Source organism: Phyllostomus hastatus, unplaced genomic scaffold (assembly GCF_019186645.2).
Source record: "Phyllostomus hastatus isolate PE091 unplaced genomic scaffold, TTU_PhHast_1.1 phas_contig_196, whole genome shotgun sequence".
Lineage (NCBI taxonomy): Eukaryota > Metazoa > Chordata > Mammalia > Chiroptera > Phyllostomidae > Phyllostomus > Phyllostomus hastatus.
Window position 1 is genome coordinate 28,086,724 of NW_025333709.1, and position 72,089 is coordinate 28,158,812.

At 33.5% G+C, this 72,089-nt stretch overlaps 1 protein-coding gene across 2 annotated transcripts; it reads right to left on the bottom strand.

Annotated features, from left to right (window-relative positions):
* Positions 1-607: 607 nt before the first annotated feature.
* Positions 608-58,479, bottom strand: GABRG1 (gamma-aminobutyric acid type A receptor subunit gamma1). 2 transcript variants are annotated; one of them, XM_045834702.1, is made up of 9 exons: positions 58,278-58,479; positions 45,821-45,969; positions 32,890-32,957; positions 27,918-28,138; positions 27,157-27,239; positions 18,862-18,999; positions 18,587-18,739; positions 15,827-16,038; positions 608-6,025 (listed from the first exon to the last, which is right to left on the bottom strand). In XM_045834702.1, exons 1-9 carry the CDS (start codon positions 58,379-58,381, stop codon positions 5,756-5,758), a joined length of 1,398 nt encoding a protein of 465 aa, XP_045690658.1. In that variant the 5' UTR covers positions 58,382-58,479; the 3' UTR covers positions 608-5,755. The 2 variants fall into 2 exon arrangements, with proteins under 2 accessions (XP_045690658.1, XP_045690659.1); XM_045834703.1 differs by lacking the exon at positions 608-6,025 and adding an exon at positions 14,629-14,699.
* Positions 58,480-72,089: the final 13,610 nt, after the last annotated feature.

The window sequence follows — 72,089 nt, forward strand, 5'->3', positions numbered from 1 at the left end:
GAACTAAAAGGGTGAGGCAGAAGATTACTTCTTTTCTGACTTTTTTGGATTTTAATTTATTTTCAGTAACTGTTCAAATGAAATAAGATGTTTTTATAATCCAGGGTATTTTGGAATTACCTGAGTGTCCATAGTAGCTAATAATTTTCCCTTTGTCAGCTCACCTGGGGGAGAGTAGCTGGCAGTCCAGTTTAGGATAAAATCATAGTTTGTTAGAATAATCTATGAATGCATAGTGTTTGCAGTGAAAATCATATGTAAGCATTAACTATCATTACCTAATCTTACAGAATTCAACTTATGTTTCAGAACTCTCTAATAAACTGCAAATTTATTTTCATATTTAAGAATGTGAAATAACATTGATCAAAATGTAATGCTAAGGTTATGATTACACACTCAAAGAATAAAGGAACATATCTGTATGAAACGATTAAAAAAACATTTTAAGAGAATATAACCCTTTATTTCATAACAAGTTACTGAGTTTATTTTGCATTTAGAATCATGAAAGTACAGAATACTTTCAAAATTTGAGCAACTCACAAAGTTCTCCCAAATTGACAAGGCAGAAGCAAACCACAGAAGCCATTATAATCACAAGGCATTAAACTTTATTGTATGGACCAACTACATACACTTAATAGATGCAAACAACTGATTACAGTGATTTATGAAGACCCAACCTATTTCCATTTAGGTGAACCATGTCATAAAAGTGTGTTGATTAGCCATTTCTGCTTAGCTGCACTGCAGTTAACACAGGCTCTTCTCACTTATTTACAGACACTAAGGTTCAAGGTACATTTCACTGTCCAATAATAAAAAAATAACATATTTATTTTGCAACAAATATTGTAGAAATTGTTTGAGAATCAGAAATCAACTTCCAGAATTTGTCTGGTTCTGTAGCCTCCTATTTCTATTCACAGTTCCCTTCCTTTCCTCTCTTTGTCCAAGTACATCCCCCCTCAGTTAGAAAGAATAAAAAGTTAGTTATTTGATAAGAAAGCCCTCTTTAGTAAGTAACATATTCATTCAAAAATAATAACCTGGACAGAACTACCTTATTATTTGTACTTTGGGATGTTATTCGTTTTCTTCACTTCTAATGTGGGGAAGGCAAAGATGCATAGAAAAAAATAAGCATTTGTTTGAAAATGTTCAAAGTAATAGCAGAAAAGTTTGTAATACACTCAGAATTTCTTCGTCATGTTCTAGTATCTGTGTATACATAAATATCTACTATCGATACAGGACCGTGTCCCCTGTCACACACTCCATGTCACTCAGTAAATGTTTTCTCTTCATCACAGTTTCATGTATGTCACCTGTACTTTCTTGTTCAGGGGCTCTCTCTTCTTCTTCTCTGTTGACCTTCTATCACCAGAGTACTGACCTTCATCTTCTCTCACCTCCTATATCATAATAGCTTCTTAACTGGCTTTTCTTACTCCAAACATCACACACTAAGAAGATGAAACTTCTGTAGCCTTAAAAATGGCTCTATTGTACTTAAGCATCTTCATGAACTCTTCAAAGTTATAGCCTTACCCAGCCTCCTGAAGTTCATATTCTTGCCTCTGTACCATAAGACTCAAACTATCTTTTTAGTATCATATTGGATCATCTCTATATGAATCTCAAACTTCAATTAAAATGAAATTTATAATTGAGCCCATGTTTCTGCTTCTTTATTCAAGGTTTTCACTTCACAGCAGAGTGCGATATCTGTTAGGCTCACCTGTTGACATGTGGAATCTCAGGCTCCCATCTCTGAACACATACCTTCCAAGAGACTTTCCCAGTGTTACCTCTCTCCCTTAAATTGTATAACGAGTCATCTGACTGTATTTTCCTTGAGAGTTCATCTTTGTGTATTCCCTATTGTATCCATGTATCTTATGCATAATAAGTGCATAATATATGAATTAAGTTATGTGACTTTTAAAATGCAAACACAAAAGAGGCAGGACTGACCTTGTATCTACTAGAGCAATGTGGTCAATAGTGTTAGGCAACTCCAGTTGAAAAGATTTTTTTGTTTGTCTGTTTCAGTGTCATTTAATTTGCTTTTATAGAGAAATGGCAAAGGTTTCTGTGACTTTAGAGTGGCCTGTCAGGGGCTTCCTTGCAGTGAAAAACAATGAGGTCCAACAGACGCATAATAGCAAACATGTCTGGGCCTCACATGGCGTAGCATTGAGGAATGAGAGGAACCTGATGATGTAAAGAGAAATATCTTGATCAGAAATTATTATCAAAATGTTTTGGGTGGGACAAGTGCTAAATCATTAAACTTCTAATAGATCACTTCAACTCCAGCACCATGATTGATGAAATAGTTGCAAATTTGGTATCTTGTTATAGGAAATTTTGCAAGTGAAAATAGTCATTGGTATAGAACTTTGGTAATTTTATATATGTGTATTTATTAGTAAACCTCCTCTTGTATAATCACAGTACATTATGCATCTTGTTACAACATATGACTTGGAATATAAGTTTATAATTATGGGTCCCTCAATATGAAAGTATTATCATCCATTTTTTTGTGATGATAAATCATTGGCAAGCATGCTGTCCTCAGCTTTGGCCTTGCTCTTAAGCAAAAACACAGCATATTTTATGACTATATGTGGACTTCAGAATATGGGAACACATTAAAGAAGAAAAAGAAAACCTGGTGATTGTCCACTTATTTACACAAATTTACTGTGCTTTAACCTAGTAATAATCAGTTTTTAAAATACCTGAAGATATCTGTCTTTAACTTAAAATCAATCTAATGAATTGTCTGATTCTTAAATTAAAGCTTCATAGTTAAATAAATTTATTGAGGAATTTTTCCCTTTCCCTAATAAATTCTCAGATAATCTTAAGGTTGTTTTTCAGAAACTATTTGGTATTTTAGAAATTAGTTTCAAATGAGCCTAAGTTTATCTATGCAATTGAAAATGAATAAAGTTTTATCATGCAACTGTAAGTCCAAGAGATCAAAGTTATACAAATCATAACATCCTTTCTCAGAACTTCTGTGTCTTGATCACTTAGTTAGAGAATGGTCTATATGAATTAACATTTTTCTAAATGATTCTACATCTTTCAGCAACAATTGTCCTTCACACATTCCCTGTGTACACTTGTTTAGATTAGTGTTAAAAACATTTAAAGCAACTAGGAAACACAAGTTCCAGAATCCAACAAATTAAGGCATAACTCACTGGAGAAAGAGAAGGGTTTTTAAAAATCAATTCTCAAGACAGCAACCTTTGTTAAAGAAGAGAAGACCAGTGATTCTCCTGCATTCCCTTAGAAAATAAGATTTACCTTATTTCTTATAAAAAGAGTCAGACTGCACTTTTGCCTTTTTATTCTAATTTTTAGAAATAATATTTATATATTCTATTTCTTATCTACGTATTTAAACAAAACTGCTCAAAATACCACTGACTTTGAGGCAAAGCTGTTGCTTTGATGGTATATACAATGAATGTATATAGAAAAACATCTTTTATTTTTTATCACTTTTATTTCCACTTGTAAATATTGCCAACATTTAAAGCCAGGTCAATGGAACACCAGTGAGAAAATAAAAAATATTTACACTAAGCCCTTTTAAGTACTTTTCAAATGTAGTCATGCTTAGACAGACTTGAAAGCATCCCAGAATTAGCTTTGTCCCCATGATAATCAGCTGCTGATAGCTTAAAATTGCATTCCCTTTGAAATGTGTTATGGAAATAGATATAATACATTTTAGTGAAGTGTTTTATTCTTCATGGGTGCTTCATTTTTCATTTATCCAAAAATTAATGTTCACATTAAGAATGTCTATTAATACTCAATATTATAAAATGAGTGCATGAATGATTTGCAAATGAATATATTACATGGCCAAAGTTTACTTTGGCTCTCCATTCAAAGAAAGCAGTGTCGGTGGATATTAGGGCATTATTGTTCAATGTATGCTTAATTTTTTCAGAGGCTCATAAGCATAGTAAAAAATTCAGACATAGGTGGGGAGCACACAAAGAAATACACTTAGATTTTTAAAAAACTATGTTCCATAAATATACATACAAGCATGCCAGACCCTCACTCACGTATTCACTACCCGTGTGAACAGATTATTGTATTAAAACTAGAGTGTTAAATGCACAGGCAATAGCTTCATCTGCGTAACATAAAATAGGCCTTTATCAAAAAACATCATCCTGATAGTTGTTCTTGGCAATGGAAACAATTTTACATTTTATCTCCAATATCACTCTGGAGATTTTCTAGAAAATTAGGTGACAATGAATGAATATGGGTTTCTTAGAAACAATTGATATACCAAAGTGGTTACAAGAATATAATGATTTAAGCCTAAATTTAACTCCCTCTTAACAAAAGATACATCTTGGAAACTATTCAACAACAGGCTTTACATTGCAGTGAAGCTGGCACTGCTCCTGTCTTTAACAATGTGGAGAGTCCCCACACTCATGTCCATCCAAGGTGGATGTACGTCATCGTTAGTGTGACTTCAGGACCTGCCAGCACTTCCTAGAGAACAGAACATCACAACGATTTATGATGAAGTCGTAAAACTGATAGGGTCCAAACTTAGGAGATAGAAAAGGCAACATATGGCAAATGCCTAAAACTGTCTCTAGAACATTTCTAGTCTGAACAATGTTGATAGTTCATATTTAACTACCATACTCTCAGTATGAACTGTCACTCCGTTTCCTAGGAAATAATTTCTTTAACCATGAAGCACTACTGTTCCTCAGTGTTTTCGTTAATGTAAGGAATGAAACACTTTCGTAGAACATCCAAGAAAATTCAATTCTCTATTCATTTAACATCAGTATTGGCAGAGCTAAATATTTCAGGGTTAACTTCTTCATATGACATAAATGCAGTGAAACAGAGAATAAAGTGGCTAAATGGAACATTCTTATTATTCTTTAAACTTGTATTTTAAAAAGATGGCATTAGTGGTTTCCATCCTAGTTCATAAATTATCAAAAAACTATATAATCTCATTAACCCATGTCACCCCAATAAATGTAACTTTTAGAAAACTAAATGTAGTCAGTTCTATTTAATATTGTGTCAGGAAACAGACTTGATTAAAATACAGATCAAATTGGCCTCTTAATAATGTAAAAATTGGTGTTATCTTCTTTAATTAATAAGGAATTTAAAATTACTAATTTCTGGGAATAAAAGATCTTCAAAATGAATCCCAGGAAATCATGGCTTTAGGCTTTTAACTACCTGTATTCTAAACAAGGCATGTAAATAAAAAGCAAGAAAAATCCAATTATCAATATTTCCTAGGTAAAAATTTCTATATAAGTATTAGGCATTGGATTAGGGGTATCTATCTATCTATCGATCTATATATAGAGAGAGAAATTATATTTAAATAAAATATGTATTAAAATTACTCCACCTTTAAAATACAAGTCAAGAAATTTATTTCAAAGTCCTAATGTGATATAAGTAAAATAAATAAAATTCAAGTAGAAATATATAATGATAGTTACTAATTGGATGAATTTTACAAGTAATCTCATAAATTTAAGTTAATATGCAAACTTCTACTTTACTTTCCCATGAAAGCCTTAAAATGCTTATATTATTCACATTTTAGTCATTGGTTTCTGTGAATTTTAAATTTAAACTTCACATTACTGAAGTACAGTAGATTATATCAGATTTAGTCAAACTTCTTGTGATTTTTCTTAGTAAGTAGAACTTATAAGTAGAGATACCCAACCCAATAAACCAGATTGAACAGAGCAAAAGCGGTTGGGAAGAATATTCGTGAATAGGAATCAATTTTGGCAATGCGTATGTGGATCCTCCCTTCCCTCCATGACCCTGTTTTGCAGTCCTCAAAGCAGCAGAAGAAGCTGGCACAGTCTTTGCCCTCCAAACACTGATACCCGTAGTCATCTTCTCCTTGTGGAAGAGAGATGCTGTTCATTGGGATCAGAGTGGACCCAGGGTGGAGTCCAGGGGATATCTGAGTGAAACGATAAATGAGAAAGATAAAACAGCATCAGAACAAAAAAAGATCAGCCTGTTGCCACAAGACTAGCTCTAAAATAATCAGTAAGAACAATTTTAGTTTCCCCAAATCAAAGTGTATTCAAACCTAATGTGATTTTACTTTATAATTTATTATATATTAACAATATTATTTTACATTTCAAAGATCATGCAGAAAAAAACACCCTTCAAAAATGAAATATATGCTATATTTTAGAATATGACCCATCAAAATATTAACCACAACTCTAATTCTAAAACAGAATGAAATGTATATTTCTATGATATTTACCATAAATGTTTGTTTATTACATCACATTATATAAATTTTTCTAATTTAACTAATAATGACAAAAATAGCAAAGATGACATTGACAATGTAAACAAGTCTTGAAAAGCTGAGAATGAATTTAAAAAATGGTATCATGGAAGTTGTCATGGATAAGATCAAAGCACCGCATTTGGGAGAAAGATCAGGCATGAGTTAAAAACTCAGGTTTCAGAACAATTAGAGTTCAAAATCTGTCTCATTCTTCCAGTGTAGCCACCCTCAAAGCTAAAGTGATATTAGCACCTAATTTTTGAGATGGCTGTGATGAGCACATTTCATAACATATAAAATGATCAGTGCTTCATCTTGCCCAGTAAAATAGCTACTGTTATTATTAAGATTATTTGGGACACATATCAATTTAACTTTTTGTGATCACAGGTTCTTAATAATACTAATATTCTTTAATATAGGAAGGAGGTAGGGGAGAGTAAAGGTTAAAGGGAGCTAAATCCATGGCGACAGATGATAATTGGACTTCAAGTGGTGGATACAGAATGCAATACACAAATCATGTTTCATAGAAATCTATAGCTGAAACTAATATAATCTTATTAACTGATGTTATATCAATAAATTTAATTATTCAATTAGATACATATGCATCCAGAAGGTATCCAGCCATGTAATTTGAAAAAGAGAGACCTTGATTGAAGAAGATACAAAATGCAAGAAACCTTGTACATAGGACAATGATGCCTCAGACCCCTTCAAAGTTGGCACCTTGGGGCCTCACACAGTTCTTCCATCGCCATCAGCTGTCCCCTTGTATTTCCCTTAATCTCATTGATAGTCTGAAATCTCTTTCCTTTCAGAAGTGATCTTAGTTTAGGGAAAAATCACAAGTTGCAGGGTGCCAAATCTGGGCTGTATCAGGGTGATTTGGTGTTTTGCCAAAGAACTCTGCACAAGACATGATGCATGAGTGGGTATATTGTTATGATGAAGCTGCCAATCATCAGTTACCCATAGCTGTGGTCTTCTGAATCATTCAAATAGTTTACATGGAGGAATATTTAAGATTAACACAAAATTTGATGCAGATTCATTGTTAGTTCATTATTCGATTCAGTCATTTTTAATGCAACAGGCACACAGTACATGTGCTCACTCAATGGTGTCTATCACCCCCACTAACTAGTACAGGAAAGTCATCATTGTTCATGGATTTGCATTCCAGTCTGCTCTCCTTGGTTGCCAGGTTACATCAATGCCTTGCAAACCATTCTCATTATAGTCACAATGGCTGGACTTTTTTCTAGACTATATATATATATATGTATATATGTATACACACACATATATAGTCTCTATGTGCATATATAATGTATACATATATAAATATGCATTTATTTATACATACAATATATTCATATACAAATAGCATGCATATAATATATACATATATAAATAACACAAATGTGTGTGCACGTGTGTATACACACACGTGTGTGTCAATGTGTGTACACACACACACATGCATGCATGCATTTAATTAAGCAATTTCAGAATTCTATGGAGCATTAAAGCAATCGCTTTGGAGTCAGAACAGTTTGAGCAGAAATTCTAGTTCTGCACAATAGAGCTGTATGACCTTGAACAGGAAATGTGACTGGTCTGCCCCATGCTGTAGAAGTCACAATAACAATACGCAGATCTATTGGGTACTTAAATGAGACAATGTGCATAAAGCACTGAGCAAAATATTTGAAACATAAGAAGTATTCATCTGCCAACAGCTAATACTTATTGCTGTTGTCATTGCTCATTTTGATTCCTAAAGAGGATATATCAAAAGTGGCTATAAGCTATGTGTTAAAACAAGTAACAACAAAAAAAATAAAAACCCAGACATCATCAAAAATGTTATCAGAAAAATAATTAATGAGCCCTTGAATAAAATGGCTGGTACAATATGCATGAAGATGGCAGTTTATTAACTCTTATTCTTCAGTACTTCTGCATATTTCATGGATATCTTAGGATGTGACTTTACAGCTTATTGTAATTATTGGTTATATTATCTAAACAGCAAACACAATGCTAACATTATAAAAATTGTTTTAACCTGATCTAAATTCTTTCTAATAACCATGTTTATTATTTTTTAAATCTTAAATTTAAAATAAATCTATCACAAAGCCATGAGAATTAATTATGATATGGATAATTAAAAATTAAAAATCAGGGATTCTTAATATTTAGATATATTTAACTCTATTTTATTTCAAAAGAGAAACATAGAATCCAAAACACAAAATACTAAAAATGTGATATATGCAGAAAGAAGCAATCACATTTTGTGATATTTTATAAAGTAAATGCATCACACATGTCATAATATCCTTATTAGAAAGAAAATGTGCAGCCCAAAGATAAGGAGAAATGCCCTAAACCTAAATAAATTCATGACTCTACTCACTTAGATGTGTTATGAAAAGCAGAAGCAGTAGATTACTAAATGTTAATGACAGATCTCTTCAGGTTGACACTAGGAGATACTTGACCAGACTCCTAAATTTTACTGGAACACTAAAATTATGTGCAAAAGTGAGACAAATTGGTTTTCATTTCATCACTTGATACTCCACTAGCATAGTTCGAATGCTAGTCAGAGTGCAAGTGATTAAAATGCGAGTTTGGCATTTGGCAATGGTAAAGCTATACAGTGTACAACACATTCCACATATCACTCAGAACTGCCAGGGTGGAAATACAGCGTGTCTCTCAGGAGATACCAGTTGTGCATAGTGGGATGATGAAACACTAAAGGGCACGGAAATGGAGAAAGACTGCGAGCGGGTCATTTAAAAAATCAGGCTCATCTTCAGTGGTCAAAACTGGGTAGAGTGCCAATGGCCACCGACCACTCTCCCCTCTCCTGGTGCCCCTCCCCAAATACCAGAAATTCAGAAATTATTCTGTAGTGAGTGATGAATGTGAAAAATATATATATGCTTTAAAAGTGCTGAGAAAAATAGTCAAAGAGCTGACGTAGTATCAATAAAAGAAAATATTTTGACTGACAAGATTTACCCAGAAACCACCAGAAGATTAATCCAAGAGTATAAATATACTAAACCTTATTTATCTGAACTGAAACTATATTACCCACCTTGTGACTTTTCAAGTGAAGATCTTTTGCACCCACCCCCCGCAAATAACAAGCATTGAAAAACTAAATCAGTTTATGTGATATACAAAAAATTGAATAGGATTTTCTTTTTCTTCAAGTGATAAAGTTTTTAAAATATACTATTTTTGAATACTTCAAAAAACCACTAAGAATATAACTAAATTTAATATTTTTTAAAATTGATTATATTCTCATAATTATATATGCATATATATCTGGTTTTATATTAAATTCTAAATTACACTTATTTATAATATATTTAACTATAGAAGGCATATTTTAGGTATTGACATATTAATATCAATTAATATTAAGTAGTAAATAAAACATTTATGTACAATTATATTTATATGTGTATTTATAAAATATGATTATTATCATCACTGATGATATGCTATTAAATATTAGTAATATTATAGAAAACATTATTAGGTCATGTTACTGATAGTAGGCAATACTAATATTACTATTATTAAATTTCCCATTTCAAAAGTTGCACATGAAAATGCCAGTCTAAGCATAGGTTTTCTCCACTCCACTTTTGCAAAGTCAGTCAGAAATTCAAAGATTAGAAAGCACACATCATTGTTAAAAACACATAAAGGTGAGTCTTCATAATGATGAGCTGCCCATCAGCATGTCAGAATTTCAGGTGAGTTTTTGAAAGACAAAGAACAGATGGAAGTAGGCCAATGCGTAAAAGAGACCACAGGAAACACTTCAGAGGAGCCTCAGCAAGTAGGAACACGAGTGTGGGAGTCATTCTTCCCATCAAAGCTTCCCACTCTAAGGTAGGAATGGATGGAAATGATAAACAGGAGGGGAAACAGGACGTTAAATGTTTAAATGTCCATCTCCAGAGCAGCTGCACCTGTTTGAACTACTGCTCACCTACTGTACATGCAAACAAGTAGTGGTGCTGACACTTTGGTGTTTGCTTCTGTAACATCTGAAAATAATAAATAAATAATTTCATGCTACTTTAGCAAGGATTAGGGCTCCTGAATTTGGTACAATAATGTCCTAGTAATACCCTCATCATTCTGGAGGGTGCATGTGTGTATGTTTGGAAGCAATCAGATGCCTTGTTTCCCACAGACACACATGAAAGTGAAACCTGGCAGCTGCAAACTTAACAGTTATGTTCCAAACTCACAAGGTCTAGTGGAGAGAAACTGCTAAGAAATTTCAAGGTAAAGCAATGATATCAATGAAAAAGAAGAATGATGAACCACTAGACTGACTAATTCTAATAGTTCAGGAAACATAAGAGAAATTTATAATTAGATTACTCACAAAGACTTGAAGACATATTTTGTCCATTTAAGTCAAAAAGGAGGGCAAAGAAAATGAAAGCTCTCAAAAATTCAAGTTACTGTAATTAAAAAATCTCGAGCTCTATAGAACACAATCTTGAGGAAGTTGGCCACAATATGCACAAAAATAAAGTACCTCAATAAAAAATATGATAAAAAGAAAATCTGGAATACATAATTAACCTAAAATTCATCTAAAATAGTTTTAGAGGGGCAAATATAAATGAGTTGCAATAAAGAATCAAAAAATTCCCAGCTATAAAAAATAAGAATATTAAGCAACAAAGAAATGAATGAGGTCAATTAATTTTTACACTGTTGAGAAACAGACGATAATGAAAATTTCAAGTAAGAAAATAAAAGACTATATATATGAAAAAATAATAATTATATTGACATTAGAATTAATGATAATAAATTTTATTAATGACTTAAAGAGAGGTGAAAGGCAGAAGGGAGAAAAGAGAAACAATTATTTGTTGATCTACTTATTTATGCATTTATTAATTGATTTTTGTATGTGCCCTGACCAGGGATCTAACTTACAATCTAAGCACATCCGAAGGACTCTCTAATAAACTGAGCTCCTGGTTCAGGGCAGAATTAGTCATGATGATGAATTAACAAGTAGAGATTTAAGTGTGTTATTTAAAAATTTTAAATTAACCAATATAATAATTATGAGTGGTAAGGTAAAACACTGAAGGAGAGAATAGGAAAAAGACATGAGAAATTTATAGTTTTCTGTCCTTTATACAAAAGTTATAACTGCTTTGAAATACGCTACTGTGCGAATTAGAAATATAATGAAAATAATCAGAGGAAACTAAGTAAAGAAATGTTTAAAATGTGGTTACTTCTGAGAGTTGGGAACAGGGGTACAGGGCAGAGAATTTTATTCTTAATTTGCACAGTTTACATTGTTTAATTTGTTCATGAGTTTGAACCATGCACATGTATTACTTTTAATATTAGATCTTTTTAAAGGTGATTTTTACCCCTGATTATTATTCTTCTGTAATAATCTATGGTGGTTTCAGTAAGAAGAGAAATAGAAAGGAGTGTTACTTGGAAATCAAGATAGAAAAGAGCTATTAGAGGTGTATGGGCACCTGCAGAGCTTTATATGACATTATCAAAACTGATATTAAATGTTACCTTATATGTTGGAAACATCTCACTTCCACTGACCCTTTACAATTATTTAAATAACCTTCTTGCTGTATTTCACATATCACCAATATGAAATGACCCGTCCTGTGAGCTTTGCCAAATACGATTCAGGAAAGAAGGTTCATAGTTTGTGAAACTCTGTATTTATATAGTTTTTCATTATTCCAAAACTCTGGATGAGAGAAGAATGTTTATTCATATAGATATGCACTGACCAAAACTAAGTTTTTTTTTCCCCTGTGGGGCAGGAATTGTGGGTAAAAACACACACAAAACAAAACAACTGTCCCGCATTTATCTCCACTCTAATAACCTAGGTCCAGCTCTCCATAATATATTATATCTTGAACTATTGTGGCCTCCAGATTTATCTCCCTGCCTCTTTTTCCATTTAAGTGTATGTTCTATGCTAATTCTAATTATTTTTCAGAAACACAGATAAAAATATGCTATTTTACTTAAAAAACATTCATGGCTTACCAAAGCTGATAGGAAAAAATCCAGTTTTCTTATTATGGTCCAGGAGACTTCCCACAACTTGGCATAAACCACTTTTCTACCATCAGCCCGGCTCATTTTCTTCCCTGAGATTCCTATTTGCTAGACCAGCACTGACCAACACAACCGCCGCTCATAGTAGGAATGTTCTCTACCTGCATTGTCCAAAATGGTAGCCTCTACTCACCTGAAGTGTGACAAATACTGTTAAGCTATTGAATTTTAAATTTCGATTAATTTGGATTCATTTAAATCAACCTAGCAATATATGGCTGATGGCTATTCTCTTGGGCAACACAACTGGGGGCATATATCAGTCTACCTTTTATTTTCATATGTGAGGCTCAACTTGGTTTGCATGGTTCCCTTTGTCCTAAATGTCCTTTCTAATTTGCTTCCCTGTAAACCACAACTTACTCTTCAAAGAACTACTTCAACAATATCATACTTTCTTTGTAATCTTCTCTGTCAAATTTCCATTGGGAGAATGCTTACAACTTTTTAAGGGAATTATCACTCCACTCCACTGTGGCTCTTCTCAGCACCGCGCACTTGTTTGGTCAGTGTGTCACTGTGTTGGAGCATGAACTCGAGATATTCCAATGAGAACATCTTCTTTAAAAGTATCTTTTATTTATATACAGCATAGAAAATATTTTGCTCCTGAAAAAGTATTTGAAATTAGTCATCTAATGGCTAATTCCCTTGTAGTTTCTGTGTTTACTTTGTATTTTTACATTGGACTGTTACTTGTATTGCACTTTATTATCTTGCATTTACATGCCTAATGTATTTTGCTATAACTAGATTTAAAGATCCCTAAAACAGAGAAGACATTCTATTGTTTTTCTCTCCTAATTGTCTTGTTCCTTGTTGGTGAAATAAATCTCTATCATTTTACATTTTAATCAAATTGAGAGATTACTAGTAAATTTTATCCTTAAATGTGAATATCAGGAGACTGGTGTGGGTAATACAGTTTCTTGAGGTTTCTAATTATCTATAGGCTGAATATTCTAGTTTCACATGAACTGCTCTTCGGTTGATAAATTTACTACTATTGCACTTCTGTGGCCTTCAGTTGTTTCAAAAATGTTTTTAATTACAAGTCCAACATAGTTAACTTTTTAGTTTTTTAATAGATATTGACATAGACATACCCAAATCATATTCTTAAGGAGCAGAAATAAAAACAAAAAATAATAGCAAGCGGACATCTCTATACTTTATAAAAGTGCACTCATATTGATTTACCTGATTAGCAACAATATATGAATGAACAGGGTAGGAAGTCAGATTAGATTACTATCCCAGTTTTTCACTCAAAGTGTCATTTATTATCGAAAGAGTTCATGAATTACATAACTGAATGGAAATAAAAGGTTATAGAACTTTAATTTGGGGGAATGGTTTTAAAGAAAATAGTTTTTTATTCAGTAATATGTTAAGTTTAACTTTTGAATTTGAAATTTAGCACTTTGAACTTTCATTTTATTTTCATTCCTTATTTTTTCACCTTTAGTATTTTGTTTCCTGGGCTTATGCTAAATTTTAAATGCTTGACATTAAGATTTTTTCTTAAATAGCTATTCTAATACAATGCCTAGAACATGTGTCCTTAATAAATACTTGGTAAATGAATGATTAAATAAACATCATAATTTTAAAGTTCACACTCCACTTTTTAGCTTTTTGAGAAAATGTCACATGCAGCGTGACTGAGAATGAGTGATCTGGAGTCAAAGTGATTTAGCTGCAGCCGCTCACGGGTTGAGTATCCTTAGATGTTATAATATTAGTACCTACATTTTATATTCTTAGAATGAAATTGCAGAATCCATGTGCAGTTGTACACTGCCTGGCTTTCGTTCACAATTTCCATAAGTAAAATTTCCAAGGTAGTAACTGAACATAGCTGTGAAGGAGGAAATAATGAAGTGGAAAATCCAGAGATACGCTTGGCTTAGATTAAAGGAAAATGCATTTCTCTTTGCCTAAGATTAGTAAGTCAATATTAAAGTTGACGCCATTGCCCTTTGGTGGTTTGTCCTTTCAGGGGTTATAATATGTCCTATGCATAAGTTAAAACAATGTGAACTTGAGAAACTCCCAGGTTAATTCTACAAGGTGAAGTTCTCAATGACAGTTCTCAGTGTCCGTAGTGTGCTCTGCTTTCTTGGGATACTGTAGGAATCTGAAAGCAAATTCACAAAGATTTGTTTTTTGGAGTATAATATGAGAAGCAGAATATAATTTATAAGTATGGCAAATTTTATAACAAAACTAATGAAAACAGAGGAGGGAAAGAAGCTTTGAACTCTAGAATTTACAAGGTTAGGAGATAATATGGGAAACTTTATGCCTCATTATATAATCTCTATAGTAGTCTCACAAGCTTGCCTCCTTTGCACAGCTATTTTATACAGTTTTCATTTATTTGGGTACTTTGGAACAAATCCACTTTGAAAACATTTTCTGGAGTCAGCATGAAATACTTTTTTAAGTTAATGTTGGAAAACTGGATGTTTATTTTCTGAGTTCTCTGAGGAAAGGTAATATAGAAGAAGGATTGCAAACTTGAGCCCTGGCACTAAAGAAGATCCGGCCCTCGGTCCTTTACTTCCTCAGGCTGTCCTTGTGCAAATCACTGAACTTGTACTCATATGAGCACGGACAAAACCACACATGCAAAATACTTAGAGGCGCGCCTGGTATTATCACCGTTAGATATTACTTTAAGGTTGTGTAATTACCATTATAACAAGAAATGATAGTCAGTGATCCAACCCTTGAATATCTTAGAATCAGCTCTAATATATCAACTTGATGTGATGTAAGACTGATACATGATTGGGAAGAGGAAGAAAAAGAGTATAAATATACAGATACCAGGAGAGAACTGTGTAGCTCTGACTTTCAAACACAGCTGAATACTAACATTAAGGAGGAATCTTTGTCTCTAAAAAATAAATTAATGCATGGACCACCAGTTGATCAAATTCCAGTTACACAAACATAGAATATCTTTATAGAATGATCTTAAATAATGTTTTAGTTACAAGAACCCATGACTTGGGGAAAATTCACAGCATCCAAAACCAGTCTTTACAAAGGCAATCCAAGAAACTTTTCTAAGGTGAAATATAAATACACTTTCCTTGGCAGGCAATGTTAGGTATTCCAGTTTTATTTTCATTTTATTTATTTTTTGTCAGGGCACCTCAAGCACCCATGTTAGTGGAAGTAAGTATAACACAAGTATTCAAAACAGTATCTCGAATAGAAAAATTGCTATTTATAAGATAGAGAGTTTTCACATACCGAGGCTTTGCTTTTTATCTTTCTGTCTCTAGCTGTCTTTACTTTCTTGTTGCTGGTAAAATAATGCAAGGTGCCGTATTCCATCAAGGCTGCGAAGACAAAAATGAAACACACAGAAACGAAGAGGTCCATGGCAGTCACATAGGAAACCTTAGGTAGCGACTTCCTGGCTATTGTACTCAGAGTAGTCATTGTCAGAACTGTAGTGATGCCTGGGGAGGGAGGGAAACAACAGAAGATGAGAAATAACCTAAGGGACCATTTTTATTCCTTCATCGGATTTGCAATATCATAAGCAGAAATAAACAAAGGACATAAAAGGGTATGATTACTGTAATTCACAGAAAAAAATGCTGGTAACCATAGCTACATTATGCTCAGTGTGTTCTCTGTGCCTTTGTGTTTTGATCAGCCAAACTCTGAGGACTGCAAGGAACGGAGTGCCTGGCCCCATCCCTCCTCTCCTCTGTAGTGGTAGACTATTCATTGTTTAGCTGTCACGAGGCTGCATGCCAACCTACCTTTGTTCCACCCTGCACAAAGGTATTTATTTTATTTATTTGTTCTTAAAAGGGACCCTTAGAATACTGCCTTTAAGTCTTTCTTCCTTTATAATATTAGCATCATAAAGCTATAATTTCTCTTTTAAGCAATGCTTTATCTATATCTTCCAAACATTCATATATTAAATACCTATTAAAATTTAGTTTGAAATATTTTCTAATTTCTCTTTTGACCCAAGGGTTATCTAAAAGGTCATGTTTCAATTTCTAAATACATGAAGACATTATAATCTTTATTATTTTAGTAACTTGTAATTTACTTTTATTTTTGTTGGAAAATATGCCCTGGGAAATTTTAGTGTTTTGAATTTTATTGAGATATTAATCAGATTCACTGATATTTCTTTCATGGCTTTCCCTGCTCAAACTTCAGTAATAATTCCCTATCACATTTGGAATAAAACCCCAAGTCCTCAAAAAGACCTACTCAACTTACATAATTTAAGTACTGCTCATCTCTCCAATCTCGTTTTCTACCACCTGTCAGTCAACTCTAGCCCCAGTTCTCTTCCTGCACTTGAAGCACAGCCCGATAAGGAAGATCCCACTTCAGAACCTTGTGGTTCTCCTGCTCCAGTAGTCTTTCTACCAGATACCCACCAGGCCAGCTCCCACACTTCTCTGTGTCTGCTGCCTCCTCAGGGACGTCTGGCCTGACTCCAGGAGATCAAATAGCAAACATTATGGCTACCAACACTCCTGCCATTCTGTAGCCATTTTTTGTTTTCTCTCTATACCTTTATGACTCATCAACATTTTATTCTGCTTTTTGTATCTGTTCATCACTTACGTTGCACCATTAAAATATTGCCGTAAACATGAAGGTTTTATAAATATTGTTCACTGTTCATACTAAAGCACCTAGAACATTGTTCCTCTCATAAAAAGCATGTGATAAAACTTTATTAAAATGCAGTTTTAATTAAATGAGTTCAAGGAATTTTATACATATGTATATATACTTAAAAAAAACTTCATATCTCAACTACATAGGACCCACAATTACAAGATATATTCTTCAAGTAGAATCTATCACTTATCTTTACAATTGATTTCCTAATACTAAAAAATAAATTCATGCAAAATCTAAATCTACAATTGGCTATTCTTTTTTATAAACACTATGGCATATGATTTTTGCCTTCATACAAACTTATTGGAAGAAATTGTTCACTCAAATTCTTTTTGGAAAAAATACTAGAATAACATTTAAAGACAAATATATAATACTAAAGTCATATTCAAAGTAGCATATAAATAACACAAAAAGTAATTTGAAATAATAGTTGTTTAAATAGGAAGCAAGACTCAGGTATGAGTGCATCTTATCCACCAGCTATGTCTATACTTTTGTTTAGACTCCCAGAGGAGCTGTATTTCAAGTACATAGCGAGGTGCCTCAGGTTTTATCTTGCCACTTTTATGTGATTTGCATTTCAGTTTTCAGTAATGTGATTCACTTCCTGCATTATTCTTGGTAATGAATCAATTGATCAATGAGTTGTCTTTGTATGTCAATACATGAATGTAAGTTATCATTTTTAAAACAAACATATAGTAATTAGAAACATTTTTATTATATGATGTGGATTATTGAAATAGATTATTAAAGAAAGAGAACCAAAGTCTACTTTATCAACTATGAATTACACATTACCTTCTAAATCAGTGTTATTCTACAAGAAACTCTCAAAATATTCACAGACTAAGTATACATTTTATAGATTACAGAAGACTAGAAGCTCCTTGTTCCTTTAGAACAGTTGATTGATTATTCATTAGCACTATTGTGAGAGCAAGGCACTTCAAAACCTTCTAACTACACACCAGTCAACAACTGTGGGCTATTAGGGGTTTAGCTAAAAAGAAAAATAAGTTTTGATGAAAAGTGATTGAAAATGTTGAAATTCAGCAATTATATATGATTGTCATGTGTCAGTTTTTACTGTGTTTATGCTTTCCTTGACCTTTATTAGTGGAAAAAATAAAAACTTTTCTAAAATGTCATGTTCTTTGCAATCTTTTTCCTTCTTGTTTTTTATATATTATTTCAACACCATATTGCAATAGAGTGCCTGTTAATTTTGCTTGAATTTTTAGTGTAAAGAAATATTTTAATATATTAAACTTTAAACTTCTATCACATTAAAAAAATTGTAAGTCCCATGATCCTGTAGCATGATATTATATGTCATACCCAGTGAGGTTCTTGCAGGCACTGCATCTTTATTGATCCAAAAAGACACCCAGGAAAGAACAACCGTCAGAATACATGGAATGTAGGTCTGAATAGTGAAATATCCCATTCGTCTGCTCAGGTCAAAGAAAATTGTCATGATAACATAATCCCCTGAAAGAAAAAAAAAAGGTTTATTTTGGCTTTAAAAATATGTAAAAGTATAAAACATTTCCAATTCCAACCCATAGATTTAAATGCAAATGCTATATCACTACTTTGTGTTTCCTTCTTACCAGAGATTGTGTGGCAAATTTCAGTTGAGTTCCGCAAACCTACAAATGCAAACTGATATAATCTCCAATATTTAGGATCAGCTACTTCTACAGAAGGCTTTTTCCACTTATACTCAATTTCATTTTTAGGGTATCCATCTAGATAATAAATCAAAATAAAATATATAGATTAGCAAGAACAAAATCTGTTACTCTTGTAATATCAACACTATCCAAATACAATTTTTTAATTCTTCTTCATATTTGTATTATAGTATATATCAAAAGTAGAAAACATTGCATAAAATTTCTGTGTACATTTTAAAGAATAATCATATAATCAAGAAATAGAACCTTGCTAGCATCCTAGAACTCTCATGCGTACTTCATTATAATATTTCCTCTCCCAACTAGAAGAAACCACTAATCTGATTTCTGTGATAATTCTTCACTTGACTTTTGTAATAGATATTTTTGATATGCATTTGTTAAAAATGCAACTTAATTTAGTTTCATTGAACTCTCCTTGATGGATGTTCTAATGAATACATTATTTTATCTGAATTTTAATATATTTATGCAGTGAATTTTTATACATTAATTTGAGTCATGCAACTGTACTATATTTGTTTATTGTTTCTAATAGTTCTTTTGGTGGATTCTCTAGGGTTTTCTATGTATAGAATCATGTCATGTGCAAAAAGTGACACTTTTAATTCTTCATTCCCAATTTGGATGCTTTTTATTGCTTTCTCTTGACTGATTGCTCTGGCTAAAGCTTCCAGATCCATGTTCAAGAAGAGTAGTAAAGTGGACATCCTTGTCTTGTTTCTGATTTTAAAGCAAAAGATTTCAGTTTTTCACCATTAGGTATAATATTAGCTGAGGGTTTGTCATATACGGCTTTCTTATGCTGAGATAACTTTTTCTATACCCATTTTATTGACTGTTTTATTTATTTGATAAGATTATCTTTATCCTTTGTGTTATTAATATAGTACATTACATTGATTGACTTGCCTATGTTGACCCATCCTTGTGCCCCTGGGGTGAACTCCACTTGATTGCGATGAATTATTTATTTAATATATTGTATTCAATTTGCTAGGATTTTTGCATTTATATTCAGCAAAGGTATTGGACTGTAGTTTTTGGGGGAGTTGTGTTATCCTTGCCAGGTTTTGCTATCAGGGTAAATGTTGGCCTCATAAAATGTGTTAGAAAGAATTGCCTCTTACTTAATTTTTAGAAGCGTTTGAGGATAGTTATAAAATCTTTTTTAAATGTTTGGTAGAATTCATTAGTGAAGCAATCTGGTTGGACATTTCCTGTGCTAAAGGTTTTTGATGGTTGTTTCAATTTCCTCACTGTTGTTTGCTGTATTTAGATTTTCCTATTCTTCATGATTCAGTCTAGGAAAGTGATGTATTTTTAGAAACTTATTCAGTTTTCTAGATTATTGAATTTGGTGGCATATAGTTTTTTCATATTATCCTAGTATGATCCTTTGTATTATATCTGTGATGTCTGTCTCAACTTCTTCTCTTTCATTTCTGATTTTATGTTGAGTCTGTTTTTTCCTCACTGAGTCTAGCCAGGGATTAATCTTTTCAAAGAACCAACTCTTTTTTTGTATTAAAATTTTGTACAATCTTTCTGGTCTCTATTCTATTCAAATATGCTCCAATTTTTATTATTTTCTTTCTTCTGTTGACTTCAGGCTGGTTTTGATCTTCTTTCTCTACTTTTTAAGAAGTAATGTTAGGTTGTTTACTTGAGATTTTTCTTGTATCTTGAGAAAGGCCCACAGTGATATAACCAACCTTCTCATCATAGCTTTTGCTGCGTCCCTGAAGCTTTGAGATGTTATATTGCCATTCTCATTTGTCTCTGTATATCTTTTAATTGGATTTATTAGAACCTAATAAACAAAATAAACTAACATAATATAAACAGACTCACAGATAGAGAATGAACTGATAGCAGTTAGAGGGTGGGGGATTGACTCTGTATGTCTTTGGATCTCATGTTTTATTCTTTCTTTGTCCCAGTCATTTTTTACTAGTGTGCTATTTAATCTCCAAATATTTGTGGGTTTCTTTACTTCCTTTTTGCTGTTGACTTGCAATTTCAAAACACTGGGGGGGGGGAGGTTATGCTTAGTATTATTTCAGTCCTCTTAAGTTTGTTGAGGCTAGTCATGTGACCCAACAACATATGGCCTATCCTTGAGAATGTTTGATGTGTGTGTATAATTTGCTGTTCTGAGATGAAAGGCTCTGCAAATGTCAATTGCAGAGCCATTTGGTCTAATGTAATTGATCAAATGTAATCAATGGAGCATTTAGGGCCCCAGCTATGATTGTGTTTTTGCCCATTTTCCCTTTGGTATTGTCAGTAGTTGCCTTATATATTTTGGTGCTCCTGGATTGGGTGCATATATATTGAAAAGTGTTATGTCTTCTTGATGTAGTATCACTTTTGTCATTATAAAATGTACATCTTTATCTCTTGTTACCTTTGCTATCTTAAAATCTATTTTGTCAAATATAAGCATGGCAACCCTTTTGTTTCTATGGATGTTATTTGCTTGGAGAATTATTTTCTACCCTTTCTCTTTGAGTCTTGTCTTTGCCACTTTGATGTGTCTCCTGAAGGCAGCATATGGTTGGCTTTTGTTTTTTTATCCAATCTGCTGCTCTGTGCATCTTCATTGGTGAATTCCATTTACATTTAAGTTGATTATTGATGGATGAGGATTTTCTGTAACCATTGTATCTTTTGTTATTTGGTAGTTCTGAGCCTCCACTGGTTCTTATCTTTTGTATTTCTGCTGGTGTTTTTGTTTGGTGGTATTGCACACTTTTTTCCTGTTTACTTTTTTAAGTTATTTGTCTTAGTTTTGTTTTTTTGTGTGTGTGGTTACCTTTAGCTTTATGAAAAAGAAATGTTCATGTATACAGTAGTCATTTTTCTTTTGAATGAATCTGATCTCCATTCTTCTTTGCAAATTCAGAAATGCATCCCCTCCTTTTTTATGCTTTGGTTAATGAAGGATGTGAAGGATTCAAATCCCAAAGACATTTAAAGAAAAATAACCAAAAAATCAGATTTGTATAAAACTATAAAAGATCTTAACTAGCCAGAGCAATACTGAGAAAAAAAGAACAAAGCTGGAAGTTTCACATTAACTGACTTTGAAGTATACTACAGAGCAACAATAAAAAAAAATAGCATGGAATTGTCAGAAAAAAAAACATACAGACAAATGGAACAGGATGGAGAGCCCAGAAATGAAACCATATGTATATGGGCAAATAACTTTTGACCAAAGCATCAAAAACAAGCAATGGAGAAATGAAAACCTCTTCAATAAATGGTACTCAGAAATTTGGAAAGCCACATGCATAAGAGTTAAATTAGGCTACCATTTGTTCCCATGTACAAAAATTAATTCAAAATTGTTCAAAGACCTAAATGTAAGATCTGAAACAATAAATTACATTAAAGAAAACATAGGTACTAAACTCATGGACCTTGGTCTTAGAGAATATCTTATGAATTTGACCCCCAAAGCTAGAGAAGTAAAAGCAAAAATAAATGAATGGGAGTGCATCAAACTAAAATGCTTCTGCACAGCAAAAGAAATTTCAACAAAACAAAGTGGCAACCAATCGAATTGGAGATGATGTTTGCAACCAACAGCTCTGACACAGGGTTAATATCCAAAATATATAAAGAACTCACAGAACTCAATAACAAACAAATGAACAAATCCAATTAAAAATGTGCAGAAGACCTGAACAGACATTTCTCCAAAGAAAACAAAAATGGCCAACATATAAAAAAGATGCTCAGTGTCACTAGTTATTAGGGAAATACAAATCAAACTGCAATAAGATACCACTGGTTAGAATGGCTATTATCAAAAAGACAAGTATTAGAGAGGTTATGGAGTAAAAGGAACTGTCATTCACTGTTGGTGGGAAAGTAAACTGGTGCAGCCACTATGGAAAACAGTATGGTGGTTACTCAAAAATTTAACAATAGAGTTACCATATGACAGCAATCCATCCTGGGTGTCCACCCTAAAAACTTGAGAACATTTGTTTGTAAAGATATATGCACCCTTATGTTCATTACAGCATAATTCACAATGGCCAAGACATAGAAACAACCAAAGTGTCCTTAGATAAATAACTAGATAAAGAAGATGTGGCATACAAACACACACACACACACACACACACACACACACACACACACACACTATGCAATACTACTAGGCAATAAGAAAAAATGAAACACTGTCATTTGCAACATGGATGGACCTTGAGAATATTATGCTAAGCTAAATAAATAAATCAATAAAAGCATAAAGCCATATGATTTCACTCATATGTGGGACATAAAACTGAAACTCATAGACACAGACCGCAGTATGGTGGTAACCAGGGAGAATAGTAAAGATTAAAGTGTGGTGGTGTGGGAGATAGTAAAGGGTAAAGGGAGACAAATATATGGTGACGGAAGATGATCTGATTTCTGCTGATGGGCACACAATGAAATAATAAGATCAAGTATCATAGAAATCTTCTCTTGAAACCTATATAATCTTATTAACCAATGTTACCCCCAAAACTTTAGAACAATAAAATTTTAAAAATAAAAATAGGAATATAAGAAAAAATAATATATTTATGTCATCCATGCTGTAGCTGTAACAAATATTTACATTGTAATTGTACTCAAATTTTCTATTTTATTACTGCAGATACTTGTAATGATTTCTGTTTTCTATTAATAACCTTGCTGCTAGTAACATGATTGTACATCCATAACAAAACACAAATATAAACCACTTTCTCTGAGATATAAAGGTCTGTCCAAACAGTATCCAGCATGTAATATAAAAAATAGAGATATTTATTGAAGAAGATACAAGAAACATTGTACATAAGACAATGATGCCTCAGTACCTCTTCAAAGTAGGCACCTTGGGACCTTACAAAGTTCTCCCAGCCCTGTGTGTTGCCCATCTTTGTTAACTGCAGCCCATACACGTTCAGCATTCTCAGGTGTTCTACTTATTGCAGGCCTTCCAGAACATGGATCACTTCCAACAGACAATCAACCACCTTTGAAGCATTTGTGCCACAATTTTATTTGTGCTTCACTCATTGCATGGTCCCTGGAAACCTTCTGAATCACCTAACTAGTTTCCACAGAAGACTGTTTAAGCTTAATGCAAAATTCCATGTAGAATCCTTGTTCTAGTAGTTCAGGCATTTTGAATGCAATAGCCACACAGTACACATGTTCACTCAGTGGCATCTACTGCCCCCCCCTGACTTGTACAGTGAAGTCATCATTGTTCATGCATGTGCATTCCAGTCCACTCTCCTGAGTTGCCAGGTTACATTGATGTCATACAAACTGTTCTCATTATATTAACAGTGGCTGGATTTTTTTCTGGTCAGACCTCAAGTACCTACATAGAGACTAGTCGGGTCATGGGTTAAATATAATTTCCATTTTATAAGACAATGCCAATCTATTTTCCATAAAGAATATACTACTCTATTCTTTCACTAGCCAGAGTGTGAAAGTAGAAGTATGTCCATCTTCTCATTAAATTGATGTGGAAAGTGTTCTTTATTTTTACTGGTTTGTACACTGTATTTTACTTCACATTTTCCTATTATTAATGAAACCTAGCAAGTTTTAAATATTTTTATTAGATTTGTAAATTTCTTTGTAGAATTGCTTGTTCAATTTACCATTGCTTTTTTGAGATTTCTCTTTTTTATTTTTTTGTCTGAGCTTTACATATTCTGGATACTAACATTTTGTTAGTTTTTACTGTTGAAAATGCCTTTGCCTATTTTTGTCTGTCTAGAATTCATTCTTTCACAAAGGATATGTTTTTATTTCTGCGACATTTCCAGAAAATTCACAAGGACATTTTTGGACCAATAAATTGAACAAAAATTGGCTTGCAAATTCTTGTGAGGTCAGCTTGTTATTAAGATCTCTCAATGAGTTGTTTCACCATGGTACACTGATTGCAGGAGCAACTTTCCTTGTAGATGTTAGTGGTTGTGGAGGGGGATGGTGGAGGGAACCTCATGTTACACTGTGCCCAGCCGTTTGTAACCAAAATGTACATGGAGATTTATTTTATTAGATTTCCAATGTACAAGGCTGTCAAAATCAAAGCTTAATTTATCTTGTTTGGCAAATGTCATCAGGTCAAAATGGCTCCAAACTTTCTTATCTTTCTGGCTTTAATTTCTTATGTGGATTTTTGTGGCCAAAATTTTCTTTCTAATAATTACTGATACATTCTTCAAAAGATTTTAAAATACACGGCTTTAAGGTTTTTTTTCAACCAAAGGGTTTATCTACCATATTAGAGAAACAGAATTCACTGTTAACTTTACAAGTTTCTGAAACAAATTCATAATTTTGTACCAGGAGCCCCTCAGCAGCCAAGCAATGAAATAACTGTTACCTCTCTGCAAACCTGTTTAATAATGTTTTCTCTTCCCCTTTTTCATCTTCTCTCATATGTACCTTAGAGCTCTATCTTGCTTTTCCATATTCTTATTCCAGTTTATTATCATATAGAGATAATATAGTGCAGTCATAGTGCATAGAAGTGTGGGCACAAATAAAAACAGTGAGCTAGTTATTTAAATACTCTAAATCTCATGCTAATGACTTTTAAATTGGGAGCTGTAGTGAAATCTTCCAAATATATTTGTTGTGAAATATTAATGTAGAAAGCTTAAATCTCTACTATATCCATTACAGAGTCTCTGAAAAAAAAAAACATGATTATGTTAATGTCAGTGGTGCCCAACTGCATTAGGGGTAGATTATTAATTCCCAATAATGGAAATCAAAATATCAGAAAAGTAATTTAAGCATGGTAATACAGTCAAACACAATAATTGTTGCAATTTCCAATATGGATGTGCATATCAACTATTCCTTGAATGTTTTTATGGACCAAGTCTTTGCTGTGATTTCACTATATTATTAATTGAGAAGTTAATGTTAGAAAATGAAAGCAGTGAGGTACAAGATGATGAATTAAAAAGGACATTTTAATAAGACAAAAATTATTAAGAAAAGTAAAGAAAATGATTAACAAAATCAAGAACAGTTATTAAGGATTTCATAAGTGAAGAAGCACACTATAATATTTATAAATACATATAATATATTATAATATATTTTAGAATATGCTTTATTAAAATCAAAATTCAAAAGAAAGAATAGAATTATACAATTCATAGATATAGGCAATAATAATTTTAAAACTCATATGTTTACACTTGCTTAATTATATATTATCTAGAAAAGTTTTTTCCTAAAAATGTATGTGAGGATAAATATGTTAGTACATATTAAATAAAATTGATAATATAGAAAGATTCTAATTATTTTCTTGGCACAAAATATTTGATTTTTATACAAATTATTTAGCTCTAATCTATAATCAGTTCTCTGTTTCTTTTTCTAAAAATTTTTTATTGTTGACACTGTTGCAGAGGTTCTCATCGCCCCCCCCCCACCTTTGCCCACCTCCACCTAGCCTCCAGCCCCTCGTCACCACACTGCTGTCTGTGTCTATGGTTTACACGTATATGTTCTTCGGCTAATCCCTCCACTTTCTTTCACTGAGTGCCCCTTTCCTCCTCCCTTCAAACAGCTGTCTGTCTGTTCTATTTGACCTTGGCTCTGTTCCTACTTTGTTCATGAGTTTATTATGGTCATTAGATTCCACATATGAGATCAGATGGCATTTGTCATTCTTTCTTTTGAAAATTTATTTCTACCTAGTGTTTCCAACTCCTTAAAGACTTTGAAAATGTTTGCTATTCATGTAGTAAATACTCTTCAGCAAACCAATCTGTGTAACATCTTTTAAAACCCAGTGTAATAAAATTAATTCATGCCTGAGGAAGATGAATGAAATTTGAATTAACTTTTTATTCATGGCAATGCAGTAACATTTTAACACAAACCTATCTTAAGTACTTCTTTGTTTGAAGAAAATATAAAAAGGACACTTGGATACAGCTAAAATTTATAAAGAATGATACAATAAAATACATGTATTCACTAAGTATTTATTATTGTTTTCAATTTAAGTTTAAGAAACAAATGTCATGGTAATTATTTTATCTAGGGGAGCTGAACATAATCCACACTTCTGAAAATTGTGTGATTTGATTTTTTAACATTTTTAAATAAACAGGTTCTAAGCCTAAAACTCTTGACATTATCGTGTATTTTATTACTTACAGCTTGAAAATTCCAGTGGGCAGGAGTGTTCATCCATAGGGAAGTTATGAAGCTGAAGATAACATTCTGCATTAATTGTCAACCTATTTAGATGGAAGAATAAATATTAAAAATGGGGAATAATTTTAAGCACTAAAAATATTTCTCTATCTTTCAAACATTGTTTTGGTCTACAATAATGGACTTCGATATATTAGAAAATAATAATTCTAAAATCTCAAAATTTTAAGTGATCACATTATAACGTTCATAAATAAGTCAGACAGTCCTAACACTTTCCCCTCTAGTGAACTAAACCACCTCTGTATACATTTAGTATAATCTCTTCTTACAGTTGAAAATTTGTACTTCAGGAGATGAACACACATGTATGTGGGCTCCTGTGTGCTTGCACACACACATACACACACACACAATTAGCAGAGCATGAACTGTTAAGCATGGTAATTTTTATTTTAATTTATTACGATTATCTGTCTATTATGGATTATTCATAATAAGCAAGTATGTTCAAGGCAATAATTAAATTTGTATCTTACATATCAATATTCATTTAATCCTTTCTTAAGGATGTTTTACAACATCACTGAAAATGAGTGTTACATTGAGAAGCATTTCTAAAATATTGCACCATAGACGATTTCAGGGTATGAAAGTAGCTCCGTATTTCTTTGCAACTTTAAGAAATGGAAATGCATGAATTGATCAGATATTGGTATGGAAAATAACTAAGAACACCTACACATTTTAAAGAGCATTACCGTAAAGTGTATAGAACTCGCCCATCATTCCAAATTCGAAGCAGACGATTGGGAGTTGTTATCCAATGAGCATCTGATTTTCTTGAGTTTCTGAAGAAAGTGTCAGGAATCCAAATTTTCCCAACCATATTACTATTAAGCATAAGCACTTTCATGGTACTGTTGAATTTTAAACGACTATCAAACCAGGTTTGTGCAAAAATTATGTCAATTGTGTATTCCTAAAAGATAAAAAGAAGAGTAATGACTTAAAATAGTAAAGCCACTCTTTTAAATGTTTTCTTTAGACACTTGAATATTTTATTTAAAAATTTTGTAAGTTGATAGCACTTAAAATCAATTTTTGTAAGTAAAAACAAATGCCATAATCTAAAATTTTTTTAAAGATTTTATTTATTTATTTTTAGAGAGGGAAGGGAGAGAGAGAGAGAGAGAAACATCAATGTGCAGTTGCTGGGGGCTGTGGCCTGCAACCCAGGCATGTGCCCTGACTAGGAATTGAACCTGAGACACTTTGGTTCACAGCCCTCGCTCAATCCACTGAGCTACACCAGCCAGGGCCCTTTTTTTTTTTTAAAAAAAAAGATTTTATTTATTTATTATAATATAAAACTTTTTAAAAAATTGTTTCTATAAGTCGTGTAAAAATAATCCAAGATTTTTAATAATTACCACTCTTAGTGTGACTTTATATTTTTTGGAAATTTTATTCAAGAATTTGTAATATGTAGAATATAGTCATTAAGCACAAAAGCAAATTATCTTAATGTTAATAATTATATTACTTTTTGATATCCATATGGTGCTTAAATCACAGAAAAAATTACCAAATAAAAAATTAAAATGTAAATATTCACCAAGTTTACTACTGTACTAACTGTTTCTTAGTACAATTATTTAGATTACTGTTTTCAAATGTTTTAAAGCAAACACACATGCACATACCCTGTTCTTGGGCAGCTTCACAATAGTTATCTTTCATGCCTATCCTGACCTCCTGCTTCTCAAGCCAAATGTCTTTTCCTCAGGGTAAATTATGCTTTATCTAAGCACCAGCTTCAACGAAGACAAATGATTAAACAGTCAGAGTCTAACAGTGTAATCTGTGTTAATAACATGGTTTCTGGTTTTATTAGTAAATGCAGGTAGAAAGAAGGCTCACACTCTTCTGATGAGTAGACCATTAGTAGATAAGGTAGATCTCAGGAAAAGTATTTAATCAACATAATATGCCAGAATTTGGTATATTATGCCAGTACTTTGGTATGTAATAAAACAGCAGAAACTGCTTAAACTGAAGGAAGAGGCATACTATGTGCCAGGATTTTGGCTAGGCAAAGATCCAGCATTGGCTGGTAGAGAGAATTTCACACTATTGGTAGATAATACTTAGCTGCAGTATTCCAAACCAATAGGGCATTGAAAGTGAGACTTGAGAACTAACTTGTCTAGGGGTGGGATTTACCGAACATCTGTGAAACCTGCTTAGCAACAATGGACAGGCTCCTCTTTAAAGTGCCTGTTTATGTAAGTGCTAATCCCTGTTGAAGAAGTTATAACTTCCAAAAGATCACACTCTCCCTTGGAGAAATGTGAAATATTTTCTACTCAAAATTATTCCCTTAAATTAGGATCAAAAAGAGAAAAACATTTTGATAATCTGTCTCCCCAAACCCTTAACAGATGTTAATAATTCAATACTCTTTTAAATTGCCAATCCTTACTGAGCGTCTCACTGAGATAAGGTCATGAAAGTTTGTGCCATTTTATATGTAATTGAAAAATCAAATTTTGTTTACTCACTTGAATTAGTGTAATTTCCAAAAAATGATCAAATTGTGTTCTTGTACTTCATGTTCTTATGTAGAAGTTATAACAATGTGCATAATAAACAAGACAAACATAAAAGAAACTTTCATTTACCCAGAACAAATGTAAGAGCTTCTAGAATCAACATTTGGAGATAAGGAATAGTGCTTTTTACATTCGAGATCCAATGTATATTGAGACTTTGTCTCCTTGAAAGTTAGATAAGAAAACATCATTAGTAAATAAAGATGAAGTGAGTGAGCCTGATTTCTTTTTTTTTAAGATTTTATTTGTTTATTTTTTAGAGGGGAAGGGAGGGAGAAAGAGAGGAAGAGAAACATCAATGTGCAGTTGCCTCTAGTGCACCCCCTACTGGGGACCTGGCCTGCAACCCAGGCATGTGTCCTGACTAGAGTTGAACTTGTGATACTTTAGCTCCTAGGCAGGCACTCATTCCACTCAGCCACACCAGCCAGGGCTTGATTTCTAACTCTATTAAATCAAACCATAATAATGAGAGTTTATGTAGTATAGTCTTCCTATTAGACTGCCAGCTTTCTAATTGTGCTGCGTGTCTGTCTCACATTTAACTAGTTAATTCAATATTACTGTCTCTCAAGTAATAGAAAAAACTTCACATAAAACGCAGACCTGCCTAAGCAATTATTGTAGGGACATAGTTTCATCATGAAATTTGGTTGATCATGGTCTTGTCTTTTCACCTGGACATTAATCTCTCCCTGAACTATCTATTCACATGGCCAAATATTATAGTGGGCCAAATAGTAGTTAGCTACAAATCAAATCTAAAGGCTACAGACATGTTGAGAAAAGGTACAATGTAGTTTGCAGGGCAGGATGAAGAACCAAGGAAAAGTTGACATTTCAGTAGAGTGAAAGACCGTCTGGAGAAAAAATTCTCTTCTCCCTTAAGGTATTCAGTCTTTTCTCTTAAAGCCTTTATCTGATTGGATGATGTCCACCTATCTCATGAAAGATAATCCGATTTACCCCAAGTCTACTGATTTAAATTTTAATCATATGTATAAAATGCCTTTACAGCAACTTCTAGATTTTTAACAAATATCAGAGTACCACAGATTAGCCAAGTTTAAATATAAAATAAACCATTGCAGAGCTATAACAAAAGGAATGAACATTCATAGATTCAGAAAGACTTTGCAAAATACATGCATGCGTTTCATTGCTAGACAAGTTTAAATGAATATTTTCTGTCTGAAGTAACATATATGCCTAGTTCATGCTTCCTGTGTGAGTAGGTAATCTTTTCACTTTGTCCTTTTTTTACTCATTCTACCTCTTAGTGAAGTTTGCTCCATATTTCTCAACTAAGTAAATGGAATATGTTGTAAGTGGTTTACCAGCAAGTTCTTGTCTATTTTTCATTCTTTAAACTCCAAACTTGATATGAATGAACTCTCTCAAAGTCTAAACTTAGGGTAGATTTAGTTAGGAACAGTTGAGTCAGTTGGCTATGAGACCAATTTTGAGAATGGAAAAGAGACATAAAATTCAGTTGTTAATTCTCTCCGGCCTTCACTATTCCACTGAATTTCATCTAGCAAAGATAACCAGTACCACCTCACTGCCAACACCAGTGGGCCTGATTTAATTCACTTTTCATTAGATTCTCAAGTACATTGAAAATTAATTAATAATTAATTTTCTTCATTCACGAAGGAGGAATTACTAACTTCTCTGATTACATAGTATCATCTTCTGGTTTTTCTCTTACCCTTTGACTTTTCTCAGTATGTCTGTTTCCTGCACCTCTCTTTCTTCCACCTGCATCCTATATGCCCTCATTTTAACATGTGGTCCTTAGATCTGTGTTCTGCTTCATCTCTATTTTCTCATGGATCATTTCATATATTATTGAGATTTTTTAATATATAGATGGTTTAATTTTTATTTTATTTTTTCCATTACCAGTTAGTTCCCTTATATCCCCCTCTCCCCAGCAATCACCATACTGTTGTCCATGTCCATGAGTCCTTGTTCCTTTTTGCTCAATCCCTCTACTGCCTAACCTTCCCCCCAACATTTGTTATACTATTTGTTATCCATCTATGAATCTGTCCCTATTTTCCTTGTTAGTTCAGTTTGTTCAATAGATTCCACCTGTGAGTGAAATCATATGGTATTTGTCTCTTTCTGACTGGCTTATTTCACTTAGGATAATATTCTCCTTTTGCTTGTCCTTCTTCTGCTCCTCATTTGCATCTGTATCCAGTCATAACTTCTTCCTTGACCAGAGGCTTAAACTCTAAATTATTGCTGGACAGCTCTCCTCGAAGGTGCCATCAGCCTTTAGGGCACATGGCTGTATTTCATATTTCAATGAATAACTCTACCATCTGCAAAGTCTTCTCATTTCCATACTTTGGTGTCAGCTTATGCACAACCAGTGAAACTCTAAATTCTGAAGAATTCACTAATCTAATATTTCTTAAATGTACTACTGTCTTCTCCAGCTCAGTTGCTACAGCATTAAGTAAATCCTTTAAGATCTAATGTTCAGAGTAATGCAACAACTTCTTAACTGGTCTCCCTAATGCTGGCTTGGCCCCTTACATCATCTTCTGTACTCTTTGAAGAATGATCTATTAAAAATATGTCTGTCTGACATGTTCCTGATGAAAAGCTTCCAGTCATTTCTCTTATTCTAGGGGATATAACTCATATAATACATAAACTTCCCATAATGGCTTACATAATAAGGCCCTTAAACATTGTCTAAGCTTGATTCTTTACCATGCATTTCCGTTCCAGTGTTATCAAACTGAAGCTTTATTCCTCTATGACTCTGAGCATGCCCCTTCCTTTGCCATTAAGTCCTTTTCCTCTGTCTACCAGCACTTCAGTCCTTCTTGTTATCTTCTGGGTTCCACTCTTGATGGATCAGATGATAAGGTTTTATTCCCTAGCATAGTTCCTACCAACTACAGCACACTGCAGTAAAACGCTACACATTCTTAGATATGTGTAGCTCCAGTTCCTAATACCTGACACATAGTAACGGGATATTTTACCCTCAACTCATTCAGAATTAGCTATCAGAAGTGACATATTCATTCCATTATTGAGGTATATACTCAAAACATTCATGCCAGAGTTTTGTCTTTTAATGTTGATTACTCACCATATTTATGGGATCAACTGGTCCAATGCTGTTCACATAAACATCGGTTTCAATTACTGTGGGCCTCACTGCAAAATGCCAAAGAAATAATGGTCAAAGGCATGGCCAGAGGGTGCACTCAACAGAACTTCATTTCCAAGTAACCTAAATGAGTACTAGTATTTACTTTCAGGGTGTCCAACCTGTGGCCTAGAGGCCTCATGTGGCCCAGGACAGCTGTGAATGCAGCCCAACACTAAATTGTAAATTTACTTAAAACATTATGAGTTCTGTGGTTACATGTCACAGTGTATTTAATGTGTGGCCCAAGACAACTCTTCTTCTTCCAGTGAAACGCCAAAAGTTTGGACACCCCTGTATCCTCATTAGGAAATGAAGAAATGAAAGGTTACAAAATATAAACACTTTTTCAGTTTATAAATTGATTACACAATTATAAATAACACTTCTGACTGAAAACATTTCATGGCACAACCTAAAAAAATGCTTTAAAGGTACCTAAATCATTCATCAAAAGTAAATAATTTAGTTAAATAAAAATTGCAAATAATTTTCTGTACAATAGTCATAGGATGCTAGAATTTAAATGGATTTTAGAGCCTATTATTTTTATTCACCTTGTTTCTCCCTTGTTAACAATATTCCTGTAGGTCGTTTATAGGTGGCTCCAGTGGAAGGTGGATTTTTACCTAATTCTCATGGAGTATAAGGTATGGACGTCACTATAAACTTTATGTTTTGTACATACCATTAGTGTTTCCCAGTAAGTCTTTGAAAGGTATATGCATTATTTTTATATTCTGACAAAATGTGTAGCACAGGTCAGCATTTTAAATGTTTATCAAATGGTATGATTAACAAACGTCTACAGTCATGCCATATTTGTGATTCAGCTTCTAACTTTTGCCAGGTATTTTTAGTTTCCATAATAAGATTTGCCATAATAATTATAATGATAATTTATACTAGTAAGATTTTTTATTTGTATGAAAAACATGTTTACATAGTTTCTTTTATTCCTCTTCCCCACCAAATAAGATATAAATGGTTTATTTATTGATTAAGCAAATACTGGCTGAGAAATGTGTCTAAAAGTTTCACAAAGTAGACAAGAAAAATAAAGTCATTCCAAGAAAAAAATCTGTTCTATATATCACAGAGTTTTATAAAGAAATAATGCAAATGATATAAACAGAAAAAACAACTTGTAGGATAAAAAGTTCTAAAGTAGTATGTTTTCAGAAATATTTTCTTAGTTCTCCTGTTTAAGCTTTATCTGATTTCCCTTCCTGGCCTAATATGTATCACTCTTACAACTCAGATGCTACGTTCCGCCTGGCAGGACACACCTCCTGCTCTGACATCTAGCTGAGTCTGCCTGTCTGAGTCCCTCTCAGTACCTTCCATTCTGGCAGGGCTCCCAGGCTAGCGGCTTCTGTGGAAAATTTGAAGCATTTTGAGAAACAATGCCTATGTCATTTCATAATATTATTGCATCTTACCCTTTGGAATGAAGAAAAAAACAACACTTAGAAATACATACATAACATTTAAGTAGTTTGCTTTTTTCAAACAAATTTATTACTTGGCATATATATTTCTTAGCTAGAAAAATAAATGCTTCTTAGAAATAGTTTTAATGCAAAAAATTTCAGGCTTTAGACCTATCCATAACAATGTAATTTGATTTTGTAGCCAACAATTAGATTTCTTAAATAAAAGTGGGTCGTATGATTTATATAAAGTTTGTAAATTAATTGAGGCTGATAACTTCTGCATTGCTTTAACCACTTGCCATTTATTTTGACCAACTATGAATTGTAGCCAGTAAATATAATATAATTAAGATAATTATAGCTAGATTTACAGAATGGTTTGTAGGAAGGCCAATTTATAACTGGGCAGTGGGTCTCAGTATATTTATTACCACTTACATACAATTAAATGCAACATAACAGTCATACTTAATTGGATGTTTTCAGTTCACTTAATATATCAACAAACACTATCTGTTCTTTAGTTCATGATCCTGAGGACAGAACACTTCTATGCCAGGAAGTTAATGATTCCTGAGGACATTTTTATAGGTAGGACATACTTTTGACATTTATAGTACGGAGTTTTCGATGTAAGTGATTTATCCTGGTTTTCCTATGTCAACATTTAGGGTATGAGCCACCCAGAGGGACTTCATGATCAGCCTAACTCATCTGGGATGGGACCAATGGAGAATCACATCAACCAGTCCAGCGTAGAATGTTGCTATTGAAAGAATATATTAAAATAAATATGTGTACATATATATTTGCAAAGTATAAGTATTTTTTCAATAAAACATGATTTTATTTTATTTTTTAATGTTAATTGGTGTTATTATCGTCATTTCCTAACACATGTGCAAAGGTCTGGGAACTAATACATTGAGGAAAATATTTTATGTTACCATTGTTTCTCCCATGGTACCCGCACAATGGGGTACTGAGTGCACCTAAAAACAGTGCAACTCACAGCAAACAGAATTTGAAGTGACAGCATCCCCTTTTCAAACAGTAACTTACAGGCTCTCACTGTATTTCTTCTTTACCATTTAGTCCCCTTATAACCCCCTAACCTCCCCACCCCCCACAATCACCACACTGTTGTCCATGTGCATGAGTCCTTTTACCATTTTGCTCAGTCCCTCCACCCCTAACCTCTTTCACCACCTTAGCTGTTATCCTGTTCTCTATCTATGAGCAAACTATATATTTTTAAAGTTATTTTGTATCCCATTTTAAATTTTGGGCTTTTCATATTCATCAGGTTCTTAAACTCCAGCCCCAAAACACAAGGAAAAATAAAACTGAAAGTGAACTAAAACATTTCAGATTCATTTTGAAACTACATCTAGTTTCAAAACCAACAGGAAAGCAGGAGAAAAACTGTAATTGTTACTTAACAATGACTCATTACTCTTTTATTGATTCACAGCATGAACAATCCTTGTGGATGAAATCACTTCACATACAGGCTTCTTGGTAACTGAGTCAGGACTGTTTCTTAGCACTATGGCTTTCTCAGTCCAAATTTTGTTCAATGGCAGGATTTTAGTAATATTTTAAAAGAAAATATCATTATTTCAATTCAGGGAATTATTATTTCAAGCTCATTAGACATTTTTTTGAGCATAGACTATGTTTAATTCATCAATACACTCAGAAATCAATGATCTCTTTGTGGCAGTAAGACAATGATTGAGAAACAGTGCTCTACCCCAGCAAATAACCTTTAATAGACGGAAGTCAGGTAGAAGTGACACTGGATTATTTTTGCACAGTGTTTTTTTCTTTTTGTGCTGCGATTCTAAGTACATTGCTTAAAGTATCTCCCCAGAGTATAGGTAGTTAAATTCCCAGTGGGAGTATATAAAAGGAATACACATTCTTTCAAGTAACTTAAAGAAAATGCAAAGAATAGTAAGAGGAAGAAAAAACAGAAAGAAGAACACAGTGAAATCACTGAAGTTTCCTCATTCAGTTTCCAAAGAGCTAAGGCAAAAATGAAGAGGTTACAACTATAGAGATGGGCGAACCATTATTTAAAAGAATATAAACTAAAATAAATATTTGAAATATTTTCTCCATAATTGTTTTTAACCATGCTTTCTTGAATGCCCTATTCCAGTGACTCCAAGATATCTTTAGCAGAATATATAGATTTGTGGTCACTTTTAAATATTTAAATTATTTCAAGTCAATTAAAAACTCTAATCTTAGACAATATGTTTAAAAGTCTTTTCTTATTGCCCCAGAAGAAACAGAAAAAAGAAAATTAATAGCCCCACTGATCCAGATATTGCAGTTATAACCCATAGACTTTGAGAGAACTATGACTAATGTGTTCTTATTTTTCAGTAGAGATTGCAGGGGTTCTCAACCCAATGATGTCATATGTGTGTCCCTATACTTATTTGCAGGTCTTACTGAAAAGGAAATGTCAACTAGCATTCACCATCTCCCTTGCCAGGTTATGTAAGGACAAATAGACAGTTGGAGACATGGATGAAAAGGTACACATAAATAAATATGTACAAAGCTTAGGCTCTCAGTTGAGAGACTTCAAATGACTATGCCCTAGGAGAAAGGAACTTTTTACAAAAAAAAATTAATAATAAACCAGTTTAGGCCAAATGAAGGTAATTTCCCTTTTTCAACCTGACTACCAGAAGAAAAATAAATCATCTCTGGTGACAAATAAATCATCTAAATCTTCATCATTTTTAATATACTCTACTAGGATTCAATAAAAAAATTAGCACATGTTAAATGAAACATAGGCAAATCACCTTAAATCAAGAGATAAAATAAAAATGTTTTTGAAAGTCACACAAAGATCTTGTAGTTCTCAAAGACTCTAAAATAACTATTGTTAATACATATAAGAAAATAGATAAAAAGATGGTAAATGATAAAACACTCCAAGCCAATTTAAATATCTGGTGAAAATATTACAAGAGAGAATTATTAAACTAGAAAAGAGGTCAATAATAAAGAACAGATTGAAACACAAAGACAAATAATGAAAATTAAATGAGAGTGTATGAGACATATTGAACTCAGGGAAAAATGTCAACTGTATCTGCAATTGAAGTTACAGAGAAATTAACAGTGAAAAAATGACTGAGTAAATACTAGCCTAGAGTTTTTCAAAAGCAATTAAAGTTTCTGATACATAGACTGAAGAAAACTTGTGAACACCCTAAATACATATAACAAATGAAACAAAAATCTTGGGATATTATGTAAAATCAAAGAAAACTAAAGACAAAAAAATATAAAAACAGTCAGAGATAAATGGTATTTTACTTTTAAGACAGCATTATCATTTGTGAATAGTGAATTTCCAACAAAAATAATATAAGGAAGAAGAAAATCAAGCTATGCTTATAACTTTTGGAATGAAAATAACAGTGATCCCGAGTTTCCATATACATTAAACATATTATTCAAAAATGAATACAATTCAAAAGTATTTTCATATAAAAACTGAAATAATTTGTTGCTATACAACCTGAACCAAAAGAAATACTGTAAGGAATATGTTTATAAATTTTTAAAAAGCAGTATTAAAGGAAATAATACCAGATAATGTGATTTCTTGGTAAGAGCTAATTGTTTCTAAACACTTTAAAATAATAATAATATTATCTTTTCACATTTTAAAATCTAGAATAAAAATACATGATATAATAGCAGAAAAGTAGATTAGATTTTATGTAGTATGTGCCTTGTGATGTCCTTGAACTGTGATAAAGTTACTGATTTATCATTAAACCTAAACAAGTAAAAGTGCATATTTTAGCCACTAAAAATCAGAAATAGTTATATATTTAATGAGATAACACAAAGTTAAAACTATAATTATTATACAAAGCCAAAAGAAGAAAAGACGAAAATTGTAAAATATGTGTAGAACAGATTACACAAGTCAGAATGAGAGAAAACAAATGTAAAACCAGTAGACTTAAAATAACATATAAAATAATTATCTGAAGTATATTTGCAGCAATTACTTCATTTAAAATAAAAATATTGTAGGTAATAATAATGGGAAAAATACAAAGCTGCTATCCAACAGAAAGTTTATAGCAATCCTAACTCTGTACATACCTAAAACAGTTTCAATATGTATAAAGCAAAAACTGTACTTTTAAAAAATAGATAAATCAATGGTTGCATTTAATATTTTTAATATATCTCTTTCAGTAGATATATTAGATATTTTGACCAATTAGAATTGAACAATACAATTTTTTTAAAGAATTACAAACTTAGGTATATTCTCTGAGATAAATGGAATTAAGCTAGGTATCAACAACAAAATCATATCTAGAACAAAGCCTAACCTTTTTTAATTAAGAATTATTCATTTATCTAGTTCATGTGTCCAAAATATTATAAAGAGATAAACTGTGAAATGCTAAAGCAATGATTAGAGGCCATTTATTTTATTCATTTCTCAACATTTCCTCAGAAAAATCTATAGAACAATAACAAGGGAAAAACAGAAGTGCACGAAAACTGTAGCCTTAGCATAATTTGAATACAAAAAGTGCTCAAATTTCAAAATTATTGTAAAAACAACAACAAACAGCAAATCCTAGCAATAAGTCTCTCAGACTCTTCCTCATCTCTGTCCTGCAAGACTTTGTGCTGAGCAAAGCTGACTGAGGCATTCTGGAAGAGAGAAGACTGGAATTAGTTACCTAAGGTAGATCTAAAAGGACAAAGACAATAAGTGTACCATAAGTTTGAAAACATTCTAAAATGTCACCTGCAATCTACATTATGCATGATGGGAAACAGCAGTCTTTAACACAAGCAGTCTGGGGCAGAGAAATGTGTCAGAGGCAGAGAGAGAGAGAGAGAGAGAGAGAGAGAGAGAGAGGGAGGGAGAAATGGGCTTTAGAAATTGAGTGGTAAAGAGGTTAAAAAAAGGTAATTTTTTGCTCCTACAAGAAATGAGAACCAATAAATTAAAAAAAAAATCCAATTCCTTGTTTAGCACAACACATATGCAAGCCACCCACACAATAAATTTATTTGAATTATCTGAGATTTGCTATAATGACATACAGAGACAGCAATAAAGTAGGAATCTTGCAAAATACCCAAAAACCACAAAAGAAATAGGAAAAAAGAAAGGAAGAAATCTATACAATGGTGTTGGAGAAATAAGAAATGATGATACAATACTAACCAACTGTGGAAAACCATCTCAAAACAACAACAACAACAAAAAAAATCCAGAAAAAAAACATGAAGCAGAACACAGAACTGTAAGAAAATACTCTAAACATTTAACTGTAGTCAAACAACCATTTGGGAATAAGAAAAATACTGTTGAATGAGAAATTTAGAAACTACCATATTTTTCAGATTATAAGATGCACATTCCCCCCCCCAAATTTGGAAGGGAAAGGAGGGTGCGTCTTATAGTCCAATTGTAGTGTGCCTGGCTTGTTGTGGGGGGGTGGCCTATGTTATTTATGTTATTAAATATTTTACCACATTTTTTTGCTTCAAACTTTTATTCCTATTTTCCTCCTCTAAAATCTAGGTGCATATCATGGTCCAGTGCGTCTTACAGTCTGAAAAAAGTGCCCTTCGCAAAGATACACATGAAAAAAAAAAGAGTAAATGAATGAAGTTAGGAAAGAAATGGGAAAAAAAGGCAATTGTAAGATGATCAAAAATAAATACCCTAAAGATGAATAATAAGCAGGGGGAAATCAAGAGATATGAATGAGATGAAGAGAGAATCCACAGAGAAAGTTTGGCAAATAGAAGGTGGGCAAATTATGTTTAGCATTCTTGTAATTGGAACCCATGGAAAAGAAAAACACAACAATGGAAGAGAAACAATATCCAACACTATAATGCAAATAAATAAGGAAATATAAAAATAAATCTTTCCAGGATGAAAGAAAACTTGAAATTTTATTTTAAAAATGCATGTTAGTTACCTGGAAGAAAAGTTCCCCCAAATAAACAACTCTAAGACACAGACATAGCCTAGTTAAAGTATTCAGTTCAAACATGAAGAAAATTTCTAAGGACTTTGGGGTGGCAGGGGCGGTGGGGAGGGGGAGATGAAATAAATTACAAGGACCAAAGAATTGGACTGGTGTCAAATTTCTCAAAAAGACAAAAAGTGAGTCAACTTTGAAATAGCCTAATAAGAAAACAGTGAAAGAAGCCAGAACCAAGGATTTTACATCCAGCCAATCTGTCCTTCAAGCAGCAAGTCAATTGAAAAATGCTCTCAGCAGATGAAAACATTTTGAAAAGCCTTCCAGTGTACAATGACAAAGAAAATATCAGGAACAAAGACTAATGGTAAGCATTTTAACACATATTGAGGACATAGTAGATACTAAAATAAAGATTGAGATAAGGTTATGAAACTAATTTACAACTGTTATTTGTTCTTGCAGAGCAGAAAATGCACTAAGTGAAAATAATCTAGTAAAGATGAGAAAATACAGAAAAAAGCTCACTGTTAGTATGAATAATAAATGTGAGTTAACAACTAACAGCTGATAATCAAAAAAGCAAAATAGTCTTTTAAGAAAAGACTCAGGTTATTAAGAAAGTTAGATATACAAAGGTCAACTAGTCAAAAAACATAAAACTTCTAAAATACTAAAATAAAAATGTTATCAATTAGTGCTCAAGGAACCCACATCTCATATAGAAATATAGCAATTGTAATTAAAATATTGTGACAGAACTGAGAACAAACACCTCTGTCAGTCATTTCAATAAAAAGAACAAAGTTAACTTATCTATTAAAAGAAAAGGACATTTCATTTTGGCTCACAAAGCAGGACCTAATGATACGCTACGTACAAGGATAACAAGTAAAACTAAGTGATTTACGAAGGCAAAAATTAATGGGAAGTACAAGAAAATACCAGGCTAATGGAAACAACAAGAAAGTGTGAGTAACTATCTTGATATCAGGTGAAGTATAATGTTAAGTCAAAAAACTTTAATTGTGACAAATAAGGCTTCTTTCTTAATGCTAATGTCACAAGCCACTTATGAAGATACAACACAAAATAGTTATAAACCAAATAACAACACAGCTATCTTTATGAGGCAAAATCTATAGAAAAAGAAAAGAAACATAAATAGTAACATGCCAAAAATTAAAAAGTAAAAGAAAACCATTAAATCCCAGGCTCAAAAACTAGAAAAAGAACAAAAAATTAAAACAGAATAAAATACAGAGTATTATAGTAAAAATAAAGTACAAATTTTGAAATAGTTAATGGAAAACTAGTAATTGGGAATCCTAGGTTTTGAGGGGATTTAACACAGAAAAAAACAGTATTCTTAATTTTGTTGATCAAAACAGGGGGTAAATAAAGAATATATAAAATAGGAAAAACAAAAGGGAAATAAATGTTGAAACGATAACTCATTTTTAAAAATCCTAAGAGGCTCCTTTGGAGACTTCTTTGCAGATAAACTTGAACACTTTGATTAAAAGATTTTATTTTCCTAGGGAAATACAGATTACCAAATTCACTCTGTCAGAATAGAAAACATTAACAAACCAGTCCCCATAAGAAAATAAAATGATTATTCCTAAAAAGAGTGGTTTCACACTGGAATTCTACAGGGCCTCCAAAAGCCAGATGTTGCTAATGCCCAATAAATTGCTGGACCTTTGAAAATAAACTAAAACTCCTTTTCATGAAACAAACATAAAAATAATACCTACAAATGATGAAGACAGTACTCAAAAATAAAATACAATGTGAATATTACTCAGGAATACCAATACAAAATACTAAATAATATGTCAGCACACAGAATCCAACACTTCATTAAATATGTAATATATGATGACCAAGGGGGCTTATTCAGATATGTAAATTGATTTAGTTCATATTATACACTATATTAATAGTTCTAAGGATGAAAAAACATAATTATTTTTAGAAATGCTGAAAAGAACTTTGACAAATTTCAATACCATTTTCTGATTTAAAAATAAAGTCAAGAAAATTGAAAGATAATTTCTTAACGTGAATATACACATAACGAAACATTAGTCATTTCTAAGGTCTACAACAATGCAAAGTTACCCATTACCATCATTATTATTCATATATATTAGTGAATGCTATTAGATGAGAAACAGCAATGAGTTGCACATGAATTGGCAGAGAAAAAATAAAATTATTTCTTTGCATATGGCATAATAGCATATATTGAAAACTCCAATATCCAATTCCTAAATTAACAATAAAAAATCAGTAAGGTAGTAGAAAGGTAGTAGGATATAAAATTAGCATTTTTAAATCTATAACACTGATACACAAAATATAACTAAGTTGATATCTCAAATAATAGAGGCAAAGATTGACTTTTTCTTTTTTTAATAAATGATGCTGAGTCAACCAAAAAGCCATTTGAAAAGATAAAAATTAGGTTTATACTTCATACCATACCATAAACTTCACATGGATCAGGGAATTAAATATAAAAAAATAAAGCAACATAAGTACTAAATGTAAACATGGATTGATTCTACTCAAAACCAGTAACACTTGGACAAAAGTGTATTAAAAAATAATGTAACCACATTGAAATAAACAGGGATGAAAAGAACTTACAATCTAAGTAACTTTGAGGATCAGTATTTTGATTGCTGTGATACTGTAATGCTAAAATCAAAAATAATTACACTTTATTTTATTCTAGTTAATTTGTTATCATAGACATGTTAAAATTCTAAAACTATGTATTTATTGTAATTGAACAAGTAAGAAAATATTCTACAGATATTCTACAGTCAGGTGTCTCCTTTTATTTTTTTCTTTTATCTTTTTTTAATTATTATTCAGTTACAGTTGTCCTTATTTTTCTCCCATTACTCTCCCCTGTCCTACCCACCCCTTACCTCCCATATTCAATCCCCCCAGTTGTCTTTGTCCATGGGTTCTTTATTCATGTTCCTTGTTGACCCTTTAGGTGTCTTATTATTGGAAAAAGGAGTTAAAAATAAGGGGGAAAGCTAGACTGACCCCTGTAGTGTTTAGATTGGAATCAGAGATCTCAGTATAAATTCATAGTTTATAACATACATATGAAGGGGTAGATATCGAAATACAGATGTCTGTGAATGTGTGTGTACAACATATATTTTCTACTTCTGCCCACAGAGAGGGTCAAGAGGCAGTGGCACCTATATTAATGAATATACCTAGTGCCCAGATCACAGTTTCTAAATAGCTTTCTATAAAAAAGTAACCAGGCCTCTTTGGAGAAATGGTTAATTCCATTGCCAGACTAAGATGAGTGTGGACTATCTTAAGTGCTAGACAGAAAGGATATGCTAACAATATGATGGGAACATGTGAAAGAAAGTAGAGTAGAATGTTTTATTTCCATATTTCCACCACACACAAAAATAAACTCAAGATGGATAAAAGACTTAAATATAAGTCACGACACCATCAAAGCACTGGAGGAGAACACAGGCAGAGAGATTTGAGGTGTTCTGAGCAGCTACATTTTCACCGATATGTCCCCTAGTTTTCTTTATGACTTACAGAAAAGAATAAACAAATGGTACTTCATCAAAATAAAAAGCTTCTGCATGGCTAAAGAAAACATCAGCAAAATGAAAAGGGAAACAACTATATGGGAAAATATATTTGCTAATTATACCCTGGACAAGGGTTTGATCCCCAAAATATATAAAGAACTCACAGGACTCCACTCCAGGAAGACAAAAAACCCAATTAAGAAATGAGCAAAGGATCTTAACGGACAGTTCTCCAAGGAGGACATACACAGGGCCCAGAGACGTATGAAAGGATGCTCAGCATCGCTGCCCATCAAAGATATGCAAATTAAAACCACGATGAGATACCACTTCACACTAGTGAGAGAATGGCCATCATAAACAAATCAACAAACAAGTGTTGTAGAGGATGTGAAGAAAAGGGAACCCTAATGTACTGTTGGTGGCAATGCAGACTGGTGCAGCCACTGTGGAAAACAGTATGAAATTTCCCCAGAAAACTAAGAATGGAACTGCCTTTTGACCCAGCAATTCCACTACTGGGATTATACCCTTAGAATACTGAAACACCAATTCAAAAGAACCTATACACCCCAATGTTCATAGCAGCACAATTTACAATAGCCAAGTGTTGGAAGGAACCTAAGTGCCCATTGATAAATGAGTGCATCAAAAAACTGGTACATTTACACAATCGAATACTACACAGCAGAAAGAAAGAAGGAACTCCTACCCTTTGCAAATGGACATGGAAAGCATTATGCTAAGTGAAATAAGCCAGGTGGTGAAAGATAAATACCATATGATCTCCCCTACAAGTAGAACCTAATCAACAAAATAAACAAGCAAGCAAGCAAAATATAACCAGAGACATTGAAATAAAAAACAAACTTTGACAGTAAACAGAGGGGAGGGGAGAAGGAGATAATGGGAAAAAGGGAAGGGTCATCAAGGAACTTATATAAAGGACATATGGACAAGGTCAAAGGGAGGTAGGAACGAGGGTAAGGAGTAGAGATTCATGGGGTAGGGAGGAGTGGTGGGGGAAAATGAAGACAACTGTACTTGAACAACAATAAAATAAAGGAAAAAAAAGAAAATAATTTTAAACATATTGATATTTGAATCAAAGCTCTAAATATGTAGAATTAAATCTAGTAAATAGTACTAAATATACTATTTAACTCTTCTTCAAAGGAAACATCAATAAAAAGTAAATATATACTTTGACCAATATATGATGCTCATGAATTTGGTATGATAAAAATTCAATAGGTAAGATTTCAATTTCCCTATAATTGGCCATAGTATAATACAATCTCAATAAAATCTTTGCTGATTTATATTTTTTGTTTGTTTCAAAGATTCATGGAGAAAACTTAGAAGTTAATTATATTACAAAATGTATATATAAATGCAAGGGACCAAAGATAACAATCTTAACCAAGAAGAACAAAGTAGTATTACCCACTCTAAATATACTATCAAGGTTTATAATCCTACATTAATTAAAACAATGTATCATTGGCTCAATATTAAAATGCCTACTTACTTTTCAAATATTTACTCATGAAATATCTCTCAGCTTCTCCGATAGTTTCATCAAAACTTGGCTGTCTCGTCCTTCATTGTGGCAGTTGTAAAATAGTTACATCAGAAATGTTTATATGTCTTTATTTGTTCATCAGACTGTGAACCCCTCAAACTAGTGCCATTCCAGTTAATACCTGTTAAACCCAGCAGTCTGACAAAACATCAGCCACTCAAGGAATATGTGATCTATAATCAAAATAACATCAGTAAATATGGTTTCCATATTCCCCCACATCTCAGAATATGTAAAACTTACCTCCTATATCTGGGCGAAGTTTATTGTCATAGCCTTGAAGCAAGGAATTGAGAATTTGTGTTACATCTCCTTCATGAATCTTTGGTGCCAAAACCCAAGTTTTGTTGACTGTTAAATCCTCATCATCTTCGTCATCTGCTTTATCAACACTAAATAATTCCAAAAATAAAAAAGAATGATAGAAATTTCAACCATACTGTGTATTTCAAAAACATAGTTTAAGATTATTATAATTTTGTTAGGGAATAGTAAGAGGGGGAAAACATCTGAAATATTTTCATTGGAAATATTTTATATTCAATAACACTAGTGACTTCATTATATGAACCATAATACTAATAACAGCACTCAAGAGTGAAGAATTTGTTCCCAAAATATAACACATAGTATTAAAATAATCAAATAAATAGTGGTCATGCCCCCAACTGTTGCTAAAGGCAATGGACTGAGAATGAACGGTGGTCCTAGATTTGCACAGCACACAACCTGGACAACCACAGGTGGTCCACCACACCCGAAAATAAATCCACCACACCCAGAAATAAAAATTTAAATATAAATAAATACAGGGAGAGTTGTAATGATTAGCATGGTCAAATGTATAAAATGCATGTAAATGGAAGAAGATTTAAGGAAAGATGAGTGAAGAAAGAGTTGAAGTAAAAGGAAATAAATATTCAAGACATAATACTTATGTGTTATGCCTTTCTCCATTTAAGTTGGAAGAACCCAGGCATCTTATTCCAAAACATCACCAAAGATTGTCTTATCATCACATCAATGCTGTGTACCTCACCCTTCATATATATTTGGGGTCAGAGTTGCAGTAAAATGAAATAACTATTGAACACATCTATGACTTTCTTCTTTTAAGTCACAACAACTCAGACATCTTATTTTAAAGCATCACCAAAGACTGTCTTATCATCAAATCAAGGCTGTGTGACTCACCCTCCACACGTATTTGTGGGCATGATTTCCAAATTTTGGGACTAGAGTAGAATATAAGGATCAAATAAGCCACTGCCTTTATGATACAAAGGAGAAAACTGAAGACAGTAGGGACCTAACCAAGCACAACCCTGTTTATTAGCAAAACTGGGAATTAAGCTCTAGCTCTCCAGTTAATATTTCCTGCTACACCTGTGGGTTTAACAAACATAAGAATTCAGCTTATTTCTGAATTGTGATGAAAAATGCAGTAATATAGAAATTCATCTGCAATTCATCAAAAGTAACAGGCTACCCTTAAATGACAACAATCAACTTTGTACCACGCAGGAGATAGCCGACATACTCAAAATATCCAAATCAATAGTTATTGGTGAAAATGAAAAATGTGTCTTTTACTTTATGGAAAAAACCATGTGGACTTTCTGGCCAACCCAGTATTTACATATACAGTATTTTAAAGATCAGCTTCTCTCCACCAGTGAATACAAAAGTTATGTATTCTTTAGTTAATCTTTCTACACTATACACTCAGATCTATTTTCTTTGGACCTAAACATCTTAGCTAATTCAGCTCCCACCCCAAATATCAATGATTTGATTTATGTATATACAGAAAAAAAAATATTACCAGAATGCTAATATCCACCTTCTTTATTCTTAATGAGTATAAATCAACATTTTAAATTAAAACTTAACCTTTTCAGTATTTACTACCTCATTTCATCTCCACAATAATTCTATGGATAGTTATTATCAACAGGTAATGGAGTGCATTATTATTTTCCATTCTCCTCTCCTTCCTGTCAGAAAATTATGCTTTTTATTCCACTCACTTCTAACTGAGACATGTGACTTGAAATGCTCCTTCCTGCGAGAGGATTATACATCCCTGTCCCATTGAACTGTGTGGACCTGTGATTTGCTTTGACTAATGGAAATTATAGGATATGTGTCACTACTGAGCAGAAGTTTTAATGTCGGTGCGTGGTTCGCCGTGTATCTCTCGTCCTTCTGTCAGAAGACCAGCCATACTCAAACAGGAGCTACTCCCTTAGCTCACTTCCAGAGTGAATGTAGCATGGACAGACACATTATGATACGCAGCCTGAGCAAGAAATAAAAGGTGTCATAAGTCACTGAGATTTAAGACTATTTTATTACCACAGTGTACAATTTTTATTTCTATGTAAAATACTATGGTGCACTTAATAAACAGTAGCTCATTTATATTAATTGTTATGCCATATTTAACTTCAAAAAGTATATACTACTGGTACAGTTGTATGATTTCTTTTTACATACTTATATTTTTCTATAATAGTAATATCCTCATATTCAAAAAAACACATATTCATAGTGATTTATATTCCCCTTTCCTAGCTAGATCAGAGATAATGAAACTTGACCTCAGTGTTATTGCAAAGCTATCTTTCCTCATTGTTGGCAATAACAGACAAAATGCATTAAGGTAAACTTTTCTGTATCTTCCTTCTAAGCTTTTAATATTATCTTCAAACTATTCACTAATTACCTTGAATATCATATTGGTATTATTTTAGTTATTAAAAATTACTTCTCATAATTTTAAAAGTAGTTCATATAACATATCCCACATTCTCAATGTCTTTCGTAGGCTGAAAGATTTTTATAACATTTACTTATTGTGAGTAAGTGAGTTCTCTTTGGGGAAAACAATTATGATTTTTCATAACATTCTGAGAATGTCTAGACTCATGCTTAAGGACTTGTTTTCAACAATTTGAATACACATACTTTTATCATTAGTGTTAATACATTAGGCTCTGGAATGTGTGCCCTTACTGTTTATTTTAAAGATTGATGTTTTATCGTTATTCCCGCTGAGTGCCTATAATGCACCATTAAGTGCCTCCCCTGTTTCAGGACCTCTGTGCTAAATTCCTCCCACAGGCTCTATCATTTAATCCAGAGTAATTCCTTCAGATAAATAGTAAAATTCCTATTTTATAGATAAAAATAATGACAGAATTCCCAGGACATACACTATTAAATCATATAACCAGGATTTAGGACAATATTGATTTAGTTCGAGGACTTGTTTTGCTCTTTGCTTTGAATTTTCCACACCTCATTTTATCTTTATTAAACAAGGCAGGGTGGTTGGATTTGGAGTTTTCTAATTCATGAATACAGGCAAAAAGTCTGGTAAGTACTTTGAAATGCATTGGCATTGTGCATGGGTTGGATGCTTCGTCTCTGCCCTGGAGTTCTGAGTGGTTAAAATAATAAGCTCAAGGAATCACACACACTCTCCTTCTGATGAGAAAGATTTTCTAATGTGTGTGTTCAATGTTCAGTCCAATGCTTTAATGCTTTTATGGAGAAAATACTATGTACTACATATGTGCTAAGTGCTAAAATACCGATACATAAAATTGTATGATCTTTCCTAATAAAGAAGAAAACTAATCAAATGATACAGAAAACTGTCATAAAGATGCTTATCACAATATTACCTATGGTAGCCAAATTTTAAAGTTATAATAATAGCCTGTTTAGGTAAATTGTGATATATCCATATGATGCAATGGATATATGCATTCAGTTGATGATGATGAATTGTCAAATGTAAAATTATCTTTATAATTTCATGTTACATAAAATAATATATAACAGTTTACTTTTACTAAGACTGTTGCATACAATGACTAAAGATTTAAGGGGAAGCAGAATAAATACACTAAGTATGTTACAATAGTGGAGATATACGAACTTTTTTCTGTATATTCATAGTATACTATAATCTTTCTGTGTCATTTGGTAATATAAGTGCACAACAATGACTTAATTTGACATTAATACCTATTTTTCCTTTTATACTGTGAGACAGTGCTCTGAAGTAAATTTCTAATCATATAAATAAATAAATAAATACATGCATAAAGCCTTTATAGAGAGAAGCAGAGCTTTATAACCTGCCAAGCAATCAACAGCAGCAGTACTGGAAGTTAGCAATTCGATTCTCCTGCCTGCCTGGAGACAGAGCTGACTGCCAGCCCAGTTGCCAGCTCTCTGGAGGAGCCCTGTGTTTGCACCAGACACATAGTAAGTCAACCAATGCATATAAACTATTTTTTATACATAAGGTAAACATTCATCGAGTTTTACCAAGGATGGCCTGGTTTACACCTGTTTTCCTGGAGCAAATGTTAATGGCACCCTCCTTCACTGGCCAAGTGACTTAATGTGGATGATAAATTATACAGATACCCTGAATATAGTTAATATAAAGGTAACAATGAATGCCCTGGTTCTGACAGCTGGGGAAGACTCCTCCATTAATCTGCTCAGAGAAAGCAGGTGAAACTCCAAAGCCGGTTCTCATCAGTAATCTGTTGTTCACAATGAGGTAAATTGTGTTTATGAATGCACATCAGTTTATATAAGCATAGTAGATAAGTGACAAGTTCCAGGAAAGGAACATACCTGTTACATTGTTTCTCAGTAGAATATAACCTAATGTCAAACCCTATAAACACTAGCCTTCAAAGAGTAAGTGTAATAGCTGATTTTAGACCCAGATGTCAGAGAAAATAAAAGTAAAATAAGAAATTTAAGAAAAAAAAACACAAATTCTGTTATTTTCTTTTTGCCTTTATATTGTAGTTGCTGAATTCTTTTTTATGAAAACTTCTTTCTAGGGTTTCAGCTTGGAATCTTTTTATTATTTGTAAAGCTTGGTAGGAGAGTAAAATAAGTGGAAAAAGTGACACATAACAGAGTTACCAATTTCAACTTTTAGAGTTTTAGAGAAGTAAAGTATTATTCATTCAGTTTGGTGAATAATTTATTGACACAAGCAAATAGGGGACCCATCAGTGAACACACAGAGAGAAACACCTGGAAACTGAGGAGGGAAAAGACAGCCAAGCCAGGAAAAGTAAGAGGCAGTTCTCTACAATGTGTTTCCAATCTGTTCAGTGTGTACCTGTTCCAGGATGGTGATCACATTGCATCTCAGCTGATTACTTTATTTATTTACGGTCCTCTGTATGCTCCTTGAAGCCACGCAATGTTTTATCATTGACATCTAGTCCAGGGCCTGACAAATAGCAGGTGTACAAGAAAAAACAAAAACTAAACCCTGAATAAGTGAATACATGGAAATAATATGAAAGCTCATCTTGCTGTTTACAGTTAAAATTACAGCAATGAAAAAAACCTAAAAACTTTAGTATGAGCCCCTTAGTAAGAGAATTAAATTATCATAGCTTACCTAATATTAGCTTTTAAAACACAGTTTACTGATGCTACTGTGTTTTAAAAACTACAGAGTGATGAAAGCTGGTGAAGGGTTTAACTAAAGAACATTTTGCACAAGTCATGGCCACAGACAATAATATGGGGATTGGCTTTGGGAGGGGTAAGGGTGGGGCTGGATAGAGGTGAGGAAAGGAAGAAAATACAACAACTGTAACCGCATAAAAAAATAAAATCAAAATACAAATACCATAAGATCTCACCTATAATAGGAACCTAATGAACAAAACAAACAAATGAGCAAAATAGTATCAGAGGCTTAGAAACAAGGAACAGACTGACAGGGACACTGGGGAGGGGTTGTGGAAGGGGTAAAAGAGGAAAGAAAAGGAAGGGACTAGCTAAGAACCAGTGTAAATGACCCACAGACACAGACAACAGGGCAGGGATTGACTGTGGGGGTGGGGCAGGGGAGAGGAAGGGGGCAAAATTGGGACAACTATAAAAGAATAACAATAAAAAGAATTGTTATTAAGAATATGGTAGAAACAAATACACATTCATTAACCACCTGCACAGGGCGACAAGTTAGTCTGTAGAACACATGTCTGAGTAACACAAATGTAATCAAGCAAAAAAGCTACTTTCTGCTAGTCAATACGGCTATTTTATGGAACAAATAATTCTTACTCAAGACATTCTATTACATATGTTGGAAAGGTATTCTGATAATTATATACATCTAGGATGACTGATATGTGAACGATGCCCTTGTATGCAAGCAATTTACAAATTGTGCAGACATGAGTAATGGCTCTAGAAATGTGCCCAAAGATTTAAGTCTTTGGCCAGAGCCCTTGATTCTGGAAGACTTGAAGCTATTTGGAGAACCAAACCATATCCTGATCACACCAATATTAAATTATTTATATTAAACCCACATTAAAGAGAAAACCACAGGCTCAAAATGGCATCATTGTGCTAAAGCCCATTTTATCAAACCTAGTATAATCCCTAGACTAATGCTATTTCAACCTTTTCCTGAAATCTAATCTTAATCAACCAGTCTGCATTTTTTAGTCAATACCAATGAGGCAATCTGCTAAGTGACCCCTTACCATCCCTGCCAGAAAGTAGAGGCAATCTGCAGGATAAAACCCCTTGTGTTCCCCGCACCACCAAAAAGATGCCTTGGTCTACAAATAATACTCTTTTCTTTATAATTGTTCCTGCAAACCCTTCACCCTTTTCCCCTGAAATTCCTTCCCCTCTCCCCTCTGGTCACTGTCAGCCTATTCTCAATTTCAGTATCTTCGGTTATATATTGCTTGTTTGTTTGTTTTGTTGATTAGGTTCCTGTTAAAGGTGAGATCATATGTGTTGGGCTAGGGTGGGGAGAAAAGGCAGAAAACAGTGCTTGAACAACAATAAGAAAAATACTCTCTTTTCTTGTGTTAATAGCTCCCTAGCCTCACCCTTCTTTATATAAAAATCTTCCATTTTGTACAACCCTTCAAAGTAACTTTCAAGTTACTAGATGGGATGCTGCCCAATAGATAAATTGATTAATAGAGCCAATTACACCTTCAAAATTACTCCATTGTTTTGAATACCCATTATATTCCAATCATAAGCTTTCTGATCTGCTCAACCAGCTACAAATTGGAATGCATGGTCTATGTTAACCTTACTTCTATATATCTACTGCTTAGACCAGTCTCTACTACTCTGTTACTCATATATTTGTTACTTAATATATTTGTCTAAAAATAAGAAGTGTTAAATCTTTAAATACATTGTATCTGGGAGGAAAGGATCCCTAAAGTCCAGAAGCTCACCATTAAATGTAATTCTTTAGCCTTTAATAGTATGTTACCGTTTTAATGTCACATGTTAGATGACCAGAGTAAAGGATCTCCGAGAAGACAGATGTATATTGTTTTCAAAAGGCCTACCAAATTGTGAGACCATGCCTCGGGCCATGTAACGGCAGTGGTACCTCTTCATCTCTTTATTCTTCACTGACATTGACCCAAACTTACCCCAAGAAAGCTGAGAATACTCAAACTTTTCCCAGAGTTGCCTCCTCGGTATCTCTACTATAACTCATGGAGAATTCTGGGTAGAAATTATGTCATATTATTGTCTTGTTTATATCAATAAACATAACTTCTAGAGTTTATATTCAGTGGGAGCAGGGACCCTGCACCCTTTGTCCTGTGCATCTAGCCGGATACACTGTCATGTATGTTTTATACACACTGCACAGACACTATCACGGCAAGCATTTCATCTTGCTTACCACTATTTCTCCAGGGCTCAGATGTCTACTTAACACATAGTAGCCACTAAATGAATGCTGATGCTCAATAAATGTTTACTGAATGAATTAATAACTGTATTTCCTGAAACATGGGGCTTCAGCTGGATGAACTAGTTGAGTACTAACAGAATTAGATTCTGGGGTATGTAAAAGTAAGAAAATACCATGAATTGTCATTTGCATCCCACAGAGCACAAGAACAAGCTTCTGCTTGAATAAGCCTGGTGATAAGGCATCCTTCATTTTATTACAGAGCATTTGTATTAAAAGAAAAATCCCTTCACATAGTTTTTGCTAATTGGTTCTGGTTCATCTCTTTTATGTGGACATAACAAATTCAACTATGATTTTATATAGTATCCTTAAAAATAAATAGCCATTTGATTCCTCAATAAAACATACTTAAATCCCAAAATTCTTCCTTTTAATGCTTTATCTTATGGTGATTTTTAGAGATCAAGTATGCCAGTTTGTTAGTTTTTACCAAAACAATTATTGTACTGTACATGATATTTCAGATTATGTGAAAGATACACAATAGATTTTTATACTTACTGTCCTTCTATCAATTGCACTCCCCTCCCATCCCTTTCTCTTCTGTCTCTCCTTCCTTGCTTGTTGTTTCCTTCACCCATAGTCATGTTATTCGGTCTGGCTTACACTTGTAACCTCACAGGTGTGGTGGTTTAGAATGCACACTCTGGGCCTAGAACTATGGATTCGGGTGTCGGATTCAGCAAGATGATCTTTAGTAAGTTCCTAAAAATCATGATGCTCCAGTCTTCCCAGTTGTAACATGGGGAGGATAATAGTATTTAGGTTTGATTCTCCCGTTATATTTGCTTGGTAAATTTGCTAGGTATAACTTCTAGGCTGGACATTTGATTTTAGAATTTGGGAGACATTTTGCCCATAGTCTTCTGGTAGTGCTGTGAGAAATCTCAATACTCTATACTTCTCTTTCCTTGACTGGGATCTATTCCATCAGCTCCCCTATCCTTAAAACTTTAGATTCTCCTGTTTATCCTTGAGGTCCTAAAGATATATGTCCTTATTTTAACTATAAGATGCTTCATTTTGATTACCATAAGTTTAGGTCTTTGCAGTGAGTTAAGCTCCATGTATATAGTAGTCACATCTAGACCATTCAACACCACAAACCTAGCATTTGAAGGCACTCAATAAATGTTTGTTGTAAAAGAATAATCCATCTCAAATCCAACAGATATTAATGCACAAGAACCCAATGACTTTGCTTTATTGCACTTAAAACCACTGTAAAGAGGATAAATAATTCTAGAATCAAGGTAATTCCACAGACTATTTGTTATTATGTCTTTTTAGCTATAAGTTTCAGTGCTATGTTTTTTCCATAAATGTTTAGTCTTGATCTTGAAATAATATGGAAAGATACATATTATTTTTATTTTTCACAAATAAGAACTCTCTGCCTCAAAAACTTTCCTGAAATCAGCCTGGTAGGAAATGGTAGAGCTGAAACCAGAATTTACAACAGATTATGAAGTCTGGGATTCTCTACTGGTACCATTCATATATGTAAATTATCTCCTGATGTCAATATATTCAATTTGTACTCACTTGTCCCCATTACCCCGCAGCAGTGATTTATCATATTTTGATAATATTGAGTAATTTGTTCAGTTTTGTACCCTGTTATGTCTCCTCTCCTTTGGGACTATATCTTTGTTATTTTCTTAGCCACATTTCAACCATCTTAATATAAATATACAATATTAAATTTGTCTATTTAATGTTTGAATTAAATGTCAAACATTTTCTTTCATTGTTTAGTCAAAAGCATGTTCCTCAAAGTAAATTATAAAATTTTAATACAGGTATACTTAAAAGACTATATACACAAGGGATTTGTGAATTATAGCACTTGAATTTTACCTTTAAAATCATTTTGTCTGTTTTTTTCAATATTTAATTATCATGGAACATCATATTTAGCTATTTTGTCCTCAAGTTTGCATGGTAATCATCAGTATACATTAGAAAATTAAGAAAAAGTCTAGATGACTAAAGTAAAAACCATTCATTCACAACTGCCTCAGCAAAATATATTACTGAAATTGCTTTACATTATATACTTTATAAAACAAGTGTATTTGGATATTTTTATTTGGACAATTGAATGCTGTAGTTACCAATTCATGAAATTGTTTTTAAAAATCAAAACAAATGACTTTTCTTGATCTCTTTCGAAATATATCTTCTTAGCCAAAACTTATCATAAATCACTTTTTTAGAACAGCTAAAATACCAAAACAATTTTCAACTCTTTAAAAAAATTGATTACAATTCATTTTTTCCCCAACATTACAAATTAGTCAAATCAAGCTTAAGAGATTTTAAGTAACTTGTCAAGATGCCATAGAGCCTTGAGGAGAATGAAACACAGAAGCCATGACTACAGCTTCAGTTATAACAATGAGATCAGTCTTCATAGTCCAGCAACATAAAAATCAATATTCTGTCTCTCCTTTGTGCTCTTGATGGAAACTAATGAGGAAACAAGCTCTTGTCTCTGCTGAGATGTAAGAAATAAGAGTTTCCAATTTGATAAATCTCAAAATAGATGACTTTGATTATTTACTTTAGAAACCAGCATAAGACAACACAATTCTTATAAACAGAACCATCTACAGTTAGTTTGGGAAAGGTTCCTCAAAAGAAGAAGGAGGGAAGAAAGAAGTATAAATGTAGCTGATTTATATGTTTACATCAATCATCTCCACTAAATATTAAAAAAAAGTTCACCAACATACTGTAACTACCTTCAAAAAGTTAAGATACACATTCTCATAATTGAGGACCTAAGAGTTCATTGTAATTACAACATCTAGCTTTATTGTTTAGGTCTTTATCCACTGTCTAGAATAATGCAGATGGTCTATAGCACTACAATAAAATGAATACTTATCGATTTGAACTGCACACCTCCTCTGTCTCACTTCTTCATACAAATGCTACAGAATGTACATGGAATTTCCAATTAGAATTTCCCTCTTGAAAACTACTAAGAAAAGTCACTGAAACAATTGTTGAGTTATTTGCTGTTTCAGTTCAGATCTTGGACATACTGCATGTGAAAAGTTGAAGGGCTCATTAATGACCTACTACTGTCTTTAATTTCCATGATAAAGAAACTCTCCGAGGTTAGGACTCTTGACACATAAAATCATCTTCAGACTGCCAGAACCCACCTCTGTCCACCACAACAGACAACTTTTTAAATTCTGAGCAGCTTGAAGAGCTTTCTCGAACCAGTTGTGACAATCATAATGTAAGTATTGTCAAAAACAAAAGATACTGTTTAAAACGAAACAACTCTCTGTGCCCTTTAGTAAGCAGCTTGTCTATTAGCTTGCAAAGGAAACTTACATTTATAATAATAAAAGAGAATACAGGTTATCTCAGAAAACCACTGGGTAAATCTGCTTTTATTTATGAGAACACTGATTCATTTCTAATATTATGAAAATGCATGAGAACACTGATACATATTTTTTTTCAAAATTTGTCCTATAATTTTTTCATAATATAGTCAAAGAAATAAGCCATTTTGACACAACTTATATGTAATATAAGCCATTATGACACAACTTATATATAATTAACCAAGTAGTATGTTTGTGCCCAGAACATTTAAGTTTCTATAGAAAAAAGGTAAATAAACTAAAACTCTAATACTTAAAAAAGCATTAGGTGTCAAACATTTTCTGTCATTTCTAATATTACTTAGCAAACTTCACTCCACTCTCCATTTTCCAAGAGAAAATATAGTTGTTTTATCTGCTGGTATTGACAACAATATTCACTCTTGATATATACTAAAATGAATCATAATAATAACTCATTTTTATAATGATGCAAGTAGTTATAAAGGTATGCTTCCATCTGCATATCAGTTGCATTTTACTCTTAAATTCTAAGCAGAAACACATCATACAATAATATAATTTTAAATGTATTTTTAATAAAACACATTATACAATATTAGTAGTATGTCCAAGACCTTTACAGTGTCTATGTCTTAATTAACATATTTTAACTTTGTTCATGAGCAACTCCTGTAGCCAGATGCAATACCTATGCAACTTATTTTTTTAACGTGATTTAAAAGTTTTATTGAAAGGCACTACAACCCAAGCAGGCCAAGTCTTGTTCCTGTTAAATTGGGGGTTTGGAGTTGGAGGCTTGGGATTGGTAACCTCTCTCTCTCTCTCTCTCTTTCTCACACACACAAATATGCACACACACACAGAGCCAGGACAATATTTATATCACCATACAATTTTTATCAATTTTTATTTTATTGTAGACAACCAATGAAAATAAAAATCACTGAAATTTGGCTTAATAAAATACATTGTTATTTTTAACATAAATATAACATATGATCCTGATAGATTTTAGCTATATTTATAATTTTTTTGATGTGAACTTTTTTTTCCAGAATAGCAAAAAAAAAAAAAGAAGAAGGGGGAGGGTTAAGGAAAACAACATTAGCATTAGAAAAGCATCATACATACCATGCTATGAAACTTGTTAGTTTCTAAAATAACTTTTTCTTTAAAATGAAGAATCATCAGGAAGTCCATCAATGACATTCATCTACTAAATTTAGTATCAAAACCGTTTCTACTCTTCTTTCCCAGTAACTGAGCCTGGACTAGTTTTGACTGTGTTTCAAGTCAAAAACAACCGAAATAACCTCCATGCTTCACACATAGGTTCATTGCTTTCTATCTGAAAATGGGTAAACTTAATCAGAAAAGAAGATGATTGCAAAATATCACAGGTGAACCTGGGAAAATGTAAATTGCTTAACTTAGAATGATTTTTGAAGGAAAGAGAAACGAAGGGGAGGGGGCAGATACCAAAGAGTAGTTTCAAGTCCGTGCATTCACTCACCAGTTTCCCAGGTGCAGGGTGAGTAACAAGAACACCAGCCGCACCCCTCTACTTTGACTCCACAGGAGAAAAGGGGAGAAGCGAAAAGCTTTCCGAGGACCCATCGGGATCGCTTTTACTGCTCAAGTCTCCAAGCCAGGACTTTTTCTCCCACCTCAGCCGCAGCCGCAGCCCGGTGTGTGAGTACCAGAGAGTGTGGGAAGGCGATACACCTCCCGCCCAGGTGGGATGCGACTCCCCGCGGAATTGATCAGGGGAGCCAATCGGACCGGGAGGATGCTGGCATAAATTCTCGGAAAAAACATACGGGCCAATCAATGGCCCCAAGGGGCGGGTCTCCCCCTACTAGAAATCAAGCCCAGTAGGGAAAAGGGCTCTCGGTCTTTCTGAAAGAAAAACAAACGTCTTCTCCCTTGCAGCCTTTGGGAAACGTTTGAGTGGCCTTGACAGATTCCCTCCCCAGGGAAAAGAGGTCTCCCTCTTTCTCCTGCCCTCCCCTGCTGCCCTACTCTATTTGGGGGCCACTGTCTCCTTCCTCTCCCGCGTTTGGATTCTGAATTCGTCTTCAGAGACTCGTGGGAAGATTGCAGTACCTAATTGGTTTTCCCCAGGCTCACGAAGGTTCTGTTAATTTTTGTTAATTATCATTCGTTTTGAGTGTGAGGAGGTGTCTCACTTCTCTTTGCAGCCCCGGAACCTGGCACAACGCCGGGAAAAATGGTGCTTGGAAGATAGATGGTGAATATATAACCGAATGAATGAATTGGGCGTGCTCGGTGCATTCCTATAATCGGGTTTCCGAACTCCCTTTCCCTGTCTTTATGGGTGAGATGATTTGCAGTCTCCTCTCTCCGAGTACCAGAAGATGATACTAAAGAATAATGCCAGGCAAGAACTATCTCATTTCACAAAACAATAAAAATCCAATTTGAAAAACGCCTTATGAGCCATAGGAGTTGTAGACCTAGCACACTGGTAATTCCTGTTCTGTTCTCCCTCCCCAACTGCCTGTGCATTTGTTGAGCTCCACTGTTTGGTACCTAACTTCGGAGGCTCTGCTTTGAGTTTGCAGCAGAGCTCAACAGTTGCCATGGCAACCAGAAAGCCTCTGGCAGCTTGAACAACTGTGCAGGCGAAGACAGTGATGGTGGTGGAAACAGGCTAGCTCTGCCGAGCCATCTTCTACCTTTATGCCTTCCCAAATCCCTGCTTCCCACCAATGACGCCTAGGGTTGGGGTCTTCAGGGTTCTCATTAATCACCCGCAACCACGTGTAATGGGCCAGATTCAAGGGTGAACTGCAATTTACCACATAGTTAACTGAGAGCATTTGTCTCCTTGCAAACTGTTCAAGGCAGAAGTAATAGTGTTTGTGCAAGAAGGTAAGGTAACTGTTGCTCTCCTACCTTCTGAAATCACTTACAGGGACTGGACGGTGGTAACAAGGTTACAGGTATTTTCTTGCCCAGGATAACAGATGGTACAATGTTGGGCTTTTCTTCCCGCTCTTTGATTGATTCTCCATCTTTTTTAGTCTCCTCTGAAAATAGTTATTGACTTCCTTGTTATTCTTCTACTAAACATTAATTAGGTAGCATTATTCTCTTCCACAAAGCATATTAGTCAAGGTAGCTAATTCCAAATAATTTATATAACAATAAAGGTCCATTATAATTGATTCTGAGGTGAATAAATGTAGTTAAAAGTTGATGTCAATATAAATCTGGATAGTTTCTTTTCTAATTTTTTCTGTTTCAATTAAGAATGTGCTTTGGATAACTATTTAACTGTTTCATTGGAAGGACACATTAATTCACTGATCTGATTAGCCAGTGAACTAGGAATTCATTCACTAGAAGTATGAAGCGAATAGTAAATACTTATCTAGTTACTCTTTGCATTTTGGTAAAGTTAGGTAAGATTTTTTCATATATTATGGGGAATATGATTCTGTACAGTGTTATACAATAGTAGCTGATGGTTCTCACACCAAAAATATGAAGATTTTACCCTTATTGTTTTCATATGTAACTGAAAGATACTGAAAACAGTTAAGGGGGACTGATGGAAAGGAAAGGTGAAAGATATATCACCTTGGGTAGTTCCATGTTGCCTGTTTATTTTTGTAAACCAGTTACATTGAATCTTTTCATCTCACAACACACATAAATTAATTACTAAATTGTGTGGCACATGAAAAATATATTTTTGCTGATCTGACAAAAAATAGATATACGTTTTGAGTCATTCACACCAGGTGGCTATTGTTGTGTTGGCTATTGTCATTTTTTATTTTGACAGTCTAAGAGAAAAAAAGTCAGTGCTCCTGCCTAAATAGTCAAGTATTACATATTTTAAAAAGCATTTGTGGCACACCAGTTAAAAATTGTTGTTGTAAATGATAAAGAGCTGGAGTAATTTTTGGACTGGAAAAATCCCTGCTTTTTTGAAAATCTAGTTTTTTTTGCCAATTTTGTGAACTATTTTCCAATTTATTTCATTCCTTTCTTTTAAGCCCTTTCATCAGACTATTTTTATGTCTCCCTCTTTGATATTTCTCTTCCTTTTTATAATATATGTCTCCTGGGAAACTGATCTTATTCTGCCATCATAGTTAATTATAATTCCTTGCAAATGGTGTGAAAGGGATCTAAGCCCTCAGGAACCCGAAGAAGGAATGATGATTTGGTATATCATACATGTCTTGACCTCGACAGCCTATCTCATTTGAGTTAATAAACCAGCTGTGTGGGGGTTGGGGAAGAAGGATGCCATATGAGTTCTGCAAAAAGCTAAGCAGGTAGTCTGTGCACACCAAACAAACCATAGTGTCTCAAAGAGGAATGCTCATAGGAAAAGAGTTCTGGTGCTTTACACTGTCCATCTTTAGAAGGCCAGAAGTTGCTTACCAAGAAGGACCTGGAGAAAGCTCCTTCTGTTTCACTGTGGCAGTGGGTTCCAATTATAGGCAATTTGACATCATGTATCAACATCAAAAGATACTTTTAGTTGTCACACTTTGGGGGTGGGCTAATCTACTGGCATCTAGTGGGGGCAGTCCAGATTATCAAATGCAAATGATGGCTGTCCCGCAAGAAAGAATTATAGGGTTCAAACTGTCAATAGTACCAAGGTTGGAAAGCCTTGCATTAAATGGGTAGCCAGATTTGAATGTACCTAAGGATTTCCTTATATTGTCATTGAACTCACTGTTAACCTCCTCCATTCTTTGACAGGCTGAGCCATAACCATTATCCACCAGTTTTATATCTAGCTGTAATGATTATCCACTCATAGTGTACTGCAATTTTGTTTTTTTCTCTTCAAAATTTGCCCAGGTGTCACCTTAGAACAAAATGCTAAGGGTACCCTATTAAAAATTAAAAGTCATGGACTTCTCCCAGATCTAACAAATTAGAATTTTTAACAAGAATTTCTGCCAATTATCGTGTCTCAGAAAGTTTCAGAACTATTGTGTAATACTCATCTCATACAATGACCAGTGAGACAGCAACCTGATTGTGAATGCCCTGCCCTGGCCCCAGCGAAGGTGGATTTTGACATGATTCATCAGTCCATTGTTAACTTATGCATTCAGAATATTAACTAAGAAAATGTGGTGTCAGACAATATGCCTGGCATTAGAAACATAATAATGAAAAGATTTACCACTTTGTTCCTCAGTGTCTTGATGTATAAAAAGGATGAGAATTATAGTTTCTAGAGTTGTTTTAAAGAATTAACCAGATTAATACATGAAGACCACTTAAAACAGATGTGTGTAACAGAAATTACTCAAAAAATGTTACTTGCCATTATTATGAACTCATTCAGAGGAGGTTTCAAATATAATGTATTCACTCTAACCCTTAGTACAGTACCTGAAGCAGAATAATACTTCTAGAATGTACAGTCTCATAGGAGGATGGAGGGGATTAGGAGACACTGATGTTCTCAGGCCCCCTCAACATTATCCTGATCATGTTGACCTCAGAACAAGAGGATGTTTGAGTCGTGTTCTCATTCTCCCAGTGCTCTTCTCTTCCTAAGGCAGCAAACTCTATACTTCAGTCAAACCAACAACTGAGGTTCCTAAACTCATCACTCACTGTAATGCTGCATTGTCTTGCCCTGCTGCTCCCTCAGCTTAGCAGACCCTTACTGCTTCTTCATCTACTTCACTCTCTTCTCTCTTCCTGATTAAGTTTAGGGTAACTTTATTTTTTTCCCAAAAAGCTTTTATTGATTGCTCACTGCATGCTGGTTGTGATATAGTCTGTCTTATAATAATAACTTATTGTGTTCATTATGTGTCACCAGGCATTATTCTTAATGGTTCCAAATTATAGAGGCATATAGTTCTCTATCCACTTAAAACTACCACTTTATATTTACATTATAGAACATACTCTCATTTTTTGAAACTGCCTGTATTTCTACTCAAACTCTCAGTTCTGTGTTTTTAAATTTTATATATTAAAGACTTATAGTGCTTATATATATCTAATATATAGATATAGATACATACACATTTGTGTATATGTATGTATATATGTTATAGTATATGTATATTATATCTTTAATATTATTATAGTATGTGCATATTTAATATTATGTGTATATTTGACTAATACCTTTCTCTTCCTAGAACACAACATCATAAAAGCAGGGGTTTCATTTGTATACAACACCCCTTTTGTCCAAAGCAGTTTCTAGCAACTAATGGTCACTCCATAAATATCTGTAGAATATATTAGTATTCACTGTATAATTGAATAAATAAACACATGAATGGATTTAATCATTTTATATATTTCTGTAGCTATTAAAGGATCTCTTTCAACAACATAGCTCTCAAGTGCCTATCTCTAAATAGACAAAATCTAGATCTTGTTGCTTGACTTATTCCTCCTCATCAGACAAGGGAAATTAATTATTTGTCCTATTTTCAGGTTGCCATGATCAAAATGAACAAACATAGGCACCTCGGTTTATGCAATCAAATTATTATTTACTTTAAACAGAAGAAAGGTCCAGAACACAAAGATTTCAAGACTGCAGGGTCACCCTCATTCTTTTTAATCAATTCAGTCTCCTTAATCTTGTACTTGGCCTCTAGAGTGTAGCCAAGAGAGAGGGACAGAAACTGGGCCTTGGTAGCAGGTAGCAGTGGATTGATCTCTAGCTTCTAACCTTAAGTCCATTCTTTTTATTTGTTTGTTTCTGTATTACAATTTATGACTCTGACATTTTGCCACTTGTTACTTCCACTCTTTCTTGGGTCATCTATATTTTCCTTTCTAGCTGATTTTTCCACCAACATACTCATGTATAACAGTAAAATATACATATATACTCTATTAACCTTGTTACCCCCTCTGTTTTCCATGCCTATCATTCATTCCTATTAATAGATTAATAGCCATCCCTACCTACTTGTTTACCATCCAATCACCCATCAGACTTTGTGGTCTGACTTGTACTCCCATAATACCAATGCCTCCATGTTGCCAAATCCAGTAGAAATTTCTCATACTTTTCATGATCTCTTATCTGCATTTCATCCAGCAGACCATGCCCTCTTTCTGAAAACATTCCTGAAGGTTATGATACCATGCTTTCCTTGATTTTCTCATGCATCTTTAGCAAACTCATTTTAGGCTCCTTTTCAAGCTTGTTCTACCTGGCTCCAACATTTTTACATTCCTCAAATATCAATTCTACTTCTGTTCTTTTTATATCACACTTTCATATTGTACAACTTTGTCTATTTCCCAAGCTATATATACTGTCTTAAAAACTTAAATATAGTCCCTGAAATAATAGTGCCAGTTCAGGATTTTCTCTTGGGCTTCATATATTTATATATAAAATACAGCCAGCTAGTCAAACCAGAACCTTAGAATTTTACTGAATGTATGTGTTACCTAATCTATCATGAACTCTTTTCAATATTTTCAAATCTTATCTCCAGTGTAAATAGATTTCAGTGACCATAGACTCATAAATAAGATAGTCTGGGTCCAACATCAGGATGCTTTACTAATAACAGTGTGAGGATAAGAAGCTTACTTTGCAATGCCTTAATTTCCATATGGTTGCTGGAAATTAAATTAGTTGATTTATATAAAGCTCTTAGCACAGTCCTCACTCATAGTAAATTAATTAGTTAACACTATTAAATGATATTATTGTTATTGTCATTATCCAACTTTCTATCTCTACTGCCAATTAATCAAAACAGCCATCAATTCTTACTTGGACTACTTATAACACCTTTCAATTCCAATGCTGCCTACCTCTAATATAATCTATATGAATATCACAATGGTCTTTTTAAAAGTGGAAATCTGATTATGTTTTACTTAAGCTATTCCATGATTTTCTATTTATTTAGGACAAAAATGTAACATCATCATGGCCTTTGACACGCTCCAGCTTCTGACCCCTATCCCACCCTCAGCCCTGCTCCACCTTTCAGCTCCTTCTTTCCCTAGATGCATTTCAACTAAAACGACCTTCGTTCAGTTCTTTCATGGCTGTGACTCACTGGTGCAGGTTTTCAGATGGTTTCCCTGTGCCTGGATCACTCTGTCTCACCCTTCACCTTTTTTTTTTAATTTTTAAAATATTTTATTTATTTATTTTTAGAAACAGGAAGGGAGGGAGAAAGAGAGAGAGAAAAATGTCAATGTGTGGTTGCTTCTCATGTGGCCCCCACTGGGGACCTGGCCCACAACCCAGGCATGTGCCCTGACTGGGAATCAAACCTGTGATGCTTTGGTTCGCAGCCCACACTCAACCCACTGAGCTACACCAGCCAGAGCTCACCCTTCACCTTTGATCTGGCTAACTTGCATGTCCCCTTTTAGTCTCAGCTTTGCTGGCACATCCTCAAAGAAGCCCCAATTCCCCTGATCTAGTTAAGTACTTGATTACATCACTTAATAGCATTCAATATTTTTTTTCCTGTCTGACAAGTACTATATTTTGCACTTCACTCATTTGTTTAATTCAAGAAATAGTCACTGACCACTGGGGTTTCAGGTACTCTTCTATATGCTAAAGATAGATCATAATAAAAAAGAAACTTGTATTCTATTGACCTTTCTATAATATAAATTATATATATTTTCTTTCTTGAACACATTTTTTTTAATTTGTTTAATTTTTGTCTCTTATCTAGACTGTGAGTCCTTGGTAAGGGGAGATTTATCTTTTTTCTTTTTCTATACTATACCCAATGTCTGGTATACTGTCCTATCATAACCATGTGTTGAATGAATAAAGGAATGAACTAAAATATTCCTACATTTACTATCTCTATAACTTCAAGCATTATCCTTCATTTCTGTAAGCTTACATTTATTATCAATAAAACTATAGGATATAATATAAAAGTTGCTGAGTTGAAGTGATATTATTAGATAATATAAAAATGCTTACCACATGATAGCCTTCAATAGTTGGCAAGAATTTGAAATTAGGTGGGTAAATGCTTGTAAGCTTATGAATCATGTAATTTAGTTATACTTGGAAAAGGAAGAATGTAGACACAAGCAACATAAATTTAAATCCTTTCTACAGTAATTATTTTTGTGGTCTTTGACAAACCAAAACATTTGTCTGAACCTCAAATTTCTCAATAACAAAATGGAGATGACAATTATTTCTACCCAAATGGGCATGAATAGAAAATGAAATAGCCTTAGTATAACTCTTTGTAAACTATTAAATTATGTAGAAATATTAATTATTGATTTTAATGTTATCATTCTTTGATGATCAAAATGATAATAATTAAAGAAGACATGGCAAAGAGATACAAAATATCAAGAACTGACAATTATATAGTACACAGTTTTCTAAACATTAAATATCTTAATTGACTTAAATATCTTCACTTATTAAAAAACTATAACAATCCTGTGGGGCAGTTACTATTATAATCCTTTACTTTACAGATGAGGAAACTAAAGAACAAAGATTTAGTAAGGTTCCTTGGTCACACAGCAAGTAAGTGGCAGAGTTGAGATTTCAGTCTAGGTAATCAGGTTTCATTTCAAAGCCCATGTTATGAGTTGTTATATGATGTTGTCTTTTGGATAACAGATGAGTCATAATTTCTGCTTTAAAGGAAATTGCTCATGTTTCTGCCAAAGACAACTTTCTCCTCTCAGGTTAAACAACACTGATATTTCAGTGACTACATACCAGACCATTATTGTCCTGAAGACCTTTCATTTTATCTTAAAGGGCTATCCCATAAAAATGTCAAAGGTGGGAAAGAATTTTTAAAAAATGACCCTTAAGCAGCCATGTTTCAAAGGAATATAGTCCTGTTTAGGATATGAGACATTTACAGGAACGAGGTATAGCACTTGAAGATTTATCAAAGCCTGACATTTCATAAAAACACTAAAGGTCTTGATGAAGCTTTATTACATCAATTACTCGTTTGCCTCATATATAGCCTAATATATTTTATTTTAAAATGCCTTGCTAGCAGGAGTGTTGTTGAAATAGTAGCTCCCCTGGGACATGTTTGAATGGCTCCTACCCAGGATGTAACTCCATACTCATCCAGTTTATAACCCACAGTGTGTCTATTTATGTGGGTTTGACTAACAGCTGATGGATAATATAGTTCCTGTGGCCATTAAAGTCCAGAGAAAGAGAGAGACCCTCCTATTTGCATTTTTCCATCCTCATTTGTCTTACTGTAGATCTTGGTCCAAAGAAGAATGCAAGAACTATTTGTAAACACTGGAAAATCATTTATAATCTTCTGGTCTCCTCTTAACTGAATGAGGACGAGCCATGTGCACCAAGAGTTGTTTTTATTGACAGACATATGGGGATTTTTAAAACTGGAATGAATTCTAAGTATGTTGGATTACAATATAAGGATTATAATGCTTTATTATCAAAATGTGTTAAAATGAGTATATATACTAAACAAAGATTCTGACTTCCATATGTTTAATCAAGGAGCTAAGAGTATTTGCTTTAATGGTTAATTAAATGTTTACCCATCATAACAAACAATAAAGAAAAATACCTGTGATACTGAAAAGTAGGTACCTGAAGTTTTAGGAAGAAATGGATGTTAGCATGGATCTGTTCTATTCAACAACTCCAATCTATGTCTCCAAATTGACCCAAGTGCACTCTCTTAACCTTAATGCACTCATCAGGAACCCCGCAGCCTGGAAGAGCCCCAGGGAGTCTTGCACCTGTAAGTCTGGAAAAACCATGGGAAATGCTGCCATCAAAATGGATTCCCCAAATTCAAGGAAGATAGGGAGGTTCCAGGGATTCTGGATGGATGTCTGTGGGCATGCAAACATCCCAGGATGGCAGAAACCAGGTGTCAGCCTTTAACCACCAGAGTTAAGGTGGGCATGACTACAGGAACAGGTAGCAGAGGCCATACCTCTTTTTGTGTAACCTAGCTGCAGTACTAAAGAAATAAGTTAAGAAAGTTAATTCTGTATTTAGGATTATTTCCCAAGGGTGGTTTATTTGAATTCTGTATTTCACTCTTCAGCTGATTTGTAAAGAAAATTTTCTTAACCTAATTAAATTATTGTCATACTCGTGAATTAATGAGTTTGCAGTTGTATAGTAAACATTTTCTGTTAAAAGCATCTTTAAAATATTAATGAAAAATGATTTTTAAATTGTTGTATCAGCTTCATTATTATTGTAAAACAGGATAGGTTGTGTTTTATTTGATAATCTCTTTGTAATCTTGGCTTCTATGTGACCATGCATATTTAGTTTCTCTCTAAAAATATTCAAGGTCTGTCCAGAAAGTATCCATCCATGTACTATGAAAAACAGAGACATTTATTAAAGAAGATACAAGACACAAGAAACATTGTACATAGGACAATGACACCTCAGTCCCCTTCAAAGTAGGCACAATGGGACCTTCACATAGTTCCAATCACCATCAGTTGCCCCAGTGTATTTTCCTGAATCTCACTGAAGGTCTGAAATCTCTTCCCTTATAAAAGCAATATTAGTTTTGGGAAAAGCCAGAGCTCTCAGGGTGCCAAATGTGGGCTGTAAGGGCACTGAGTCACTTGGGTGATTTGATGTTTTGCCAAAAAACTCCATGAGACGTGATGCATGAGCAGGTGCAATAGTGATGAAGCTGCCAATCACCAGTTGCCCATAGCTATGGCCTTCTGAACCACCTGAATAGTTTCTGTGGAGGAAAGTTCAAGCCTAATGCATAGAATCATTGCTCTACTTGGCATCTTCTGCCCCTACTGACTAGTACAGTGAAGTCATCATTGTTCACTCATGCGCATTCCAGTGCTCTCTTTAACTACTAGGTTACATCGATGTCACACAAACTCTTCTCATTATATTAACAATGGCTGAACTTTTTCCAGACAGGCTTCGTAGTTTAACTTTTTTGAAAAGAAGATAAACATTCTTCTGAAGTTATTCACTTCAGAATAACTTCAAGGAAATAGAATAATATATCTGTTATATTTTTCATATGTACAATGTATAATTAACACAGGTTTTATAGTTTATGCTGTGAATTAAAAATACTTCTGAAATACCAGTTCAAAAGAACCTATGCACTCCAATGTTCATAGCAACGTTATTTACAAACACGAAATTCTAGAAACAGCCTAAGTGCCCATCAGTAAATGAGTGGATCAAAAAACTGTGGTACATTTACACAGTGGAATATTATGCAGCAGAGAGGAAGAAGGAACTCCTACCCTTCATGATAGCATGGGTAGAACTGGAGGGTACAATGCTGAGTGAAATAAGCCAGGTGGTGAAAGACAAATACCATATGATCTCACCTATAAGTAGAACCTAATGAACAAAACCAAAAACTGAGCAAAATAGAACCAGAGACACGGAAATAAAGAACAAACTGACAGTGACCAGAGGAGAGGGAGAAAGGTGATAATGGGGGAACAAAGGGGAAGAGTCTAATCAAGGAACATGTATAAAGGACCCATGGTAATGGACAACAGAGCGGGGACTGACTGAGGGAGCTGGGGGGATAGTGCAGGGGAGAGCAATGGGAGAAGACATGGGCCAACTGTAATGAAACAATAAATAAATAACAAATAAATAAATAAATAAATAATACATACACTCATTTTGACTACGTTTTATGTATTTCTTTTGTGTTTACATATTCACCAAGAGAACATTGGTGTAGAAGATTAAGCCACACATGTTTTTGGTTTTGATGGAGGCTATTTATTTAGTAAGCAGAAGACAACAATCCAATTAATAATACTGTAAGATTCTTGAGTGCTTAACTTGTAGAAGGTGCTGTTCCACAAGAAGATTTTTAAAGATTGTTAAAGATGTTAAATAAAAAAAGATTTAGGAACAGACTCAAACCTAGGCCCTTTGGGGCTGACTCCCTAAACTTCTGCCATAGTCAGGATTGAAGGATCAGAAAGTCACCACTTCTAATACTAGCTCAACAAGCACGTTGGCCTGCAGTTACATCCAGGAATTAGTAATTCCTCTTCAGAATGTTGGATTCAGGCCCATGTCACTAATTTTTCAGCAGCCAAAACAAACAAAAACTAATTTTTCTAGTTTTTTTTAAGAAATTCCATACTGTTTTCAATTATGGTCAAAGACTAGACAAGAATGATTTTATTATTCAAAACTATACTAGAAATATTTTTATTAGCTTTTTTAGAATAGTTTAAAATTCACAGCAAAATTATAAGAAACCCATATTTACATTATTCTATCTGTTGCAAAAGAGGAATTATAACTGTCACTAAATGCATCATACTAACAAATGTATAAACTCCTTTAAAGTAAGGATTATTTTGTCTTCAGAGACTTGAAATTGTATTGCACATAATAGTTACTTAATCAGCTGATATCTCAAAAGAAACCTTATAGGCAAAAAGGAACTGGCAAGAAGTATTCAAAGTGATGAATAGCAAGGACCTACATCCAAGATGACTCTATCCAGCAAAGCTATCATTTAGAAAGGAAAGGCAGATAAAGTGCTTCTCAGATAGCCTAAAGGAGTTCATCATCACCACACCCTTATATAAAATGTTAAATGGACTTATCTAAGAAAAAGATCAAAACTATGAACAGCAAAATGACAACAAACTCACAACTATCAACAACTGAACCTAAAAAATAAAAGCAAAAACAAACTAGAATAAGAACAGGATCTCAGAAATGGAGATCACGTGGAGGGCTATGAGCGAGGGTGGGGATAAAGGAGAATAAGGGAAAAGGTACAGAGAATAAGAAGCATAATTGGTAGGTATAAAATGGACAGGGGAAATTAAGAATAGTATAGAGAATAGAGAAGTCAAAGAACTTATATGTATGACCCTCGGATATGAACTAAAAAGGGAGGGACAATGGAGGGACGTAGGGTCCAGGGTGGAGGGGAAAAAAGGGAAGAAGGAAATGGGACAACTGTAAACATAATCAATAAAATATACTTTAAAAATTAGCCAGACAAATAACAATGATATATGTTGATAGCTTTCCTATTTAACCTAGATAAATGTAATTTTATAAAGCCATAAACTCATGGAAAATGTAGGAATGAAACTTATAAATGTGTATGTAGGGTCCATATAAAGACAATTGTTGACACTAATAATGTGTAATACAACTGGAATAGGTTAGACTATTTCATATTCTGAAATAGGAAATCTTTGTAAAATAAGGATATAAGTATTTCTAAAACTGTTAAACTTCAAACAAAGTAAAAAACAACAGACTATAAAAAATCTTGATATATATGAAATGCATTAGTAGTAGAATGTATAAAGAGTTAAATAATTTTCTTAATGTGGCAATTGATAGGGATAATTCACCAAGTAGCCTATAAGTATACAGATATGCTCTCAAATTAAAAGGTAGAAACAAAAAGAGGCACATTTACACTTATTATTTAGGACTTATATTAAGCTTTCAGAAATCCATACTCACAAACCCATCTAGCATGGTTGTTTGAGTAGTGACAAATAAATGTGGCAGAGTTTGTCAGACTTTGGGTATTTCCAATTTTATTTTGGGAAAACTTATAATATGGAAATAAGTCAAAATTCAATCAGGTTTAGTTGCTCTTTCTGTCATTTATATGTGTCAAGTACTATTTTAAACAATAAAATACATATAGAATTGTTAACAAAACCTCTTTCATGAAATCCAGAAAAACAAAAAGCCATGGAAAAAAAATAAACATTTTTGGAAGAGTAACAACTATATTTGATCATAGAGTGCACTGCTTCATTAAAGGGTGAGTTTCTCAAAAAACTAAAAATGGATCTGGCTTTTGACCCAGCAATCCCACTGCTAGGATTATATCCTAAGAACCCTGAAACACCAATCCAAAAGAACCTATGCACCCCAATGTTCATAGCAGCACAATTTACAATTGTCAAGTGTTGGAAACAACCTAGAAGCCCATCAGTAAATGAATGGATCAAAAAACTAAGGTACATTTACACAATGGAATTTTATGCAGCAGAAAGAAAGAAAGAAGGAGCTCCTACCCTTTGCGACAGCATGGATGCAACTGGAAAGCATTATGCTAAGCGAAATAAGCCAGGCGGTGAAAAACAAATACCATATGATCTCACCTTTAACAGGAACCTAAAGAACAAAACAAAGAAACAAGCAAAATGTAACCAAAGCCACTGAAATAGAGAACAATCTGACAGTGACCAGAGGGGAGAGGAGAGGGAATTTCAGGGGAATTTCAGGGGAAAGGGGGAAGGGTTTACAGGAAGAAGTATAAAGGACACATGGATAAAAACTAGGGGCGGG

Bases quoted from the DNA above. Each gene is read 5' to 3' on its own strand.
- GABRG1 (XM_045834702.1), bottom strand. From the start codon at position 58,381: ATGGGTCCTCGGAAAGCTTTTCGCTTCTCCCCTTTTCTCCTGTGGAGT. The intron at 32,958-45,820 runs GTAAGTTTTACA...GGCATTTTGCAG, and splicing joins ACTTCGCCCAGATATAGGAG to TGAGGCCCACAGTAATTGAA. The intron at 27,240-27,917 runs GTAATGCTCTTT...CCATCTAAATAG, and splicing joins CGAGTTCTATACACTTTACG to GTTGACAATTAATGCAGAAT.